General features: G+C 39.8%; 2 protein-coding genes across 3 annotated transcripts in view; both read left to right on the forward strand.

Annotated features, from left to right (window-relative positions):
* Positions 1-22,109: 22,109 nt before the first annotated feature.
* On the forward strand, positions 22,110-39,596 carry SAMD7 (sterile alpha motif domain containing 7). The gene is made up of 7 exons (XM_007446435.1): positions 22,110-22,195; positions 23,428-23,552; positions 27,298-27,376; positions 28,486-29,114; positions 30,129-30,250; positions 36,242-36,352; positions 39,402-39,596. The coding sequence occupies exons 1-7, from the start codon at positions 22,110-22,112 to the stop codon at positions 39,594-39,596; spliced, it is 1,347 nt and encodes a 448-aa protein (XP_007446497.1).
* Positions 39,597-61,211: 21,615 nt separating this feature from the next.
* Positions 61,212-72,089, forward strand: part of SEC62 (SEC62 preprotein translocation factor) — a 30,513-nt gene continuing 19,635 nt past the window's right edge. The window contains exons 1-3 of one of the 2 annotated variants that reach the window (XM_007446436.1): positions 61,212-61,520; positions 70,567-70,675; positions 71,705-71,810. In XM_007446436.1, coding sequence (XP_007446498.1) covers positions 61,485-61,520; positions 70,567-70,675; positions 71,705-71,810 — 251 coding nt within the window. In that variant the 5' untranslated portion in view covers positions 61,212-61,484. The remainder of the gene's footprint in view (positions 61,521-70,566; positions 70,676-71,704; positions 71,811-72,089) is intronic. The other variant, XM_007446437.1, reaches the window with a different exon arrangement.

Genomic DNA, 72,089 nt, shown 5'->3' on the forward strand with positions numbered 1-72,089 from the left:
AATCAACTTTTCAAAAAGTGATGAGAGGAACTTCCCTGGTGGCACAGTGATTAAGAATCCACCTGCCAATGCAGGAGACACAGGTTTGATCCCAGGTCCGGGAAGATCCCACATGCCTCAGAGCAACTAAGCCCCTGTGCCACAACTACTGAGCCCGAGCACCACAACTACTGTAGCCCGCGTGCCTAGAGGCCATGCTCCACAACAAGAGAAGCCCGCGCACCGCAACGAAGAGCAGCTCCCGCTCACCGCAACTAGAGAAAGCCCACGTGCAGCAACGAAGACCCAATGCAGCCAAAATAAATTAATTAAATAAAAACAAAAACACTTAAAAAAAAAAGTGATGAGACCGTCAGGGAAACTTAACACTGACTGGGCAATAGATGCCACTTAGACTTACTATTTTAGGTGTGGTAATGGGGTCATTGTAATTTTTGGAAGGTCTTTCTCTTTTAGAGAAATATTTGTGGATGGAATCATATCATAGCTGGCATTTACTTCAGTATAAAACAGTGTGGGGAAGGAGAAGTGGACGGCATCACTGAAACAAGAGTAGGCACGAGTTTGTAATTGTTGTAGCGACATAACTGGTATACTCAGGATCATCCTTCTAGTCTGTCTCCTTTAGTATATGTTTGAAATTATCCACAATAAAAAGATTTGTTTAGGGCTTATGTCCAACCACCATCTGCCTTTGTATTTCTAAACCGCATACCAAAGAAAATATTCTTCAGAAACAAGAATTTCAAAGGCTCTAGTGGAATCCAACAAAATTACATGAAATGGACCAATCTCACCTCTAAGGAAAAGCCAAGAAAAAGAGGCCTTGATTATCTTGATTATTATTCTATATAGGATTTCCACTCTAGAAAGGGAAATCCTGTAGCACTCAGTGCTCTCAGTTAAGTATTCCATACAGGAACCATAAAGTGTTGTTGAAATAAATGAAACCTTGCTGTTCATCCAGATGTGCTGAGTCAGTGCCCCTCTCCATCCATATCTGACCTCTGGAGGCCTGGCCAGAGCAGCAGTGCTGGAGAAGGCTTCAATGGATCCATTCATCAGAATATTTTTAAAAGGAGACAACTGAGTGTTTAACCCAATTTTATTAGTCATGTTTTTAAAATGTTAATGGTTGCTGGGCATATAATAGTGCCTGTAAGTGCTCATTGAATGAATATTTGTGTATATAGTATTTTACAGGATTTACACTTATACTGCAGGGGAGAAGACGTTCTAGTCATTCACCAAAACACGGCCTGGACTGAGAACACAATTTATGGGGCATAGCCTCATCATGATAGTGAGAACTGCTGTCCCTTTCATTCCTTGATATTAATGTTCCAGTACCTGGTGCTCTGAGGGCTTAACTGGATGCATTAGTTTCCTACAGCTGCTGTAAAAGATTCACAAACTGGGTGGCTTAAACAATAGAAATTTATTGTCTCAGTTCTGGAGGCTAAAAGTCCAAGATCAAGGTTTGGGCAGGCTTGGTTCCTTCTGAGGGCTGTGAGGAAGGATTGGTTCCATGTCTCTCCCCTCGCCTGCAGTGGTGTGCAGACAATCTTTACTGTACCTTGGCCGGTAGGAGCATCACTCCGATTTCTGCCTTCATGTTCACATGCTGTTTTCCCTGTGTACATGTCAGTGTCCCAAATTCCCTTTTTATGAGGACACCAGTCATTGGATTAGGGCCCATCCTAATGACCACCTTTTAACTTGATTACTAGGCCCTATCTCCAGGAGAGCCACGTTCCCAGGTACTGGGGGTTAAGACTTCAACATATAAATTTCGGAGGGATGTAATTCAACCCATGACATGGGGTGACTCTTATTTTCCCAGGCTCCCTGTCCTTGGGGATGAAAGTTTTCCAAGGAGGCCACTGGACTCCAAGGCCCCAGGCTTTCCTTCCTTTTGCTATTGGCTGTAAGGCAGGCTTCCCGGTCTGGCTCCTGAAGCTTTCTCAGCAGATGAAGCTGTGGTTCATGTTGCCGGTTCCAGCTCTTGGTGGCCTGGGTTTGTGGCTACTACTTCCGTGTCGCTGGAATATAATCCTCATCTCTCTCCTTTCACTGCAGTGATCCTTCAAGCTACAGAAGAGTTTCTCCCCTGCCAGCAAACACAGTGTTTTTGGCCTAACTTCCAGTGGCCTGGTCTTATACTGGCTATTACATTCTTTAAGCCCTCCTTCGAAAGGTAGCCTACTCGTTTGAGGGACTTGGGATATATCTCCCAGATCTAGAGAAATGTGGGCAAGTAATAACGCACCTCTCCTCTATTGCCCTTGAACTCTTCTGCAGGGATCAATTTTCCTTCCTTCATTCAAGACATGATACATCCTCTGCATTTCAGGGTACCTCAGTCCCCCTAATCAAAGGCAGCCTTCATCACATCTTTGTTTAAGACTCATCTTGATGTTCTAGGAGTTTGTAACTTCCCAAAATTCACTATCCCACTTCCCAAGACCCCAAGGGGGCCTCATGCAAATGGGAGTCTTAGTAACCGGCCAGGATACTCAAGATTTCCCGCGGCCAGTGTGCAAACCAAGTGTCCATTCTGCTTTCAGTGTGTGAACAACATCTTCACATAACCATCAATCCTGCTGTTTGGAATCTGTGCTCAGAGCAAACAGGCAAAGGAAAGCCTCACCCTTTCAGATATGTAGAGTTCCAGCTAGATTGGCTGCATTCTTAAATCACAGTGCTTCCAAAACTAGAGCTAGAAAGATGACAGCTATGGACTCATGTTCCTTTAGCCGAAGAGTGCCAAGCATCATTAGCAGAGAACTTCAAGGAACTTATGCTCACCTTGTGTTTTCAAAGAGTAGACAGTTATGCTCCAGGTCACCACACAATAGTAATAATTGCACACTGAGACCTCAATTGCAAGAAAAAAATGAGTAACCTGGGGAGATGGGACCAGGGTCTGGATAACCAGGAAAAGGCCCAGAAATTCCAATGGCTCAGACCTGGGGGTGGAGATGGGGAGTGGAAGAGGGAGTTCTGCTCCAATCCACTCAACTCCCACCTAAGGCTGTGTGTGAAGGTGAGAAGCTTGTGAAGCCAGGCAGACTTGGGTTCAAATCCCCGTTCTCTTACTAGCAGTGGGAACCTAACTGTATCCTTGCCTCAGCATCCTCATCTATAAAATGAAAGTAATAGTAGTACCTGCCTCACAGGTCTGTTGTGATGAATACACGAGATAATGTGTAAGAAACACAAAGCATAGGGCTTAAGACAGAGTAAGCACTCAATAAATGTTAGCTGTCACCATCATTCTTGTATTAAGTCCGAGGCATCCTTGTGTCCTAAGGCTCTGTTCTGCTGAAGGAACATTGATAACCCTTTTGGCCCTAGCTGCCTGCATTTATGGACAAAGAATTTCCTCTCTCTAAACTCAGATTGGCACCTTGAGGTCAGTGTTATCCTATGAAAAACATGCTGGCATGTTTCTCCTAAAGGCCAGGGCAGAACTGCCAGATTTCTTTGGCATTTTGTAAGATGGAGGTGCTTTCTCCAATCTTACATTTCATAGTCACCCTCTCTTCACACCTCCCACAGTTTGACGAGTATGGCTAGCTCATCCGTCTCACCAAATAAGACAAAATGTCCACAAAATTGGAGTTGTGTCCCAAAATGCATGGCTGGAAAGACTTGGATCCGAAGGAGCTTTCTCTAATTGAGAACAAGGACACAGGCAGCCTTTTACTCATGAGTGATAGGGTGAAACTCTAGCTGCAGATGCCCAGCTAGAAAGGCTGTTGCCATGGTTGCTGAGGCAGGCATAGAGAAGAAATACCATTTTGCACTAATAGATGGAAACGATAATATCTCACCCTTGTTTCTCACAGTGTGTCTTTAGAAGGGCAACAGCAGTTGAATAGAAAGTAGGAAAAACTAGTAACAAGGAAAACTGGTGCATTAACCCTAGGGACAAAAAGGCAAAATTACTTATTTTTGTATTATATATAAGTCATCCCAGAAAAAATCACTTGACACGCCAACAGTTGCTTGTATTCGCAGTTCACTTCTCTTCTTGACTGACTGGTCTTGGCTCTCTGGCTGGTCCCTGATTGCCCCAGAGTCTCCTCTGGGCCCTCCCCATTTGGGGAAACTGGACGAAATCACGGTCCCTGGTTAATCCACATGGAGACCAGCTGCAGCTTGTTTTCCCTCTGAAGCATATTTCTTTTTCCATTTGAGAGCACCTGGGTTTATGACCCCAGGATATAGCGCGAAGCACCTATCTTTGGTTAGGGGTTGTCCCTGTTGTGTCAAGGGTGATTTTGTTTAGATAAAAATTGGGTACATTTGATTATTAATTTTTTGGTGAACCTCTGCTGCATTTTTGACTGGAAACCTGAGAGGGGGACACTGCAAGGAAATGAAAACAGAGCAGCGCTTGTGCAAAATGGGGACTAAGGTGTTTAAGTTTGTGTGTGTTGGTGATGGGGGCAGGGGGTGGTGCCTGCGGAAGCTGCAGTGGTGTGTGTCAGCTGAATAATATTAAGGGCCAGGCTGTTTTTCCCTCAACACTTCCTACACATGTTTTCAAGCATTTCGTTCCTAATCATTTTCCAAACTAACTCAAAGCTACAAGGTATTTAGAACCTTCCTTTAGGTGATGAATTTTAAAACCTCCCTTCTGTTGTAGGAAACACAGTTCAGACATGAGCAAGCAAGGACAGGAGGCACTAAAATTTAGCTTGATTTCCCTGGGGTCTGAACTCCAGTTCTTAGAACTACACCCAACACCAATGACATTATTTCCTTTAGTCATTATTATCCTTCCAAGATACTGTCCTTATGACTATCTTTAAAATTACATTGTAAGTGACATGTCAGGCAAGCTCTCGCTTTATTTGCCAAAATTTCTATTGTGCTTTACAGTCACCATGATTTCGACATCCATTTCATCATGCACGTTGCTACGTGACCTCAGTGTGCCTAATGCTCTCAGATTCAAGAGAACACAGACCCTATCCCAGGGGTGCAGGTGCTCTCAAGGAGGGCAGGAGGGCAAACAAAACCCCACAGCAATGAAACAAGGGCCACAGCAGAGATAAAAACACTTGGAGCGATTGGAGCGATCTCATGTCTGTGTGGTCCTGCAGCTGCTGTGCTCACCCTCATCAGACCCGAAGCCCCCTTCTCGTAACAAACATTTTGGAACACCCCTTAACATCCTGACGTGGAATTCCTAGATTATATAACCTGCTTACACACTTTCAGAAAACCAAGGTAATGTCCTAAGTGTAATAGGAAGGAGAAAAGCAAGGAAAATAACATTTAAAAAGTCATATGTATTTTAACATATGCAAATACTCCAGCACAGCTACACTGTAAGATACATGAAAAGTCAGCTGCTTATACCCACTTACATTGAAAATGTTTTATTTACTTTTTATGTGTGCTTACATTATTTAATACTTTATTATATCAACATATTTAAATTATATCTAATATTATGTTATTTATAGTCAATGTAATATTTTTGAGTTTTTAAAGTACTCGACTTTTTGAAATCAGGACTAAATTAGTATATTGTACAGATTAGCATGTTGTAAGATTTTATATAGAGAGATGTAGACATATAATGACTAAGAATGCAGAATGATACGATGTGTTGATTTAGTGACTCAAATAGCATGAAGGGCATTGCTGTTTATGATGTGATTATTTTTGGAATGATGAACAGCTCAAAAAAATTTGGAACGGAAGAAAGCAATTTTCCCTCAACTTACATCCTAGTTGAATATCTGGAAAATTCAGTGTATGCCAAAAACCATATAAGAGAAGGTTCTTCATGTAAAGTGGGGTTCAGTTCTAAGTTCTGCTAATTATAATTCATCTTCATAAATTCCCAGCACAACACTTTAAAATTGTGTACAAAACAATGTGATTCTTTGTTGAGCATGACTGTCCACACATTGCAGGATGTTGCCTATCCCTGGAACCACCCAGAAATGCCATAGCATTCTCTAAACAATGTAACAACCCAAAACCCTCCATTGGGTTCCTGAGGAGGTACCACTGTCTCTGTTGAGAATCCCTGGTCTAAGATCCCTGCTAGCTCTGAAATTCAGTGGTTCTATTTATATACTTTACCCCCAAACTTAATCTAATTAATCATTTAATTCCTAGTGTGTGCCTTGTTAATGAGGTAGGCAAAGATAAACTTGTGTCTTGATCCTTTACAAAGACTTTTACAAATTTATCCCTAATGCCTAGCATAGCCCCTGATATATGGTAGATGCTCAATGAATATTTTTGAGTATATGCATACATATAGGAAGGATACTCAGGAGGTACAAAACATGAGTCTTTTCCTTACATTCTAATTGAAGGTGTTATACATTTCCAATACATTCTAATTGGGAAATTAAGAACAACATGTGACAACAATAAAAGATCAGTACAAAATAATACTTCATTAAGAGGCGCATCTTATGGTAGAAGCTTTAAGTATAATAAAGTGGTAAGAGAAGTTACTGAGGTAGCCAGAGAATTCATAGAGTCAGTGGAATTGGAGCTGGGCCCTAATGGAGGGATTGAACTTGTATGAGGATAGGGGAAGGCTTTCCAGAGAAACTGAGAGGATGGAGGGCCCAGAGTCAAGAATGTGCAAGGGGGCTTCCCTGGTGGCGCAGTGGTTGAGAGTCCACCTGCCGATGCAGGGGACACGGGTTCGTGCCCTGGTCCGGGAAGATCCCACATGCCGCGGAGCGGCTGGGCCCGTGCGCCATGGCCACCGAGCCTGCGCGCCCGGAGCCTGTGCTCCGCAACGGGAGAGGCCACGACGGTGAGAGGCCCGCGTACCGCAAAAAAAAAAAAAAAAAAAAAAAAAAAAAAGAATGTGCAAGGGCTGTGTGAAGACACGGCTGGGAGGCACCCGGCTCCACTGGAAGTGCAGCAAGGTTCACATTAACGAGGTGTGGGAACACTGTGGTTAGGTGTACAGGGCCCAGATTTAGAAGGACTTAGAATACCAATTAGTTGAGACTTACTTGAAAGATTTTAAGGAAAGGCTAAAGTTATACACTGTCTTAGAAACCCAAACAAAATGCTTACATTGTTGGAGGAGGGAAGGACTCTGTTCATGGCTGAGAGCAGAAGTGGTCTAAACAGAGATGTGCTGGGGCCAGCTTGTACCAACTCACAATAGTGATTATTAAATTTTTAGGAATTTTGCAAGTTTGCTGTTAAACATAGCTATTATTAAAAATCAAGTTAGGTACACACAGTATTGAATCAATTATATTAAAAATAAGGTAATACATACTCAAAACTTATCACTTGCTAATTATTTTACAACATTTTACTATTTTGTATGCTTTCGAGGTTGTTTACATCTTATCAGAATGGTGGAAGCAATGTATAATGCTGCTGTGTGTCCCTTCAGAGATGGTGGTGGCTTGAAATCAGTGGTGGTGAGAGTATGAACGCCATGGAAATCAGAAAATGCTTTGTATCAGTGCTCGATATGTTTTGTTGATTGTAGACTTAATAGGATGATGGAGAAAATGTTAATAATCCAGATGAAAACTTTAAAAGTGCACATCATGTCTCTAAGCCATTGCTTAGAGAATAGCATAAAAAATTGAGGAAATATTCTTTCAGTATTTATAAATGTTTTTTCAGCTTTATTGAGGTATAAAATTTCCTCAAAAAAAGTAAAAATAGAATTACCTTACGATCCAGATATCCCACTCCTGGGTATATACCCAAAGGAACTGAAAGCAGAGTCTTAAAGAGATATTTGCACACCCATTTTCACAGTTGCATTATTCGAAATAGCCAAAAGATAGAAGTAACCCAAGTGTCCCTCAGTGGATGAATGAATAAACAAAAGATCATATATACATACAATGGAATTTTATTCAGCCTTAAAAAGGAAGGAAATTCTGATACATGCCACAGCATAGATGAACCTAGAGGACATTATGCTAAGTGAAATAAGCCAATCACAAAAGAACAAATTCAGTATGATTCTACTTATATGAGGTACCCAGAATAGTCAAAATCCTAGAAACAGGAAGTAGAATGGTGATTGCCAGGAGTTGGGGGAAGGCGAATGGAGAGTTGTTGTTTAATGTGTATAGCGTTTCAGTTTTGCAAGATGAAAGGAGTTCTGGAGACTTGGTTGCACAACAATGTGAAAAAAGTTGCTACTGAACTGTATACTTAAAGATGGTTAAGATGGTAGATTTTATGTTATGTGTATTAAACCACAGTTCAAAAAAAGATATTTCATGCCATGTGGCACTCATAAAACTGATTCATTATTGATATCTGAGATTGCTTTGAAACAGGATAAAATATTGACATCTGAGATTGCTTTGAAACAGGGTACTGCTCAAGCCAGGAGTCAGAGCACTAAACTGGAGGGGAGTCAGGGAACCCAAGACCACTTCTGGTTTCATCAGCGATACGCCATGTGTGAAGTACAGTTACTGCACCTTTGGAGGATTTGATCAAATGCTCTTACTGCCTCTTCTAAAGAAAACTAGATGTTTTAAGTATGAATGGGGTAATATTTGTAAAACTACGGAGGCTCTTTACCAAAAAGAAGACTTTAAGGAAAAAAAAGTATCACTAGTGTTATTATGCTAATTCTATAAACATCGTTACATTGTTAAAAGGAATCTGTCCATTTAATGGTCTGTGCTAGATATCTATTAATGATAGGCCCTTTGTCACAGCAAGTAATATTTAGTTTCCAGAAACCAATCTTTAAAAGCCTGCTTTGTACAGCTGTTGAAGTCTATCATTACGAGGATTTATTTTTGGCAGTGGATCCTGGAGCTTTGGCTAATAGCAGTCAACTGAGGTAATTCTACCTTAATTTTGCAAGTGTTCTAATGGCAGGAAAAATATATTACCCGTGAATCATGGTGACACTCAGCACAAGAGCTCAACATTTTATAAAGCTATAAGAGCACAGTAACTGTAGTTCTCATTTTTCATGGTCATTTTTTGTTGGAAATACTTTTATTATTTAGAGAAATGCAAATAATTTGGGGGGATCGAATTCCATTACAATTAATATCCACATAACAAAAATGTGTTCAATTCCAGAAGTGTTTGTGGTATGGTCAAGTAATCTAGATTCAAATTCCCTGGAGGAGTTTTTATCCTGTGTTCTTGGTACCAAAGAAAGTATCAACATCAACAAACAAGTGCAGTTGTTTTAATGATCCTTTTAAATTAATTTTCCTGTTTGAAGATGAAATGCCATTTCTTTCTGTTTCCTAGACTGCCTTCTTTCCTATACCTTGGCAGTTATTTTTCATGCTTGTTCTTATGCTATATCAGTAGTGAAGAGGGAGGAACAGGGGGCTCATGTAGCAAAAAACAAGGGTCTTTTGATTAAAAAAAAGTCGTAGTTTATAAGCCAGAAACAAGAACCATGTTTCCAGCATACAATTCTCATCGTGTTTGGCATTTTATGGCCATTAAAAATCACTATTTAAGATCAAATGATATTTTTAAGGTACTTTGCAATGCAGGAAATAATATTTTAGTATTATTTTTATTTTCAGGGTTCATGGCTTTCTAAATCTTAGTAAGATTTTATGTAATAAGATAATAAGTAATCTTATTTTTGAATGGGAATATTAAGGAAAGTGAGACTTTCTAAAATTAGGGTAATTGGGACTTCCCTGGCGGTCCAGTGGTTAAGACTTCGCCTTCCAATGCAGGGGGTACAGGTTTGATCCCTGGTTGGGGAGCTAAGATCCCACATGCCTTGCGGCCAAAAAACCAAAACATAAAACAGAAGCAATATTGTAACAAATTCCATAAAGACTTTAAAAATTGTCCACATCAAAAAAATCTTTAAAAACATAAAATGAAATTAGGGAAATTAAGGAAAATAACAGTTAAAACTAGTTTTGAAAGAAACAAAAACCTCTGCTGATTGTCTTTCTTATCTTACCATTTCCAAACTGTTGTCCACCTGTATGATATACACGAGCAAGAGGTGAACCAAAGCTCACTGATTGAATGAAATTGCCATTATAAAAATAATATACTTTATTGATATGAATATATGCAAATTGATGGAAAATATGTTTGTTATTTCCAACTCAGTTATTTCCAGAAGCAAATACTTTCATGTGTTCAAAGCTTATACCAAATACAGTATTCTATTAATTGTTAGAAGCATTATAAAGTAGCACATAACAATTTCAGAAGAACGTTTATCTAATGCTATCTTTTTCTTTTTTTAAATTTGGCTGTGCCAGGTCTTCGTTTTGGCACGTGGGATCTTTAGTTGTGGCATGTGGGATCTTAGTTGCGGCATGCGTGTGGTATCTAGTTTCCCGACCAGGAATCGATCGAACCCAGGCCCCCTGCATTGGGAGCATGGAGTCTTACCCACTGGACCACCAGGGAAGTCCCAAGTCTCCATATTTTTAACAAAGAATCACAATCTTATTAAGCTAGAGGTTCCAATTTTTTACAAACTCAGTAGATTTGAAGTTTTCACAGTTTCCTTAGATCATGAAATAATCACCATAGAAGTTCTGGGCAAAGAAAGGGAAGAACAGATGAAGAAGGAATATTTCCTATTCTTTCTTTATAAGTCTTTTGTTTACATGGAAAAAGTATCCTTGAAATTAATCATATTACATTCTGTTTCTATACTTACATGCTTATCTTACAGAAAAAGATCTCTTAGCACTACAGGAGGAAATAATTTCAAGTGCATGGTGGATCAGAAGTGTGTCAGCATCAAAACAAGTGAGGATATAAAATAGTTCTAAAGCAATCTTTATTTTTCATTGTATCCTCACCACAATTAGATAAGTCACTGACAGTAAGTCAGTAAGAACTTTAGTAATAAATGAAACCTGAAAGCTAACTTTATATTTTTTTAAATAGATGGAGATGATACAAAACTGTGAAGCTATAAAGCCAGCAGCCACTTATGACCCCTCAGCAGCAGAGTCATGAGGCTCATGGCCACAGGAATGGAACGTGTGTGAGAACTCCCATCCCCAAAGAGGCTGGGGTGGTCTGGCTTTGAGTCCCACACTTCCTTTTTTCATCTACTTAGTTGAGACTTTTATCCTTAAAACTAGACTTTGTGGAGAGAGAATGGATAACTTAATTCCAGATCATCTCTGTTGCTTAGCATAACAAGAGCCAGGACTGGAGGACCTGCTCATGGTTGTGTATCAGGAAAGTCCCAGCAAGGCAGGAAGAGAGTGGCCTAGCTTTTGATTCTGGGAGCGCCCAGAGTACTTTAGGGTCCAGGAGAGGAGGACAGTGTTAGATGAGTAGAGGGGAAGCTAAGCACAGAAGCACGCTTGCCGCACGTCTCGTGTGGTTTCCTGGAAGAAGACTTCCCAGCAAGGTGCCCTGGAAGAACCTCGGAGAGCCAAGAGGCCAGGCAGAGAGAGAGCCTGAGTTAGCTTTCCTGAGGAACCCAGCGTGGTGTGGAAGGAGGTGCCTGCATCCCCTTAGGCAACATTAGAGTAGCAGAGACTCTGCATGAGAAGCTTGTTAGGGTGGGTCACCAATGCCAGGGCAAAAATAACTGTGGTCAAGGGCTATAGCGAGGGCCACCTAAGCCAGGGAAGGGACAGCCAAACCTCAGGGGCTCTGCTGTGTCAGATGTTGAGTCAGCAGGTGGGGACTCTGGGTGGGTAGACCATAGGATGGTGTCCACATGGAAAGCCAACAGAGCCTCCAGCCTGAAGCGGCATCAGGAGAACCAAAGGGCAGTAATGTGGCCCCTCAGTACTCTCCAAGATCCCTCCCCCAACTCCTCCACCACAAGGACACTGCAAGCTGTCCACCCCCGGACTCCCATGCCATCTCAAAGAAGAAAAAAAGAAAAAATCAAAAGGAGACCATTGAACTTGGAAGAGACTAAGCTACCGGAAAAAAAGAATTGTAAATGGTAACTCCATATTGAATCAAGCACTGCTGTTACGCTGTTAGGTGCTTATGCCTTGGCTGGGAACCTAATTACCCTTTAGGAAGTTGCATGAATAGAAGCAAAGCATTTATAAGTTCCCACTGAACAAAGTATAAACAAGCCTTTCAGGGACAAGCTCTTCTAATTTTTTAAAAATATTTATTTGTTTTAGGCTGCGTTGGGTCTTTGTTGCTGCATGCGGGCTTTCTCTTGTTGCGGCGAGCGGGGGCTACTCTTCGTTGTGGCATGAGGGCTTCTCATTGCGGTGGCTTCTCGTTGTGGATCACAGGCTCTAGGCTCGGGGGCTTCAGTAGTTGTGGCACACGGGCTCAGTAGTTGTGACTTGTGGGCTCTAGAGCGCAGGCTCAGTAGTTGTGGCGCACGGGCTTAGTTGCTCCATGGCATGAGGGATCTTCCTGGACCAAGGCTTGAACCCATGTCCCCTGCACTGGCAGGCAGATTCTTAACCATTGCGCCACCAGGGAAGTCCCTCTTCTAATTTTAAGACTACCAGAGTGATGAAAATCTATATGCATTTATTATTTGTTGGCAGAAACTTCAAACTATGCATATAATACAATAAGAAAACACTTTAGTAAAGAAATCAAGGCAAAAGGAAAATAATGTTAGGAAAAACAAGATGAAGCCATAGATAATTTCCAGTTTTAAAATGCATGCTTAAAGGCAGGCCACAAATTTGGCCCTGAGCTTGCTAGCAGTTAATGCAAAAAAGTAAGTCACTAGTTACATGATGCTTGAGATTTTGTTTTGGCTGGATTTCTCAGGGAAAAACTCAATTATTCCTAGTACTGTGGGCTGAGAAAATTGTCTCCCGTGGATCCTCAACAGAGGACTTCATGTCATGTAGTTATCTAATACAATGGCTAATGCTCAGCGGGAGCTATCCAAGTAATTTTTCTATTTTGTCACCTTCACATCTCAGAAAAACGCTATGAGGCCCTTCCGAGATAAGGAAACTGAAGCTCAGAGAAGTTTAATACCTTGGCCAGGTCGTGCAGTTCATACACGGTGGGCCTGGGACTTGACTGGGTCTGTTAGTCATTTTAAGTCCCTGTGGTTGATGACTGCTTCATGAACAGTCACCCTAAAATGCAATCAATACGTCCCATGTGGTATTTTTTATAATGACCTCAATATCCAATGCTAAAAATGTGTGTCAACAAAGCAGCAAGTTATCGTCACACTAGAAGCCGAAAGCATTACTTGTAACTCAACTGTAACTTTTTCATACTGTATTTTTTTTTTTTTAAAGAAGTTGTTGGGGGTAGGAGTTTTTTAATTAATTAATTTATTTTTGCTGTGTTGGGTCTTCGTTTCTGTGCGAGGGCTTTCTCTAGTTGTAGCAAGTGGGGGCCACTCTTCATCGCGGTGCGCGGGCCTCTCACTATCACGGCCTCTCTTGTTGCGGAGCACAGCCTCCAGACACGCAGGCTCAGTAGTTGTGGCTCACAGGCCTAGTTGCTCCGTGGCATGTGGGATCCTCCCAGACTAGGGCTCAAACCCGTGTCCTCTGCATTAGCAGGCAGATTCTCAACCACTGCACCACCAGGGAAGCCCTTTCATACTGTATTCTTATTTTGTACTTTCCACCAGAAAATTGTTAGAAATAGAAAAATATGGATATTCTTTTTCAAGGTTTCAACTGTTTCTTTATTAAATAGAACAGGTCTATTTCAAAATTACCTATTTTCTCTTTTATATGGATCACAGCTCTCGCACAGATTATGAAAGTTTTCTTTCACTGTCTATAGGAATTAAAGTACAGTTGTCAATTCTAGAAGCTTCTTCCTTAAATATACTGCCATCTTTTGTTTAATTTTGCAGCTCTGTGGAAAATAACTTTTTCTTTTCCTACTTGCAGAAGGAACTTATCCACTCAAAACCTGTTGGAAATATAAAATAGTTCTATTTCTATCAAAGAAAACCTTATTACTTATACGCAGAGTATTTTACTTTTGTGTTAAATTGAAGAGTGGCATTAACTGAATGCCCACAAAGCATCTTAAAGGCTAAGGAAGGATTAAAGTAAAGGCTAAACTCTGAGACAGGTTTATGTACACTGTGCTGCACTTTCCTGGGGCTTAACGTCTTTTCACCTATCTGTAGAGGATATAGAGGGCAGCGTTTCTGTCATGAAATAGGACTAATCAACTTAGTTGAGTTCGTATTTAAGGCAAGGTGAATTAATTAAGACAGTCTGACACAGTTGTCAGATGTGTTTTTCAGCCTACATTCAGAGAAGCTTCTGCAACTGAAAGACAGAAAGTCCTTGCATGGTTCTTCTTTGAGCAATGTCTAAACCAAGACGTCTTCACAGTGGATGTAAGTATGCAAATCTACACATTGATTAGTCCAAACTGAGGCTAGTTACTTTCAGAAAACATGTTTACACATAAAAATAAAGGGACAATTTTATCTTAAAAGGAATACGGTTCTGTATGGGTCTAATGAAAAATGAAGACGTAAGGAAATATTCTTGTATTATTCTTGTGTAAACACCATCAACAGCATTCCTCGCCAAACCACTGGGTATACTATAAAACATGATACTGGGCTTCCTGGTGGCGCAGTGGTTGAGAGTCCGCCTGCCGATGCAGGGGACACGGGTTTGTGCCCTGGTCCGGGAAGATCCCACATGCCGCGGAGCGGCTATGGCCATGGCCGCTGAGCCTGTGCGTCCGGAGCCTGTGCTCCGCAACGGGAGAGGCCACAACAGTGAGAGGCCCACGTACCGCAAAAAAAAAAAAACATGATACACTTGGGGAAAATAAATATGTATAAAGAAATACTTAGATTTATCTATAAATTTTATTGGCTTCATTACTAACAGTATGTTAGCTAATAAATTCGTATTTGGCTGAAGTTACTAAAGAGTAAAGATTTATTTGACAGTAAAGTAAAGATTTATTTGCCAAATAAATAAGTAAATACTGCCTTGCTTTAGTTTGTTTTTTTAAGTAAAAGTAAAAGGAAGTTTATTTGAAATAGTCATTTCAAAGTTGTTATATAAAGTTATTAAGTGCTTCATTATCTTTAAATAGATTAAGTACCTGCTTCTCTGTGTTACAGCTATACATTTACTCCCCATTCTTACTTTAATGGCCTCCCATTACTGCAGATAGCTATATGCAAAAAAATTGTCACGAGGCATGGACCATGAAATGACAGAGTAGAAAATTTGGGGGAAAAAATTGAGGAACAATCAATGATAATCATGAAAAAATCTCATTTTAATATTTCTTCACTCTTTCTTTAAAAAGATCTAAGTGAAATATCTAAAATTCAGTTCAATTGAGCACTGCTAGAACTTCACTTTAGTCTATGTACAGATTTATATATAATGGGTTTTGCTTCACAATCTTTGGAAGAAAGTGAACACAATGTATACAAACTGTGGTAGCACTTAAATTATGTTGATTTCAAGAAGAAAAGAAATTACATAATTTCTACTTGCTTAATGATGACAAAGCCTCATCCCTTTTCATTATAATACTTGCAAATAGACCTGGAACTTTTCATTTCAAGAAGACATGGGTGGATCTGACGACAACGAGCTTCCACAGTGAAAAGAAATAGGAGGTGAGGGAAGCACGCACAAGCCACCTGTCATCAACAACACTTTCTAGGGAATGTGCATTTAGATGCATTTAGAAGAGTGCTGAAGTATATGCCTTCAGTAAAAGTGAAATATATTTTAGGGCCACTACCAAGTGCTTCGGTATTAACTGTCTTTATTGTCCATACTACTTGCCACTATAGTGCTAACTCATTTATAATGTGCTTGTATAACAGAGAAAGTGATTATTGTTATTTAAAACCAAAATTAAGTCTAGCTGCCTTCTAAAGTGAGATGTTAGTGGTATAATTCAAACAAGTAGAAATCTCTAAACTCCCCTACCCTCAGCAAAGATGGAGTTGGGGAGGAAGATATGAAGAGACCAGAGTCAAAGGCCCACTGAGGAAAGGCTAAGAGCAGACTCAGGGAGAGGGGCTAGAGTGGTCTCTGCAAAATAAAGTGGGAAGAATTGCTTTAGAGTTATTGGGGTAGCAGCTGAGAGAAGGTTTAAAAAAAAAAAAAAAGAAAAGAGCAAGAAGCCAGAGCCTGCATTGTCAAAATTGCCCAAAGGACTGTTTCACAATGGAAAAGTCTGATGTTCAATTTTAAAATGTATTTGACACACACGCTCCCCAGTCAGCCAAGACGTTGGTAAAGTCAGCTACACACACGTGTTACCTTGTGTTAGTGGTTTTATATGATATCGAGGGAAGTGGACTGCATTCTGAGTCAGTGTAGAGCAGAGAGGTGGGAAAAGCTTAAGGGAGTAGACTGGGAGGCCCACAGTGGTGTAAACTCAGAACCCGAGCACCCACGAAGATGAAATCCCCAGGATTGGGCAGAGCCTTGTAGAAGATGTGGGATAGGGGCTGAAGGTGATTTCAGCTGCTCAGATTTTAAGGAGTAATGTCATTTGTCCTGTTATAAATGACCATGCTGCACATTTGGGTTGAAGATATTTTAAATGTAACGATTTCTCCCACTTGAGATAAGTGCTCGGATAATTTTAGAATTCCCGTGTAATCTTCTCAGGAAATACATGTATCTACAATTAGAAACAGTCAAATATTTTATGCCAGTTATGCATCTAGTCTTACCTTAAACTTTATTTCAATTAACAAATGTATTTTGAATATCAATATGGTTATTTTTATTTTATACAATTAACATTTATATAATTATTTTTAAAAACTTTTTTCTTATAGGATATAACTTCTAACTATAGCAATGAAAAACTGCCGTGATGTCTCTTCTCACAGCTAGTTTTTCTGCTAAAAGTATTTGATCATGAAATGCTTTGGGGCAGCTCTCTTGGCCTTCCTAATTAAAAAAAAGATTTCCCATTTATTATTTTAAAACACTGAAAATATCCTTAAAGACAAGTGAATTACACTTTAGCATTAACATGCTTTTCAGCACTCACGTTAATACAGGATACTTAGAACAGTGACTACGTGAAGCTACTAAGGATTGTTTTATAACTTGAAAACCTTTAAGAATATCTCCCTCTAGTTTTAAGAATTTATATTTATTTTTCTCAGAATTATAGAAATATTTAATTCTATTGATCTACCTTTCAAATGTAAAAACTTACCAAATGCAGCAGTTATTTAAAAATTAATTTATCTTAATGAATATAATCTCAGAATTCATGCAGCATACGTGCAATAAGTATTCTATATATAACTGCTTAAATTCAGGGTTGGCCAAACTCAAATTGTACTGACTTTAATGAATGGTCTTAGTAAAGCCATGTAAAGAAATGTATTGGAATTGGCACCTGGCTGCGATGCATAAGGCAGGCAAGCGTTCTCCATAGTAGCAGTACTCAGTAAGTATCTGCTGATTCGGCAAGGGCTTTGTTTCATCGTTCGGCAAGTTCATGGAGTTCATGTCTTACTACTATTGCCCTAATCAGTTGAGACAGAATTAGCACTAGCTAAATCTTCTATGTGCTGCCTGGAAGGGTTTGTTGAGGGTAAGAGTCTGAAGACAGAGATTAAGGAGTCTTCATCCTCCTAAAGTGCTGGGCATCCAGGATCAGAGCCCTAGGTCAAAGAAATCCAGCCTGAATGCAAACCTAAGCACCAGTGCCTTCCTGCATTGGGGATCACCAGACACGCTCTGCATTCAGAACGGATATCCCAGTCTACGCTTTGACTCAGGAGCACTTCATGTGCCACAGCAAAGTGACCTTGGTTCAAAAATTGTCTACATGTTTCTAAACATGTAGAAGAGGATACCCTGAAAATGTGAACGTTAATGTTTAAAGACTCATGGGTTGATCCATGACTGAGGAACTCCAAAACGGTGAGTTTGTAGAAACATACATTTGGAGCTTCAAGTATTTATCTACCTAGCTGGTAAAGTGAAAGGTCTGGTCAACCCCAGAGTACTTCTTTGGAAGTGTCTGATTATATTTGCTTTAAAATATAATTTGGTTTAGGGCAGTGAAACTATTCTGTATGAGACTGTAATGGTGGGCACATGTCATTATACATTTGTCAAAACCCAAAGAATGTACAACACAAAGAGTGAACCAACCCTAAGGTAACCAGTGGCCTTTCAGTAATAGTGAGGTGTCAGTGTAGGTTCATCATTGTAACAAATGTAAGACTCTGGTGCAGGATGTTGATAGTGGGGAGGCTATGCGTGTGTGTGTGGGAGAGGTATATGTGAATTCTTTGTACTGTCTACTCAATTTTGCTGTGAACATAAAATTGCTCTTAAAAATAAAGTCTATTAAAAAAAAAAGAACAGTATGGAGGTTCCTTAAAAAACTACAAATAGAACTACCATACGACCCAGCAATCCCACTACTGGGCATATACCCTGAGAAAACCATAATTCAGAAAGAGTCATGTACCACAATGTTCATTGCAGCTCTGTTTACAATAGCCAGGGCATGGAAGCAACCTAAGTGTCCATCGACAGATGACTGGATAAAGAAGATGTGGCACATATATACAGTGGAATATTACTCAGCCATAAAAAGAAATGAAATTGAGTTATTTGTAGTGAGGTGGATGGACCTAGAGTCTGTCATACAGAGTGAAGTAAGTCAGAAAGAGAAAAACAAATACCGTATGCTAACACATATATATGGAATCTAAAAAAAAAAAATGTTCTGAAGAACCTAGGGGCAGGACAGGAATAAAGACACAGATGTAGAGACTGGACTTGAGGACACGGGGAGGGGGAAGGGTAAGCTGGGACAAAGTGAGAGAGTGGCATGGACTTATATATACTACCAAATGTAAAATAGATAGCTAGTGGGAAGCAACCACATAGCACAGGGAGATCAGCTCGGTGCTTTGTGACCGACCACCTAGAGGGGTGGATTAGGGAGGGGATATGGGGACATATGTGTATGTATAGCTGATTCACTTTGTTATAAAGCAGAAACTAACACACCATTGTAAAGCAATTATACTCCAATAAAGATGTTAAATATATATATATATATATATACATATAATTATAAAATATACATATATAAAATTTGGGACATTCAAAAGATAACAGGCACAACATTAAAAATTGCCTTCATCCATTCAGCCTGCTATAACAGAATACTATAATCTGGGTGGCTTATAAACAGAAATTAATTTCTCACAATTCTGGAGGCAGGGAAGTTCAAGATCAAGGCAGTAGCAGATTCAGTGTCTGGTGAGGACTTGCTTCCTGGTTCATAGATGGGCTTCGTCTCACTGTGTCCTATGTGGAGGAAAGGCTGGTGGAGCTCTCTGCGGTCTCTATTCTAAGGGTACTAATTCCATACATGAGGGCTCCACACTCATGACCTAAATCACCTCCAAAACGCCCCACCTCCAAATACCATCGCTTTGGGGATTAGGTTTCAACATACGAATTTTGAGGGGAGACCCTCAGTCTATAGCACTGGGCTATAATTTTTTTTTAAGAAAATTTGGGCACTAATAGATGTCGTGGTAAGTAAATAAGCACTTTCTCACAGGTGTAAAGATGAAAAGAAACTAGGGAAGTCAAGTGGAACCCAGAACTGTCACATTCAGGTGTGGTAGATGCCAATGACTCATTGGCCTTCCCAGAGACCTTCACGACATAGGGACATTTTTGTAGACTTGGGAATAATTTACATTTCAGGAAAAAATTTGGTAGACTGGTTAAAAATAATAAATTACCATGTCAGAAGTGTAACAAAATTTTATAGATTACATTCAATCTCCCTGGCATTGCAAAAAGAAAGAAAGTCAGATTCAAACACCATGGAATCCAGGACAGGTATGGTACCAAGGAGGGCTTTAGTGGTAAATTAGATGAGACTTGTCTCCGATGCCTCATTTCTTCAACTCCATTGGCCCAATAGCCTTAAGTCCCCCACTCGTTTCACTGAACACATGAAAAACAGTGAAAAAAATCCAGCTGTGTTGTTGCAGACCATGGACCCTACAGAGCCTCGTAGAAATATGCCTATGCCTGGCAAACCTGGTAGTCCAGAAGAAAGGCATTTGTGTCGATTATCTAGTGGAATGACATTAGAAAGTAATCATGTGGCCTCAACAGTTCTTGCTGCCTTACCCATACCCCCTTTCTGAGTTCACCTGCAACCATAGAGGTCATTTCCCATCTCAAGCACGTGCATTTCTCTGCTTCAGACTGAAGGTTTTCTCCCGCACTGTAGGGTTGGATCTAGCTCCAGCATAACCCAGCAAGGGAGAACTTTGCCTTCCACCAGTGGCTGACAGAAATCAATGGGTAAATGGCCAGCTCTGTGTCTTTCACTGGGACAATTATGAGGTGTGTACTACAAGTTTTCTTAGAGGGTCCTCAGAAGGTTGTCCATAGTGGTAACTCACAGATTAGCTCACCCCTTATTGGCTTTTTTCCCTTCCTGGTCTCACCCACTCCCGCATGTGGGCTTCCTGGGATTACCTCCCAAATAAATTACCTTCATTCAAGTCCTTGTCTCAGGCCTACTTTGGAGGAATCCCAAAGTAAGATAGTCTCATCCACTTTTGGTGAGTAATCTCCATGGCACTTCCTTATGGTGACATGTGTGAAGTAGCCGGGTGGTCAGCCTCTAGGCAATGCTTGCTCTGGAGGGATTCTGCACTCCTTTTCTTCCTTCTCCTTCCTCCAGATTTGTTTCAGGCATCACATAAAATGCAAGATGAGCACTATATAGTCACAGCTTCAAAGTTTCTCTCTCTCTCATAGGTAAGTTCAAACTTCTACCAGAGACTATCAATTGAAGACACAAATCAAAGTTCAACAGTATTTCAAAAGGAAACACCATGTTGTGTCCCACACTGTTCTGTTGTGTAATGGACGAGGTGAAAAAAGGTGGCTGTGCACCAAATCTCAGATGCGGAGGACCTGAGGTTCTAAGCCAAGGAGCAGTGTCCTCGCCAGAGATGCAAGCCCACAGCTGACACACCTGGCCTGAGTTCTTTCTTGGCATCTCACCCTGGCTGGCAGGCATCTGGCAAATATTTTTATCCTGATTCTGACTGGTCACTACTCTGAGGCCACTATCAGGGAAGAAATTATATTGACCTCACAGAAATAGTGAAAAGAAATCCACATTAAAAACTAAAAAAAAATGTATATAAATGGTGAAAGCCAATGATAGGTGACCTGTGGACTTGAATTTCGAAGTTGATCAGTAGGTTTAGGCCTGGAAAAGAAGCTAAAGAAGTGACTGCTTATTTAAATACCATTATATTTTTAGTTTTGGAACCATATGAATGTATTAACTCTTCTAAAAATTAAATCAAATATGCACACAAGAAAGAAAAAACATCACTACTTTGAAAAGCAGAACATTTTCTTCCTGATTTCCTTTTTTTTTCCAAACATAGTTGTAGTTATCTCAGTTGTTTTTTAAAGTATCTATTGAGGATGAAGAAAGTGACCTGTTTGACTAACACTCATTTAATGTTTAAAATTATTCAAAAGATGTTAATAATTAATAAGAAAATATAAGACAAAATTTTACCACTTTTATAATGGTCCCTTTTTCTGATCACTAGGTTCTAGATAAAGTTATGAATGCTTGTGTTTATGTATGTTTGGCTATAACTTGGTCCCTTCTTCTAATTAGACACATGCACTCAGCCTGTATTCACTTTAATTAGATGTATTTTGGGTCATTAGGAAGATTTTCCTCCTCTTTTCTGTTTTAATCTTATCAACTAAATAGGAATATTTTTCCAAAAATTTAACATATGGGAGCATACATGTATTTGTACTTCTGGAAATATAAACATCAAAATAAGTTGTAATAAAAGAAGATGGTATTTCTGGAATCTTGCAAAACTGGTTTAATTTTATTAGTGTTGCTTGTAGTGTGGTATGGTATTACCTGTGGACTCTCCAACAAATTCCAAAGGCACACGGAGTTCTACAGTTGTATCTGGATACTTACAATGGAGGGGTTTTTGTGTAGCTGAGATCTTGCTGTAGTTAGTCTTCCCAAGTGTTGGGAAAATACAAAAGGTGTTCACCGTGTTCAAGAAGAATTCAAATAGTTCACAAAAAGTAGAGGTATTTGTTGACATATCTATCCGGTTTTTTTTAGAACTCCACCAGTGGCGAGAGATATTGATGATAAATCCAATGATGGCCGTGAACCCTTTATTGACAGCATCAGGGCATCAGAGGATTCCACTGGTTCCCTCACCATTTGAACCTCCAAGTGTGGATAGGTATTTCTCTTCAATACGATATTCCAGTCAAAGGAGAAAATGGATATTATTAAGGTTTCAAATGCTGTTAATCCCAGTGTTGTTTTATTGTCTAATGTTATTTCAGGGAACTGTGGTGCAATAAATCTGCCAGCCACATCTTCAACAAACTTCTCATCACTTCCCCCTTGAGGCCTGCTTGACATCCTCACTCAGCAAATAGCTAAGGAGCACTTTCTATGTGACAGGCATTGCATAGGTGCAAACATGGATATAGTCTGCTAGGGCTGTGGTAGCAAAATACCACAGACTGGGTGGCTTAATTTTATTTCTCACAGTTCTGAAGGCTGAAAGTCCTAGATCAAGGTACTGGCAGGTTTTGTTTCTCCTGAGGCTTCTCTCCTTGGCTTGCAGACTTGGCTGCCCTTTTTCTCTGTGTCTTCACGTGCTTTTTTCTCTGTGTGCAAGCACTTCTGGTGTCTCTTCCTCTTCTTATAAGAACACCAGTCCTACTGGGGCCCCACCCTTATGACTTCATTTAACTTTAATTACCCCCTTAAAGGCCCTGGCTCCAAAGACAGTCACATGGTGGGGCAGGGGTTAGGAACACAATTCAGTCCATAACAATTGGGTATCCTGGATTTCCTGTGATAGAGCAATTCTTTCTTTGCAATAAAAGTGAAGTTATCAGTATTTTGGTTGTACACTCTGGCAGTTTCCTGTCTTCCCTTCTTTTGAATATATTGATATAGTCTGACATTCCGAGGAGAAAGAAAAATTCAGTATTTATGCTTGTTCAAGGAGCATGAACAAAAGAGTTGGACTTCTAGAGACCACTGAAGTTTGGAGAAATAAATTGTCCACCCAGGTAGTCGCTGATCCCAGATGGCAAAACTCAAGCCACAGTATGTTTATCAAATGAGAAAAGAATGTTGTGGTCAAGAATGGAAAATCAGACATTGGTACTGATTTGATTGGATCTTTTTTTTTTTGCTGACATCCCTAAAACTTCCCTTTCCTGCTTTCTCTGTTGCGTTGGCAGCTGAGTTAGTCCTTCCTTAGTAGAGCCCTTCCTCCTAAGCTTTCTCATCATATTTCTACTTAAGCCAATAGAGACTGCAGGACTTTTGTACTTCATTTTGGGAAGAGATGATAGAATCCCATGTGGCAATAAAAAAAAACTCACTGCCTATGCAATGGAAATTTTGTACAATTCCATTTTCATTTTACCTAATTTGTATCTTTTTCCCTAGAGATTTATTACCTCCCACTGTAGCTCCAACTGACCCAAGACAGTTCTGTGTTCCTTCCCAATTTGGATTCTCTGCTCTACCAAATGCAAATATGCCGAACGTGCTGTCCAGTCATGTCTACTCAGGTATGAGCAACAGATGGCTCTCATCTGTGGAGCCACTGTGAACTGGATTGCTGCATTAAGCTTGCCATCAAATTTACTGCCAAATTTTAGAGGCAAAACTGTATGGTGATTATACTTGTAGTTTCTATAATTACTACCTAGGTTTAAATCATGGTTCCACCACTGTGTAACCAAGTGTAAGTCGCTTAACTCCTCCAGCCATCAATTTACTGATGAATAACATGAAAATCTGCAATTACTATCTGTCTTATCTTACAGGCAGGAACTGATGAGGTCATGAGGAGATGAGGTCTGAGAGTTAAAGGCCCTGGGGCAGTTTACATATGGCCTGATAGGTCATAGTGAGGACCTGCCTTTTATTCTGGGGAAGAGGGAAAGCTTTTGAGGAGTTTGAGCAAAGGAATGACATGGTCTGACTTACATTTTACCAGGATCACTCTGGCTGCTGTGTTGGGGACAGACTTGATAGGATTAAAGTTCTGGAGTTAAACTGATGGGAGTTAATGGGCTATTAGAATAGTCCAAAGATTATGATGGATTGGCCCTGCGTGGTGACAGTAGGAACAGTAAGAAGTGGCTGGATTCTGTAAATACTTTGAAGGTAGAAACAACAAGATTTTCTCAGAGTTTAGATATGAGATGTAAAAAGAGGAGAGGTGTTAAGGATGACATCAGAAATTTTGGCTGAGAAATGGGAAAGGTGGAGTTGCTCTTCACTGAGTTGAGGAAGACCATGAAAGCAAGGGTTCTTGGGGCGGGAGTGATATCATAGGCACTTAAGATGCCTAATAGACAATCAGTGGGGGTTGTCTGGAAGGCAGCTGAAGTCCAGGGAGGGCTTCTGGAGACAACCTGGAGATATAATTTTGGAAGTCATGGGGATATATGAGACTAGATGAGATCATCCATAGAGTGAGTTAAAAGGATGAGTTAGAAGTTAAAAGGATGATCCCTGGGACATACCAACAAGGTCCAGAAGATAAATGGAGACATAGAAAAATCAGCCACTGAGGTGGGAAGAAACCCAGGAGAGGACGGAGGCCTGGAAACCAAGGGAAGAAAGTGTTTTAAGGAAAGATATGATTAGATATAGCTTTGTGGAGGTCATTGATGATCTTGATAAGAGCAATTTCAGCAGAGTGGTGTCAGTAAAAGCATGAGTGTAGGGGCTCAAGAGGGAATAAGAGGTGATAATTTCCTCACAATATCGAAGATCAGATTGATGCATCTTATCTCCCCAAAACTATATTCAGTGAGTTTCTGTTTGTCCCTGCTCTCCAATTCCAACAACTCTTAATATTGAGTTAGCCGAAAAGTTCGTTCGAGTTTTCCAGGTTACAGGAAAACCCAAATGAACTTTTTGACCAACCCACTAGATATGAACAATGTGAGTGAAAAGCCTGAGACAGAAAGAAATATGATTGGTGCCAGGGCCAGTGAAGACACCGGCCTGCCTGGATTTAAGCATGTTGTGTGCCACAGTGCATGTGGATCCACTTCAATGAGATTGAGCAGGAGCCAGGTCTGAAACTAGACACACCCACTGGAGTGTGACAGGCCCATCAGTTGAACCTGGATGGTAGCCCCATCTGGCAGCAAGAACCCAGTTAAATCTATAGCCCGAAGTTACAGGCAGCAATTAAGCAGACCAGTGAAATAGCTGCATTGCTGACTCAGAAAGAGCTTCTTAGTGACGAAGAATCGAGAAACTGCCAACAGTTGGATACAGACAGGCAGGTTGACAACCTGTCCCAGGAACAGAGTTCAGTCTCCCACCTCAAGGCTGACGTGTAAGAGAGTAAGCAAGGGCAAGGTAGGGCCTCAGTCCTATAGAAACCGAGCTACTAAGTAAGTTAGCAAAATAGGGATTAAGACAGGGATTTGTTTCAAAATCTGGGATGTTAGGTAGGGAGTGGATTATTACAACAGGACTAGCACTAAGTTTGATGTCAACTATTTGGGAAAGAGAAAGAAACTTGAAATAGGTTTGATGAGTCCACGTTTCATAGGGTGCTAAAATCCAGGTAATGAGAATTGTGCCCTCTACAGTGATCTTCTCACATGGACCTTCTCTGCATCCTTGGGCATTACCCCATGGGTTGGCAGTCTTATGCATGCCAGCTGTCTCAAGGAGAATATCTCAAAGGCCCTGAACTATAAAAACATAGAGCTTTAGAGTCAGAAGGATTTTTAGAAGCCATGTCATCTAACCTCTGAATTTTACAACTGAGAGAGAATCTTGTAAAAATAGATACAGTACGGTGTATTTCAAGATAGGTTATTATTAATAGGAGTTTAAGGAGCTCTGCTAGCTTGGTACAAGGCAAGTATAAAAACAGTTCTAGCCTTCATGATACTTGCCCTCTTGTTGGGGAGAACAGATTTACACATGTAAAACTATCATTGAACAAAACTCTGTAATAAGCATAATTTGTGCATCTGTTATTGTTACAGTGTGGTCTATAGACCTATGCTGGTCTGAGAAGTGTTTGTACAAATAAATGCATAAACAGAGAGTAAGGCTTAGAAACTATCACAGCAACTTGACAGGGTAATTTTATGTCTATTAGTCTAATCGTTTTAAATTGTGCTTGTACTTGTTCTTGCTTTCATTTCAGTTTTCTAAAATGTCATTTTATGTATTTTTTGAAAGTATTGGTCCATGATGGGTTGGAAATTTTAAAAGAAAAAAGTAGTCCTTCACCAAGGGATGGTTTGAGAAGCACCAGCACAGACTCTAAGTGCATTAGGAGTCCAGAGAAAGAAAAAATCAATATAAGCATGAAGTTACCAGGCAAGAATAGAGCCTTGAATTCTGACGATGCTGTCATTATCATAAGACATATTGGAAGGTTGACACAAGAATGTAATTGCTGTTCAACTCCATTGAAATTGTTTTGTAAAAAGTATTTTCCTCAGCTACACCCAGAAGTCCACGTAGAGAGCTTCATATTTTATCCACTTCAAACTGTATTTGGGGCTTCCCTGGTGGCGCAGTGGTTGAGAGTCCGCCTGCCGATGCAGGGCACACGGGTTCGTGCCCCGGTCCGGGAAGATCCCACGTGCCACGGAGCGGCTGGTCTCGTGAGCCATGGCCGCTGAGCCTGCGCATCCAGAGCCTGTGCTCCACAACGGGAGAGGCCACAGCAGTGAGAGGTCCGCGTACCGCAAAAAAACAAAAACAAAAACAAAAACAAAACCACTGTATTTATTTCCAGGGATTTCAGTGCATAAAGAAGCACTTAGTTACTTTTTTTTTTTTTAAGGTCAGCTAATTCTTTTCTTTCAAAAAAAAATTATCAATATTTACTGAAAAAGCAAGCGATGAAGAGATCCACAGTTAATTTCATCTTTTTCCTTTTGAAGTATGGTAGAGAAACATTGCCAGTCATGAGACCCATACTTAAAGAAAAAAAATTATCTGGGAAATTCCCTGGCAGTCCAGTGGTTTGAACTCGGTGCTTTCACTGCCAGGGCCCTGAGGTCAATCACTGGTCAGGGAAATAAGATCCCGCAAGCCGCAAGGCGCAACCATAAAAAAGAAAAAAATTATCTGGTGTTATCATGCCATCACCAAAGTGACTCTAAGATTCTGAACAGCCATGAATTGATACCATTTCCAACACTGTGCTCAGTTGGTGGTTTTTTGCAGATACTGTTTTAAATCATTATATTTTCTTTCATTATTTTCAAGTGGATATTGTTAATTTGTTTGTGGGGTGGGATGGTGGTTTTCTTGTTTAAGGTTGGGGCATTTTGCCACCTGAATCCATAAAGGCAATGGCTAGAAGGAATGAAATGAGTCAAAGGCAGCGTACTGCCAGGTAATGTAACAATGTTGTTTTATTTTCTATTCATTCACTCGTTTGTTTATTCATTTGTTATATATATACTTTTCTATATATTCATTCATTTATTGTATTTGTGTATTGTTTTTGTATATATTGTTATATTTGTGTATATGTATTCACTGATTTTATATATATATATATATATATATACATACATATATATACACACACTGATTACTTTCAAAAAGTATTCCAGGAATATTACAAAGAGAAACATATACAAACATGTACACGGGTTGTTTAAGGATAAAAACAAGATTAGAAATTACACAGTGAAGCTAAGTCTACAGTAGCTTGTCAATGTCTCATAATTAAAATGCCTAGCTGTGATTCCTTTGAAATTCATACTGGCATTTCTGTCTTAAATGACTTCAGTTCTGCCCAAAGATAGGGGCCAAGCTTGCCAATCCCACTTCAAACTATGCCATTAGAGCCCAGACAGCCCCCTGTCAACCTACAAGTGGCCTTCAACAGCCAGGAGAAAGAAACACACAGCAGCGATGACTAGGGTATTGCTGTGGGCAAGAGAAAGCATCAGTCAACTTTTTCATCGCTGAACATTAAGGGGCCCAGGTGATGACCAATAAGCAAAGTAAAGTAAGCAAAAATACCAGCAAGTCTTCCCCCCTTCTCCCTTGCCCAACCCTGACCACTGACATTAATTTTAACAGTTGAGACTTCTGTGTTTCTTGAGTCTCACTAAAATTGTACTGTAAGGTTTAAAAACTTCTTCCCCAAACTTTAATTCCTTTGAGGATTAATCTCTGGCAAGAAACTAATGCTGTGCTGCATTCTCCCCATCCCTGCAAAGATTGCCATATCCATGAGAGACAAGGCTCTAAAGACTGGCCTTAGACTTCCATTGTGAGATTCAGCGAAGCCCTTCACCTCTGATCTTACTCCAAACTCTCCTTCCCAGCGGCTCTCTGGGGGATTCGTGTTTACACCTAACAGACTTCAGATAAGTAGCGTAAGGACTCACAAGAAAAGCAGAGGTGCTACAATAAGGAAGGCAGAGGGCCATTAAAATGATATTTCTAATGGTTTTCTTGGGTTTATAAAATACATTGTTTTGTTTTTAGGATGGAAATGGAAATGCATGCCATTTACCAACAAAGGAGAATAGAAAAAGTTAATTCCAAGGGACTAGCAGGCCTAGGGATACCATTCCTCTATGGCTTCAGTATCCCAGCTGGCCCAGCCACCGACCATGGCAGGAGCATGCTCCCTGCCAGTGACCTGCATGCTCACAGAAGCACCGTGAGAAGCCTTCAGGGAAACTCCATGCTAGTGGCAACTGGTCCGCGCTTTCTAGAGAGCTGGGGGCAGAAATGTCGTCGTCTCAGGAGAGGTACAGGGAATCAGAAAGTTCTAGACAGTGACACCGAGAGTTCTAAAAGTCGAGTAGAAGAAAAGCCCCTAGGCCAAACCCATGCAATTCCCTGTGAAGAGAATGAGTATGCAAAAGACCCAGAAACAGACACTGTCAACAATCACAAGTTGGGTGAAACCAAAGAAAAGCCATCTACAGCTCTTGCTCACACCTTTGGAGAGCTGGAGCGCAGCCATGGAAAACCCTGGGGAGCTCATGGCACTCCCCTGGAAGAAAAGGCCTGGGACAATGGGAAAGAGAAGGCTTCAGAGCAGCTTTTGGCAGCCTGTGGTGAAAAGAATGGGGTTTACCCTCCAGTTCCTCGACCATCTCTGCCAGGTAGGTGTCCAGGGGCTAATCCTCATGAACCGCAGGTCACCAAGTCCCTGAAGTTATTACATGGTGAGCTGTAACCACTGTGTTTCTTTTTATCCTCCTTTTTCTTGATCCTACTTAGAATTACCTCCTCTTGAAAAGTTTATTACATTAGTTCCAATCAGCCATAACAGTGCAATGTATCTCTGTTTATATATTGGTATATAGAGAATTTTCAGCAAAGGCTAGGAAGGTAAATATGAGGAAGGATGGGATAGCCTACCAGAATTTTTAATTAACATTTTAATTTAATTTTTAATTTAATCTCTTCAACACAAAACAGAGGGGCTTCTTGCTTAAAAGTATGAATTCCATCTCCCCTGTATTTAAGTGTAGAAAAAGTAAACAATTAACCAGAAGCTCTTTCAGTGCTCACTACTGCTATGATACTCTCTAACCTAAAAGTATTAACACACTACCCCCTGCCCCAAAAAGACACACTGAATAGTTTTCAAGAACTTCTTTAGATAAAAAATAGTTTAAAACTGGAACTTCTTTAGACAAAACTATTTTAAACCCCAGGGATTTGGATATGTGTAATCTAGCCACCATACCAACTGCTTCCCTGACAAAATATTAATTTGCCATTTTGATGAAGATGTAGCTAAATTCTCACATGGCTTAGAGAGCATATGATGAATCATGTAACATCATAGAACATGGTCGTATTAATCTGGAGAATGAAATCCACAGGGTATTTCTATTGGAATCTGAGAGAAGCTGGAACTTTGTTTTTATTTATGATAAGGTTGTCATTAAAGATCCTTTAGAGGAAGAAAAGAAAGGAGGTAGTTAAGCTTTTTTAGAAATCATTTCTCAGTAACTCTGTCTTTTAAGGGGGTTACGTGTAGATCTATGTAAAGGGACTGCTCTGTGGTAATAGAACATGAGGAAATGAATGTAACTGTACATGAAACTGTACTCTTAGCTTCCCCCTTTTCCCTTTTCCCACAAAATAATTTTCTTTCTGTTTTAAAGGAACACACATGCTTCTTACAATCAAGGAAAATCTATCTTTGGATGAAGATATTCATAAATGGACCGTGAATGACGTGTACAACTTCATTAGTGGCCTTCCAGGTTGTTCAGACTATGCTCAGGTGATGCAACATTTAAGTATTTTCTTAAAAGTTAGACACTTTGAAATATACTTCCTTCATAATGAGTTCTGTTGAACTTGATTTTGACCCCAGAGAGCTTCCTAATAATCTCTCCCTTTGTATGTCATTGGCTTCCCTGGAACAGAAGCCTCTGATTGGTGGAGCTTGGGTCATGTGCCCACCCCAGCCTCAGGGGAGGCTGGGAAAGCCAGTGTCTGGCTTTAGTTTCTGTCCCATCAAGGCTCCTGAGATGTGGAATTCTCCCAGAATTAGGAGGTTCAGAGGCCAAACATCCAAGAAGAATGAGAGGTATCTACTATATTCCCTACTCATCCATTTAGCAAACATTTGGAGGCATGTACTTCTGTATCAGAAGTTTTAGGCTACTCATCATACATAACAGAAATATATACTTTATTCTAAAAAGGACAAGAAGGAAATACATCTGAAAAGTAGGAAATTATTTTAAAATTCCATTTTTATGCTGGGGCAATATATAAAAATGCCTACACACATAATTTAATCTGGTAGATAAATACTATTTTTTAAATTATAATGAACTATCAGGACAGTTGAAAAGTAAAACTAGCCTCACTTATATGGGAAAATTGGAGATAAAAATGGTGGGTTGCCAAGTTTTTGAAGTTTATGTCAGTGCTACATTTTCATGCATATAGTTTACTTTTTCAAGTGATTTAATAACACAATTCCAAACAACAATGTGCCTACTAAATCTGGTATCGCTACCTTTGGTTCATATTTTAAAGTAAAAGAAAGCAAGAAAAGGACATTATGATTTAACTACATCATAAGTAACTGATGTTAGAGATAATTTTTTTCAGATCTCAGTTTGTGATATTTTCTTCGGTGTAATGCTGTTAATTCTTTTAAATTTTTCATTTCTTTCTTCCTTCCTTCCTTCTTTTTCTTTCTTTCTTTCTTTCTTTCTTTCTTTCTTTCCTTCTTTCTTTCTTTCTTTTCCTTTCTCTTTTTCTTCCTTTGTTCTTTTTATTGGACCAATGGAAAAGTCATATAGAGTAGTGATTAAGGGTATGGCTTATGAAACCAGAAAGTATAAGTTCAAATCCTGGCTTTTCCACTTTCTGGACATGTGACCTAAGACAAATTGCCTCCCTCCTCGGTGTCTCGGTTTTTTCATCTGTAAAATGAGGATAATAGTATAATACATTTTCAAAGGATTGTTGTAAGCATAAATGAGTGCCTGGCACTCAGTAGATTCTAATTTCATCATTACGTCAGAGGCTTCTAGAGAAAGCAGAATCTCAAGTTACTTATGAGGCAAGTTGTATTCTTCAAGTCACCTACTTTGTCTTTTTGCATACCTGCTAAAAAAATTTGTTCTGTTTTTTCCTATTCAATGAGTATAACCTTATTATTTTATTACTAGTCATTAACCGTGAGTAAGTCACTTTTTAAATGTATCTATGCCACTTTTCAAGTGGTACAATGAAGTTACCAAATTCTGATAACCAGAAAGAAGCAACCCCATGTATAACGAACATTTGATTACTGACTTCTGATGGATTGAATCTGTTTGAACTCACTATTTTTAATCAGTCAGTGATTCACAGTCATAAAAATGCAGTTTATAATAACCACTCTTGTAATAAATAATGTTACATGCATTTCATACTTTATAATCCCAGATGTCCCCTTATGGGTATAAAGAAGTCACATAAACACGAAGACCCCAAACTTTGCTGACTCATTATCTCTTACCAACAGGATGTTGGTGCTTCCTTCCCCACCCCAAGAAGTGGTACAGTTATTTCTAGGTGTTTCTCAAATGTGTTTAGGATCAAGTCCTGCTCTTGTTTCCTCACTAAAGTCAGTTCCCCTCCTAGCAATTGCTGGTGACCTCAAAAGCAAGGATGCCGGGGCTTCCCTGGTGGCGCAGTGGTTGAGAATCTGCCTGCTAATGCAGGGGACATGGGTTCGAGCCCTGGTCTGGGAGGATCCCACATGCCGTGGAGCAACTAAGCCCGTGAGCCACAACTACTGAGCCTGCGCCTCTGGAGCCTGTGCTCCACAACAAGAGAGGCCGCGACCGTGAGAGGCCCGCACACCGCGATGAAGAGTGGCCCCCACTTGCCACAACTAGAGAAAGCCCTCGCACAGAAACGAAGACCCAGCACAGCCAAAATAAATAAAAAAATAATTTAAAAAATTAAAAAAAAAAAAAAAAGGCAAGGATGCCACTACTCTGCTGGGCATGACCAGGCTGTGTTCAGTGACGGTGTTCTGTACAGAAATGGGGAGAACCCCCCTGGATGCAGCTGGGTGCCGTCTGAGCACAGCAAGCTCTGAAGCAGCACTGCTTATGCACAACTCTCACAGGAACCCTTGTCTGCAATGTGCCATCTGCTTTTACTCACAGCCCCTGGGGCTACTCAGGGCCATACCCCCTGTCCCCTTCTCTGTCCTCTTCTTCCTCACCTCTGCCTAAGGTGCAGCAACCTCCAACCACCCACCTTCTGCAGGTAGAAGAAGGAAATTCAGGAAAAAATAACCGCAGTGAAAATCCAAAGCCCATTGCAAGTGAAATCTTTTAAATAGATGTGAAAAGAGAGGATGGGTGGTTCAGCCATTTAGGGACATCCAGGATACCCTGTAACACATTTTTTTGGCTCAAAGTCAATGTCTAGTTCAAATAAGTCAGCAGTTAAAGTATTTTCTCTAAAAATAAATGAAATTATTAAAAATACATGCATATTTATATCATGCACTTGGCCCAAACTGCTCTCATGAGAATGAAGTGAGGATATCTTCTGAGTGACAGAGGCGTGTTCTGCATCCTTGCCTCAGGCCCAGGATCCATCCACCATGACTGAAGGTTAGGCCCTCATGCATTTCAGGCCCTGGGTGCCAACCTACCTCTGTGTGAAAATTTGTCTCTGTGATTTCTCCTTCTTTGGATGATCTCTCATGGTCCCTTCACTGCTCAATGGAATCCCTACAAAGGAAAGAGAAATTAGGTAAATTTTCTACCATAAATATAGGTAACTATTTTTATCAGCACTCCTTTTTCTGATTGGCAGTGGGGTTAATCAGGGAAAATTCTGGATCAGAATCATGAACTACACATTATTTTACAAGTTCTCTAACAGGCAAGCTATGCTTTTTGGGCAACTCACTTAACCTTTTCTGTGCTGGTTTTCTCATTTACAAAAAATCATAATAATAGGGCCTACTCTTTATTGGCAACAGACTATGTGCCAGGCATAGTACTAAGTAAATTATTTAGATTGTCTTTTAAATTTAATCTACACAATACTTCTGCAAAGGAGATATTAACTCTATTTTGCAGCTGAGTAAAGCTGAACTTCAGGGTGGTTAGAGGACTGCTTAAAAAAATGTGTGTGTGACTACAAATCTAGCTCTTTCCATTATAATTACTCTACATTGAGGATATTGGGCCATATGATTTTCGGCCAAGGGTACCTGGGGCCCTAGGAATTCTCAAAGGTGGTAGAAGTTATGCTTAAGTTATTGAAGATATTTCAAAACAACAAACAACCTAAGAAATATCATACATTTCCCCAAAATAAGGCTACATAGACTAACCCAAACTGTCCACTTTTTTGCTTTGGCCCAAATTAAGTTACTTATATTAGCCATTCTACAATTTGATCAGTTAAAATAGGAAAAGAAATAATTACTTAATAAATATAGTTTGTAAATAACTAAAATCTGTTAGAACACAAAGTTCCTGGTACAGAAGTTTCCCAAGAAGAATCTAATTTTCTGCTGGTCCTGAGGCATGCCCTCCGAGGTACGGAACACACAGTGGAAATGGGACAAGTATGGTTCCTCTTCTCACGGAGCTTGTAGTCCAGAAGAGGGGCACCGTAAGGGATTCCACATCAGCGTGACCATGCTGGAGAGGGCAGCTACGGGGCATGGTAGGAACACACAGGAGGGCCTTACGGTTTCCTAGAGGAAGAGGCATCGAAAGTGAGACCTGACAGTGAGGAGTTTACCACCTGAGAGGGGGACCAAGGTGAGAGGGAGGCCAAGGAGGAATTGCCAGGTGAGGACCAGAAGCCAGAGAGAACTTAACATGGTTGGGATTTGAGAATAATTTAGTGGCCAGAGGCCAGGGCCAAGGTGGGAAAGGTGAGGACGGCAGGATAGGGGACTGAAGAGGGAGAAGGGATCAGGCCACAGAGACTTGAAGGACTGTGACTCCATCCCGGGAACAGTCTAGGTTTTAAGGAGGAGTGGCGTGCTTAGCTTTATGTATCAGAAAGGTCGCTCCAGTTGCTTTTATGAAAATAGGTTAAAAGAGGCAAAACTAATGGGGAAGCCTTCTCGGATGAGCAATAATGGAGTTTGATCCAGGGTAGAAACAGTGGGGTGGACAGATAAGAATTCTACCCAAGAGGCAGAATTGGCACGATCCAGCTTCTAAGTTAAAGATATACATTAGGGAGGCTTCGGTATACAGAGACACTCACTGAAGCCAAGAGACTGAGATGAATCCAGAAGACCAAAGAGGACCTGGGTCAGAAGCCTAAGGGACTCTAACACATAAGGATGGACAAAGAAACAGTAGTCACAGAGGTGACAGCAAAAGAGAGGGCAGAGGGTACCCAGGAGGGAGAAGCCTCAGGAAGTGTATTTTCTTGAAGGAGTAGTCAACAATGTCAAATGCAGCCAGGAGTGTAAGAAATATGAGGACTGAAAAATATCTACACGTTTGGTAGAGTCACCAAGGACCCAGAGGAGAGCGGGTTTAATGGACTTGTGAGGGTGGAAGTCAGGCTCCTTGAGACTGAGGAATGACTGGGAAGTAAGAACATGGAAACAGGGAGCATCAAAACTCTTGAGAAATTGGGCTGTGAAGGGGATGAGAGACCTGGGGCAGGATAGAGGGATGGAGTGAGGAAGCGTTTCTGTATCTTCATCATTATTGCTTGTATAATGATGGTGGAGACTTGCTTAAAGCCCACTGGGAAAGAGCCAGCCAAAGAGAAGAGACTGATGATGAGACAGGGGATTATGTATTGTGCGGGGCCTGGAGGTGGGAAGGGTGCAGACACTTAGCCTATGTGGAGAGAGTGCCTTTAAAGAGTGAGGGACCACTCTCCCCCTGTATCGGTACAGAGGAAGAAAATGTAAGCTTTTAGGTTGGTTTGGGCAGAATTAGAGGAAGTTCTTATCTACTGGTTTGTTTGTTGGTTTTAAGTAGGAAGTTACATGATCTGCTGAAAATGAGGGGGGATTCTGTGGAGTCTAAAGTTTGAGTGTGAAGAAAGCTTGAAACAGAAAGAAAAGAAAGCTCATCAATGTATGTAAGATTGCCAGGCAGTTTGAAGGTGGAGACCATAACGTTACAGTACTACCAGTCAGCCTAGTTTTTTCTGTCCATCTCCTTATCTGCCTGGAAACGTTGTCCACCAGCAGCCTTCCTAGTTTCTGGAAGGATGGAAGGCATGGTGACATCCACTACACAATCTGAGCAAATATGTCCAGCGTGACAGCTCTCACCTGGGTTTTCCTCTTCTCCCGTTACCACTCATCTAAGGCAGTGGACAGAGGCACTGAGTCTGTAAATGTGAGAGTCTGAAATTTGCCTGAAATGGTTTTTCCCCACATCCCTTCACTCATACTGTTTGTCCATTCATTGATTTGTCAAGCAAGGATTATTGCATATCTTCTGTCATGAGCCAGGCACTGCATTACAGGTACGTTGGTGAGTAAAACATGGGCTTGCCCTCAAATAATAACTATTCCAGGTTGGAATTGCATTCTATATACAGAGAATTACAGTGGACTCCAAGGGTTGGTAAAGACTACAAACAACATGCTATTGGAGCACAGAAAAGAGGGTAACTGAAAATAAGAAATGTTATGATTTTTTATGTCATCCTCAAGCAGTCTTAATGTTTCCTCCAAAGCTAAAAATCTATATATAAAACAAGGTCTTAAAAAAAAGACATTTAAACAAAGCCTTTTGTGTTTAATAAGGTGTTTAAAGATCATGCAATTGATGGAGAAACTTTGCCGTTACTCACAGAGGGGCATCTTCGAAGCATTATGGGCTTAAAGCTGGGGCCGGCACTAAAGATCCAATCGCAGGTAGGGTGATTTTTCGTAACTAAACATGTGTTAATGGTATGAAGCTTAAGAGAAATATGTTCCCTTTATCTTGTTGTAACATTAACAATACCTATTTAACCTCTTTATCAAGCTTTTTCCCTCTGTGGTTGGGGACATGATAAAAGTGAGGGAACCTGAAAACTTTGGACGGGGCGCTGGTACACGTTCCTAGTTTTGGTTGGAAAGGCACAAAGCAGTGGTGTGCTGGCCAGTGTTTAACAACCTGCTGTCTTTAAAAATGAACCCCGATTCATTGCATTTGTCAATTTCTGTGGTGTCAGTCCTCCCACCACGGCTGACAAACTCCACATGCAGCGTCACTGAATACAGAATTGGGAAGAGATGCACAGCAGCTCCCCATTTCAGACTATCTTCACCATGTGGATAGCACAAGTGTAAACAGCCTCAAGAGCAGAGAGAATAATAAACAATTACAGTAAAATAAGTAGGTAAAAATAATTCAGTGATAGGTTTGGGGTATTTAATACTTTAGTTTGCAATATAATATATCTAATTGTAACTTTATATAATTTAACTTTTAATAATGGCATTTTTAGCAATTAGCTTGCAGATTTCCTAAAAATATAACAACTGGTCTCAAGAGCTGGAACAAGCCAGCTCCAGAGCACCACTTCTCATCACTCCCTCCACTGCTTCATTCTGGTCTAAGGCACTGTCTTCTCTCGTTGGATTACTGCGTTAGCCTTCTAACTCTTCTCCTGCTCTGCCCTTGCCCACCCAGAGCGTATTCACACAGCAGTAAAGAATGACTCTTCTGACACATGAGACAGATCATGTCACTCTTCTGCTCAAATGTCTGCAATAGCTCCCCATTTCTTTCGAAGTCCAAGTCAAAGTCCTGTATTATTTGCACTCCTCTCCACCCATCACCACCCTTGCCTTCCTGACCTCATCTTCTAAGTCTCTCCCTGCCAGTTACTGCTTTTGTCAACTCACCTCTGGATGCTGTTTGAACATCTAGACAGGTTCCACCTTCACACTGTTCCCTCTGCCTGCAATGATCTTCCCCCGACATCCTCATGCTTTGTTCCCTCATCTCCTTCATCTTTGCTCCACCATGCCATCTCAGTGAGGTTTCCTTGGTTCACCTTACTTAAAATTGCATGCAGCCCAGCCCCCACACATACTACTGCTATCCCTTTTTCTGGTCTTCTCTTTTTCCCCATAGCACCCATCACGTTCAATCACACAATATAATTTATTTATTTGTTACATTTATATTTATTTTTGATTTCCCTCTGCCCCCACTAGAATGTAAGCTCCATTAGAGCAGAGATCTTGATCTGTTTTGTTGACAGATATAACCTTAGAACATGCAAAACCCATAATAGGTCAATAGTTATTTGTTGAAAGAGTGAGTTTCCTAAAAGTCAAACCAAGAAGCCTCAACTAATTCTTTCAGAATTTATACAGTACTTTACTTATTCACAATACATGCTTAGACCAGGAGCTGAGTTTCCAGATGTCCTTCAAAAACCTTTTTTTTTTCCCTAAACTTTTCAGGGTAAAGGAGTTCTTTATTTCTAATGCAAATACTTCAGTGTTTCCATTGATGTTCTTTTTTTCAACTTCTTATTTTGGAATAACTTTAGATACAGAAAAGTTGCCAAGATAGTACAGAGAATTCACCTAGCTTTTCCTAATGTTAACATAATACATGATAGGGCACATTTGTCAAAACTAAGAAATTAACACTGGTACAATATAATATTCACTTTTAAATGATTTATTTTTCTTTAGTGAGGAAACTACACCTCTTGGGATACTTACAATAACACTGCAGTTTTTTCTCAAATCCGATTTTCTTTGGCTTTGGTTTATCACTTCCGTTGCACTTTTTGTTCTGCTTTGTCCTTACAATGTGGCCAGCCCCAAGTCATTCTTAATCTTCTCCTCACTTGCTGCTAGCATTCTTATGCTCCTATCTGATATATGTAAGTGCTTCCATGCAGCCCAGCTGAGCTATTATATCCCAGGCCCCATCTACCAGCATAACAGGACAGGACTCCCACAGAAGCTGGGGGGGGGGGGGGGGGGGGGGGGGGGGGGAAGGTCCGGGGGGGGGGGGGGGGGGGGGGGGGGGGGGGGGGGGGGGGGGGGGGGGGGGGGGAGGGAGGTCCAGCTGATGCCAGATGTTCAACCAAGCAGAGCAGTTGTAGAGTCCTTGGGATTGGGAATTTCCAGGGGTCCAATTGAAGCAAGAAAATTGGAAGGTTCTGAGTAACATCTGAAAGTCCTAGAAGGTGAGCAGGCAGGAGTTCATCAGTGGATAACAAAATCTCAATCTCCAAAATGGGAATCAAGGGCAAAATTCCATTACAGCAAGAACTGCTAAGAAGAAGGAAACCTACCCTCCAGAACAGAAACGTAGAAGGTAGACCGGGACTGAGCACACAAGGAAAGGGGTAGGAGAAGAAAAAGTTACTGGAATTTGAGAAAGATATCATTAGAATGGAGGGAGCTGGGGGTTTGAGCTGTAACAATGTGAACAATATAGAAATCTCCTGGGTCCCACTCGGCATAGGGTTTGTGTAGGAGCCCGCTGGTTATTACTAGGGCGCCAAGTCCCAGCGCAGCCTTATTTATGTCTCAACACTAAGCCCACTGAAGGCCAGTTGTGTGCTAAGGTTCTAAAGAATTCCAGCCTCACCTGGAGAAGGACGGGCCGGGTGTTGGTGAAGGTGGAGTAGGGTGTCTGTGGGAACCCTTGCGGGACCATTGGGAAAGGAAGAGCTAGAGTGAACTCAGAGTGGAATAATTGTGTGTGCAGATGAACCACAGCAGAACCAAGAACAGGAACTGGTAAGCTCCTACCACCTTGATACCCAGTTTTACAGTGTAAACACTATGATTCTAAAAGAAAAAGCCCACCACATCCTAGAATTGTGTCCTTCTAGATGTCCCATGCCTGAAATTACCTCAGCCTCCCTGCCACCCGTGGCTTAGCAGAGTATGCTGTGTTATTGAAAGAATTCATAGATGTAATTACTATATTTTGTCTTCTAAGGTATCTCAGCATATGGAAAGTATATTCTACAAGAAAAGTCTTTCACTTCCTACCCACACGAAACAAGCATTCAATCAACCAACAGATACAAACCCTCTTTTGGATTTTAATTCCTGGAGTGATACACTGGACATTCCTTGTTCCCAGGATATGATCATTCCTAAAAGAACTGAGCGAGATACTATGAGAAATTAAAACCCTCACAGAGCAAGAACAGTCTTAATCGGTTTTCTGAAAAGTCTGGCATATTCTGAAGGGTGTGGGGGGTTTCCCAGGACCAGATGGAGGCTCAGAGGGAGAGAAAGCCCACCCTCCTGAGCTTTCTGGGAGGACGCCTTGCCCAGGCTTCCTGAAGTGACCACATCACAAAGTGGCTGGAGGCGTATCCTTGGAAGCAAATACTAAATGAAGGATGGAATTTGCAAACATCAAATTTGTATATATAAAGAGGTCTATTTCTTTTTTTCCTTCCAGTTTTATTGAGATACTATTGACATAACAGCACTGCATAAGTTTCAGGTGTACCACATAATGATATGACTTAAATACATCATGAAACAGCTATCACAATAAGTTTAGTGAATATCCGTCATCTCTTAAAGATACAAAATGAAAGAAACAAAGTTTTTTCTTGTGATGAGAACTCTTAGGATTTACTCACTTAACAGCTTTCGTATATAACGTACAGCAGTGTTCATTCTATTTATCATGTGGTACATTGCATCCCTAGTACTTATTTATCTTACAGTTGGAAGTTTGTACCCTTTGACGACCTTCATTAAAGAGGTCTATTTCTGATTAAAAGAAAAAAAAAAAAGAAAGCTATAGTTGGATGTTTCCACGACGATATCTGTGCAGAAGCCAGAAGAGCTGACACTGAAAAACAGAGCTCCTAACCTGTCTTCACTGGCTTCCCATCCCCCAGCCCAGAGAGAAACAGAGGCAACCCAGTGGAGCCAGAAGGAGGAAGAAGAGAATGTGAAGTACAAAATAGAGAAATAGAGGAGCTGAGCACAAGGCCCCAGCTTTTCTCATTGCAGGCTTTCAGCCTGAAGGAAGCTGGAGAAAGGAACGGGCAGAAGCTCTAACATTAAAGTTCAGAGTTCGACTGTTACTCAGCATTTTCCTTCTGATATGAAACCATGTTATGACTAAAAACAACTGGAGGACTCCTTATGACCTGAGAGGGAGAGGAAAGGGCGTAGCGACCACCTCCTATTTCACCCAAGAGGTGGGGAAGGGTTACCTCCTCAAAGCAGTACTGAACTGGCAAGATCGAGGGGAGACGATGACGGCAGCTTCTGCGCGTGCCCCATGGAATCCCACTCTTTCGACTTCACATTTAACAGAAAGACTGTGAAAGGATCCGCAGGGAGCTGATAAGGGTTTGCTCAAGGAGGATATTGGGTGGCAGCGGTGTGAGGGAGACTTCTTACTATATACCCTCTGGTACATTTTAAATTTTTAACTATGAGAACGTATTTTCTGTTTTTAAAATTTATATTTAAAATAAACAAACTGGGACTTCCCTGGTGGTCCAGTGGTTAAGACTCTGAGCTTCCACTGCAGGGGGCACGGGTTCAATCCCTGGTCAGGGAACTAAGATCCCCCATGCCATGGGGCATGGCCAAAATACAGAAAAAATAAAATAAAAATATAAACTGTGGTAGGCAGCTTCTAAGATGGATGCCAGTTACCCCTGCTTCCTGATGTTCATACCTTGTATGATTCCCCTCCCCTTTGGGGTGGGCTGCAGTTATGACTCTTTCTAAGGGATAGAAGATGGAAGACATGACGGGGTGTCACTTCTGCAGCTTCTGTCTCAGGTCCTCTCTCTCATTCTCTTGGATTGCTCGCTCTGGAGGAAGCCAGCTTTTCTGTCTCCAGGCGGACCTGTGGAGAGGACGGTGTGACTGAACTCGGCAATAGATCTTCTGAGGCCTGCCAATAGCCACGTGACTCTTCCCCAAGTCAAGCCTTGAGATGACTATCCAGCTCCTGCCCACAGCTTGATGGCAGCCTTGTGGCTGACCCTGAGCCAGAGGCCCCCAGCTAAGCCGCTCCTGGATTCCTGACCCACAGAAACTGTGGGATAATAAGTATGTGTTGTTTCCAGCCACTAATGGAATAATTTGTTTTGTAGCAACAGATTCCTAAAACAAACAAACAAAGTGCATTGATAAACATAGATAGCGTGCTTCCCATGTTCACTTTTTGATTTGGAAGATGGGCTTTTGAAGTCATTTCCCCACAGGCCATGTTAATTTAGTTGATCTTTGCTTTCTTTCATTTTTAATGTGAAAACAACAGGGTTTTTTCCTGACATAAAATTATATTATACTATCAAACATGCTTGTGGACCAAAGAGGGAGTATTGGTAACTTTGAGGGGAGAGAGAGAGAAAGAGAGAGAAAGAGAGAGAGAGAAAGGCTCAGAGAGAGAAATAATACTTTCAAATTTCAAAATTTTAAGAACTATTTTGTCACATAACCTTTCACCTGCTGTAATCCCCAGCATATAAAATTTTCACAAGGTGCCAAATGTGAGTTAACAGGTGTTATGGTGCGGGATAAAAAGAAAGCTTAATTAATACTTTTAGTGGCAAAGGGATCATGGGATTCCATCCATATGATGGCTTTTGAATTTCTTTTCCCTGCTAAATGACTCAGTTGAGTTGGTAACTGATTCACTTGAACAGATGTGTCTCATTGTTACTCTAAGGAAAACGTCCTTATGTCATCCTGGCATGTACTATCACCAAAAAAAGCAACTGTGCTTAATTTTAGAACCATGCATAAAAAGAGAACCACGTAAAGGAGGCTCTCCCCAGCTCTCAGCACTCTTCTTTGGAAGAAAAGGAGACTGAAGTTGCTTGTCCACACCAAGATTATTCTTTCCAGATTCATGACTCTAGGGTACCTTTTAACAAAAGACCCACTTTAGTAATCAAAATTATTTTGAAGGGTGAAAATTTTACTCATATTACATATAGAAATAGTTTTTAACTCTTCTGCAAATTCAACTTTAGTCTTGATTGTACTGTGTACCCTTTGGAAGAATAAAATAAAGAACAGCAAAAACAACAACAAAATTCTCTCTCATGTTTGAAAAACAATCACAATAAAAATGTGTTTGCTAAATAGGCTCTTCTGACTTATGAAACATTCTGTTTAGACAAGGGGAATAAACATCCATGTAATGGAGTACTATGTAACTGTTCCTCTATGGAAGTATTAAACAGCTATTAAAAAGCAATAATAGAATTCACATATCACCACTTTGCACCCCTAAAAACTAATGGACCTAAACAGTGATCATAAATGACTATTAACACCACAAAAAGAGAAACAACCAGACATTATATGCCTCCTCATGGAAGCTTATGAAACTGTTATGAATATAGCAAAATCCAAACTGGGAGAAACTGTATAGTAGAAATGACCTGATTTTCTTCAACAAATAAATTGCAAGGAAAAACAGAGAAAGGGAAAAGGGAAACCAGTAGATTAAAAGATACTAAAGATTTAAATCACCCAGATGTAAAAGTTTTAGGAACAGGTGGTGATGATGGTGATGCTACGTTGTGAATGTTATTATTGCCACTGAACCGTACACTTAAAATTGGTTAAAATCACAACTTTTATGTATATTTTACCACAATAAATTTTTTAAAGATTCATATCACCAATACAATTATTTGGATGCCTATTGAATATATTGTTAAAAAAAAAAGAATTGGGGAAATTTGAACATGATTGATGATATTCACTTCTATTAAAGAATTATTGTCTGTTTTTTAGATGCAATAATAGTGACATTTTTATTGTGGTAAGAACATTTAACACGAAATCTTTCCTCTTAACAAATATTTATGTGCACAATACAATGTTGTTAAGGCACAATGTCGTGTAGCAGATCTCTAGAACTTAGTCATCTTACCTAAGTTGGTTTTTTTTTTTTTGAGTTCTTATCTCTTAGAGATGTATACTGAAATATGTACAGATAAAATGATATATATTGGATCTGGGATTCGATTTTACCTGACCTACAATCTAATAAATTATCCACTTATTATTTTATGGAGCCTGGCAGAATACTCAAGACCCTTGGGTCAGAGACAGAGAACTTTATTACTCATGACACAATAAGCAGCACAAACATCAGCGTATTTGTTTTGGGTCCCCTTGTTCTCGGTGCCACCGGGGTAACACAGATGGATGGCTGCACGTGCAGTGGGTTGCTTCACAGCTGTGGAACACTGAGTTTGGGGAACTCAGTAGTCTTACAGCAAACAGTAAGAGCAAGAAAGACCTACTGTTTGTCCAGGGGTGGGAGTGGAGGGTGGAGGGGTGGGGAGGAGATGTTACCTCATTTCTTAAAGTTACTGAGTACACAATCAACCTTGAGAAATGGGCCTGGTGAAAGCAGTCAGGGCCTTGGCATCTTGGTCCATCCAGCAAGATCTGTAGGAACATAAGAGGCCCAAAGAAGAGTATCTCTCCCAACAATATCATGACATGAATTTGCTTCAAAAAATCCATTGAGAAATGAGGGTTTCGTAAGTCAGTGGGAGTATAGTGAAACAAGTTTGGCCATGAGTCGATACTTGTTGAAGCTGGGTTGTGAGTATATATGAGTATATAAGGTCCACTGTACTATTCACCATTTTTTTGTATATGTTTGAACTTTTCCACAATAAAAGTTTTTTAAAAATCTGTTTACTAAAGAGTTATCTTATACAATATGTATGGATTCCAATATTTTTAAATAAAATAGAATATGCAAAAATACGTATTTGTTATTTTTAATTTATGGAATATTTTGTTCTGCCCAATAATACTAAGAATATACTTCAAGCAAATGCTATTCCTCATTATGGTAAATATATACATTGTCATCTCATTACAAATATATGAAAGGTCTGTTTTATAGAGAGTTGTAGTCAATTTACTGTACTTTTCCAGCCTGTCCTCTGCCAAATGAATGTGTCTTCACATAAGCCAACAACATGAGGTCCAAGGTCTTCGATGTACCTGCTAAGAATCCTGAGATGTCATTGTACAGCTGTGAAAAGTTAATCTCCCCAGGAAAGGTAAGAGTTCACTTGAACATCATTGGGTGCCATTTTGAAAAAAATATGAATGCTTTTAGGTTGTGCATATATATTTTTTAAACTAAACTTCTAATGTATTTCACCACTGCCACCCTCATTCCCTAAGGAATGGCTCATTCCCTAAGGGGTGGATTTTATTTTGCTAGTTAGAGTGACAAAAAGTTTACTGATTGTTTAATTGAATTAGATTATTATCTCTTTCATTTTGCTAAGAAGTTATTCCCATCAAATAAAACAAAAGCAGGGGCTTCCCCAGTGGCACAGTGGTTAAGAATCTGCCTGCCAATGTAGGGGACACGGGTTCGAGCCCTGGTCCGGGAAGATCCCACATGTTGCAGAACAACTAAGCCTGTGCACCACAACTACTGAGCCTGTGCTCTAGAGCCCGTGAGCCACAACTACTGAGCCTGTGTGCCACAACTACTGAAGCCCGCACACCTAGAGCCCATGCTCTGCAACAAGAGAAGCCACTGCATGGACCTAAAGTCTGTCATATAGAGTAAAGTCAGAAAGAGAAAAATACCGTATGCTAACACATATATATGGAATCTAAAAAAAAAAAGAGAAAAAAAATGATTCTCATGAACCTAGGGGTTAGGACAGGAATAAAGACGCAGACGTAGAGAATGGACTTGAGAACATGGGGAAGGGTAAGCTGGGACAAATTGAGAGAGTAGCACTGACATACATACACTACCAAATGTAAAATAGATAGCTAGTGGGAAGCAGCTGCATAGCACAGGGAGATCAGCTCGGTGCTTTGTGACCACCTAGACGGCTGGGATAAGGAGGGTGGGAGGGAGACGCAAGAGAGAGGGGATATGGGGATATATGTATACATAAAGCTGATTCAGTTTGTTATACAGAAGAAACACAACATTGTAAAGCAATTATGCTCCAATAAAGATGTTAAAAAAAGCCACCGCAATGAGAAACCCATGCACCACAACCAAGAGTAGCCTCCGCTTGCTGCAACTAGAGAAAGCCCGCACGCAGCAACGAAGACCCAATGCAGCCAAAAATAAATACATACATAAATTTATAAAAAACAAACAAAAAACAAAACCAAAAGCAAGGATCTGAAATATGTTGTTACTGTAAACAAATTTATCACCTTTTTTCATAGTTCAGGCTGCTATAATAAAATACTATAGACTGGGTGGCTTATAAGCAACAGAAGTGTATTTCTCACAGTTCTGGAAGCTGGAAATCCAAGATCAGGGTGCCAGCACGGTCAGGTTCTGGTGAGAGTCCTCTTCCAGGTTGCAGACTGCTGACTTCTCGTTGTATCCTCACATGGTAGAACTCAGAAAGCTGGAGCAAACTCTTAAGACCCTTCTTAGAAGGGCATTAATCCCATTCTTGAGGGCTCTACCTTCATGACCTCATCACCTCCCAAAGCCCCTACCTCCTTATATCATCACATTGGGGGTTAGGATTTCAACATGAATTTTGGAGGAACACAGTCTATAACACCTTCATAGGTCCATTTTCTGTTAGTCTTCCCTCAACATTCTTGGGTTCTTTGATGTCTAAAACATTATTCAGCAATCTCAGATGCCCTTCTGTGTCTTTTTGGGGTAGGGGAAATAGCCAAATTTCTGAACTTGTTTTTCACAGTTCCACTCCTGTATAGAGAAGAGCTAATTTCACTTCTAAAAGGATGTTTCTCTCCTAATAGGCTGGGCCACGAACTGCCTTGAATCACAGACCAGAAATGCCTTTCAACTGCTCTTTGAACACTGCAAAATGTCCTGTGGAAGCTAGAAATTTCAGTGCTTTCTATACGGGACAGGTAGATAATTTGTTGAACGCTCAACTTGTTTCTTGACATTTGTGAGACTAACCCAACCAGTTTTGTGAAGGAAGCACAATATTTGTTGGAGTTATGTCAAATGCAGTGCTGTGTTTTGCCTTGATAACAGAACTCGTCTGCAGTTTTTTTTTTACTTTCAAAACAGGTATGATAAGTGTTTATGAAAAGCATTTGTATAATTTAATAAATAGTGGGAAACAGTTCCCTGATATTTTCAAAACTTCAGTTGCAGACCTCTACTAGGGCAACATCTTTTTCATACATTTAGGTCCCCAGACACTGAATAAATAGAAACAGCTTCATTCCCAGCTGCAGAAAGAAATTTTGTCCATGTTAGGTTTTTTTTTATGAATTAGATGATGATCAGGTGGTTCATTGTGTTAATGAGATTGGAGTTATTATTGTAGTCTAATAGTTGGTTTAGAATCCTTTAACACTCAGCTTTTCCTAAATTATCATCTTGGCCCTTTGTGCTTTAACACCAGTGGCTACCATTTAATTGAGTAAGCAAATAAATATTCACAGCACAGGAATCAGAATGAACCATCCCAAATCTGGTTGTATAGGCTATATATAAGAAAGATATCAACAATTCCAAAGAATAAATCTATAAGAGGCAACATTTTTAGTCCTGGGAGAATATGAAAAAAAAGTCTTTATTCCAGGCCTGATGACTACTCCCATGCTAGAGGCATAAAAAAATCATTATTCACCAGCCTTTGTCTACACTCACCAACTCTTTAGGTAAATCATGTACGGAATAGATTCTAAGCATTGCTTCCCTCATAGAGAACTTTCCAAAGTGAATGGTCTGATTATGTTACTTCTTATAATTACTATCCCTAAAACACTTGTTAATTCATAAATCAGGGCTTTCTTTTAAAAGTTAGGATGAAGAATAACAATAAAATGCAAGCATTCTTGTGAAGACTCACTTTTCATGTTTGAAATCTTTAATTTGAAATAATAGTTTTTTCAATTATCTTATTTTAGGGTGGTGTATCAATTAGGATATTCTATGATGCAAATGACAGAAAACCCAATTCAAACTGGCTTAAACTATAAAAAGGAGCTTGTTGGATCTTGTAACTAAAAAGTCTAAATGTTCAGCTTCAGGCGAGGCTTATCCAGTGGTTCAAATGATGTCACCGAGGATCCAGTTTCTCTTTGTGCTGCCTTCCTTTGACTCCAATGTTAAGTTCTATAGAAGTGGCTTCTGAGCAGTTCCAGGGCCTATTCTCCTGACAGTGAAATGCCTCTAGCAGTCAAGACCTAATATTCTCAAATCACAGGATAGAAAGGAAGAGCATGTCTCTTCTAATAGATTCAAACTCCTGGGAATCACTCAGTTTCATTGATTCCTTTGGCTCCTGTGCCCAATACCTATGAGCTGGATACAGATTGGTTCATCCCTAAAGCCTGAATTTGTACATATATTTTAGCTCCTTAATTTTGTTTTTCATTTGTAATATCTCATCTCACTCTTTTGGGTATTAGCCCCTTGAAAGCAACTATGGAATCTAAATTTCTTGCACTATTTCAAAGTACCCACAACAATGAATGCTCAACAAATGGAACTGAATTATATGTAGCAATGATCATAATGATCATTCTTTTATTTATGCACTGTCTCTAGCATCCCAAAGTACTTTGTAAAAAATGTGTTAGAGTCACAGGATGACGAATGTTCTCCATTGGGAGTGGGAGGAAAGATAAGTTAGAGTGTTTATTTATTCCTTGGGTTACTTTCCTGCAAGTCTGCTTTCCTCATAAAGCCCACAGCTCCTGTCAGGCAGCCCTCTCTAGAAACAACAGCTATGGCCCTTCCTAAGTTCTGGATTGTGGGAAACCAACCCCTCCTCTTGTCATTTCAGGCTGGGGGATGAAAAGGTTTCCTGCTATTGCTAGTTCTTGTTGGTTTCCCTTAACCCCACTCACACCTGTGTAATTGGTCCGTCATTAAACTCTCCTCAATTATCTGGTTTAAGTGTGCCATTTGTGTCCTGCCAGCATCCTGACTTACACACACATACACTATTAGAAAATCAAACTCAAACTGCCTTAAATCATCAGTGGAATTTATTGAATCATGCAGCTAAAAAAAAAAGATGTCTTGCTTGAAGTCAGTGCAGTGGCTCAAAGGACAGCATCAAGGCAATTAGAACTGGAAGAAACTTTATTAATCAGATTGTTATCTTGATTATAATATAATTAAATTTGTGTGCAGGAGGGATGAAAGGGTTTTTTTTGTTTGTTTTGTTTTTTGGGTTTTTTGCTCTGTTTTGCACTAAAGAATAAGGAAAATAGTTTACTGGCCCAGTTGTTTCTGAATCCTATGTTAGCCCTCTGTAAACATTTGAGATAAATAAATGAGAACTTTCAGAGACCAAAAGCAAAACTAACTCCACAGAACTATATGGAACCTAAAGGAAAAATAATTGCTTCATCATTTTTATTTTTGCACATCATTAACTCTTTTGTTCACAGTACCTGACACAGTCCTTACAGGGTAGGTTCAGTAAACTGATGGATGATGGAAAGTAGTGACTAGCTCTTTTCTCTCACGTGATGCTGGAGATGGTATAGCAACTGATGTACCTCTCTGTTCCCAAACGCTGGCCATTCCTGCCGATTTCGTACAGTGGAGAGACTGCGGAAGACCAAGGGCACTACTAGTAAATTATTTATAGTAACCAAGGACAGCGAAACATACACTAGTTTTAATTTTTTCAAATAAAAAGACTTTCACTCTGTATACAGTATTTCCAATAACACTATAATGTCAAAGTTAAAGAACAAGATAACATAAAGTATGCTTAAAAGTTTCCCGTTGTTTCAAGCACTTTGTTTTTCCCTGTGAACAATGGACAATTGTGCCTTTAAACTGAAATACTTGTATGAGATTTAACACAGCTGACTTTCTCTCAAAAAAAAAAAATTCATCTTTTACACTTTCTAAGTTAGGAAAAGCTTATTTAAATGTTTTTGATCCTTTCATTTATTTCTTTTTTAGGTAACCAGTGAGTGTGTCTCTGTTGTTCTATGCTATGCCAATGACAGCAGTTTGTCCCTTATTTAGCATGGACAAGTATAACAATCAAGAGAGTAATGTGACCATGAGAATTAATGCAAAGTACTTGCTGCCCAAGAGGCAGTAGCTGGGGTAAGACAGGGCCATGGGAATACAAGAACAGTGCCCTCCTCATCCATGCTCCTACCCAGCCAGGGCTTCCCAGAAGCCAGACCTTTGGGGGAGGTGAGAGACCACCAAGGACACTTCAACTATAGCCCACTTGGCTCTCTGGAGAACCCACACAGCATGTCTTAGTCAATTTTTTAAATTAAAAATAACATTTTTCCCTATTCCAAAAGCAATGCATGTTTATTATGCAGAATGTAAACATTTAAGATTAACAAAAAAAGAAAGAAAGAAGAAGGTAGGAGAGAGTAGCCTTTAATTACACCTCTTAGGAATGACCATGGTTAACATTTTGGTGTATATGCAAAGCTCACTCACTCCTTGTCTCCCTCTCTCTCTGGGATTTTACTATAAATATCCTTTTGAATATCTTTATACACCATTAATTTTATTCATCTTTTATTTCTCACAGAACCTAACACAGTCCTGCATGAGGAGGTATTCAATAAAAGGATGAATGGCTGAATGTCCGAATCAGCTCCTTTTATTCATATGCTGCTGGAGGTTAATATAGCAACTGCTGCACCATTCTGTTCCCATGTGCCTGCCAAAGGAGTACCAGGTATTGGGACTTATCTGAAACCATCAAGAAATCAAAGTATTTGCTAACTCCACTAGAAAACCCCTCCTTAAAAGGAATGCTTCACAAGTGACAGAGCCCTTAACTTGGAGCTAGAAGATATAAGTTTGAGTTGCAGTTGGTCATTTTACTTCTCATTTTACTTCTTTAAGCCTCCATCTTTTAATCTGTGAAATGAAGGCATTGACCTATGATGTATAGGATCCCTAGCAGTTAATATTCTATGTTATCTATATATGTCTGTCTATCTATCCATCCATCCAACCAAACATACATACATGTATGTGTGTATATATTTTTTAAATTTTTTAAGTGAAGAAAGGACCCAGGTGCTAGGCCTTGAGATGCTAGTATGACAAAATCTGGTTTTGTTTGCCTGTTTTGTAAAAGCTGAAAGTCTTATAGGAAACCCAGCCAACATGCTTTTCCATGCCCACAAACACTCTCTGTGGCTAAACTGGGAAAATCAAAAGCATGAAAACCAAAAAGAAAAATAGAAAATAATGAAAGTATCTCTCTACATGTGGCTTTTATTGATTCTCAGATTCTCAGATGATTGTTGTATTCTGTCTGAGGCTCCCTTTCTTGTTTCATAGCTTTACACTCTGTTGTGTCATTTTCAAAATACTCCCTCCCCCCATTTCCAAGGTTACAAGCAGAGAATAGCTCTTCACTGATCTGTGAACAATGAGCTCTGTTTAGTAAGAGAACTTGACAACTGAAGCAGAAGAAATCCTAATATCAAAACAGGTTGAGACAGAAAAATGATTAGTAACTCAAGTGTCTGGGTGGAAAGGGAGTATGAACTATCACCACCTACCCATTCCTTCCCGTCAAGCTTGGAGCCATTTTAAAACCCCATACCAATTCCTGAGAGCATTGAAGAAATGATGTGTTTCCAACATATTCTGGCTGATGCTGAGGGCTCCTTCCCACATGTGCCTCTTCACCCTGCCTAAGCAGAGGGGATGTTAAGCATGGTGGAGGGGACCAGCGGGAACCATACTTAGAAAACCTTCCTGCTAGAAGTTTGTCCATGCAAGCACACCGAGGCTTTTGGAACTCACCACCTCCAGAGTGTTTGCTTTTTCCAAATGATCAATCGGAATAGGTTTGTTCATTCCTAATACAGGTGAAATGCACCCAATTCTTACTCACTGCCTCTAACTTGTGACATTCTGCCCCTATGCTTGTAGCACCACTGTGCTAAGCCTGGCTGGAAGTGTTGTCTTTGATTCCTAGGGTCTAGGCCAGGCCTTCCTGACCCAGCTATCACTGCTGTGGCCCCCAAATGGGAGGTGTGCTTAACACCTGGGCCCTCCTATCCCTGCAGTGGTGGGGAGCCACTGCTGCTTCCACCTTGGCTAATAAATGCTGCTCATCTTCCCCCTTCTTTTGTTTTTTTTTGTTTGTTTGTTTTTGTTTTTGTTTTTTGCGGTATGCGGGCCTCTCACTGTTGTGGCCTCTCCCGTTGCGGGGCACAGGCTCCAGACACGCAGGCTCAGTGGCCATGGCTCACGGGCCCAGCCGCTCCGTGGCATGTGGGATCCTCCCAGACCGGGGCACGATCCCGTGTCCCTTGCATCAGCAGGCGGACTCGCAACCACTGTGCCACCAGGGAAGCCCTTCTTTTGCTTTTTAAACTTAAATTTTTTAGTTTAAGAGAAGTAGTGCATAGGGTCACATGGCTCAAGAGGGTAAACCATGAAAAACCTGTTCCATCCCTGTCCTCCAGCCCCTAATTGCCCTCCTGTAACAAGCAAAAATGTACATCTATTTTTTCACCCTCTTTTTACACAAATATTAACATACTACATTTGAGAGGGTTTTTTTTCACGTAACAAAATATTACACTGTTGCCAGCAATGAGTGAGTGCCTGTTATTCCAGCTCTCAACAACTTTTTTTTTTAAGTTGAAATACAACTAATTTACAATGTTGTGTTAGTTTCAGGTGTACAGCAAAGTGATTCGGTTTCATATACATATTCTTTTTTAGATATATATTCTTTCTTAGATTCTTTTCCATTATAGGTTATTACAAGATAATGAGTGTAGTTCCCTGTGCTATATAGTAAGTCCTTGTTGGTAATCCATTTTATATATAATAGCATGTATATTTTAATCCCAGAGTCCTAATTTATCCCTCCCACACACACAGTTCTTGTCATTAATACACTAAGCAACTTTTACCAAGGGTCGCACTAAAGCCAGAGGTCTGTGTTCTACATCAGAGGTAAGTGCTACCTCAGCGATCTAAAATCTATACCTCCTCTGAAGCTAGCACTCTGTTTGGGTCTGACTTACCAGATCAGGCTCCTCTTTCTCTTATCAGGAGCTCCCATTGCTCTCATGCCCCACATTGTTCCTTCCGAAACTCTGCTCCTCATGAGGACCACATCCATCACACATGTTGTATATGCCTTCACAGAGTTCAAGGTCTTTTTCTTGGAAAGATGTTCAGCCACAGTGCAGATCCATGGATGCAAACAGATTCATAGTGAGAGATGAATCTTCTCTATGATCCTCTCTACAAAACCAAACAAGTTCTTTTCCAGATCAGCCCCAATTAAAAAAAAAAAAAAATCAGCTCCTCAGATATCACAAAAGGAAGCAGTTCTTGGGGGAGTGGGGAGGGGGAATGGAGATTACAGTACCCAAAGGTCGTCATATTAATTCTCATTCACAAACCATTCCTAACTGATGGTCTCTAGAGAGTCAAGCCAAATTGATCATTTTAAAAGTAAATAAATAGTGGCTGTATCAATTTACATTCCCACCAATGGTGCAAGAGGGTTCCCTTTTCTCCACACCCTCTCTAGCATTTATTGTTTGTAGATTTTTTTTGATACAGCCACTATGCAGAACAATATGGAGGTTCCTTAAAAAACTAAAACCAGAACTACCAGATGATCCAGCAGTTCCACTCCTGGGCATATACCCCGAGAAAACCATAATTCAAAGAGAGACATGTACCACAATGTTCATTGCAGCACTATTTACAATAGCCAGGATATGGAAGCAACCTAAGTGTCCATCAACAGATGAATGGATAAAGAAGATGTGGCACATATATACAATGGAATATTACTCAGCCGTAAAAAGAAACAAAACTGAGTTATTTGTAGTGAGGTGGATGGACCTAGAATCTGTCATATGGAGTGAAGCAAGTCAGAAGGAGACAAACAAATACCGTTTGCTAACACATATATATGGAATCTAAAAAGAAAGGTTCTGGAGAACCTAGGGGTAGGACAGGAATAAAGACGCAAACATAGAGAATGGACTTGAGGATACAGGGAGGGGGAAGGGTAAGCTGGGATTAAGTGAGAGAGTAGCACTGACATACATACACTATCAAATGTAAAATAGCTAGCTAGTGGGAAGCAGCTGCATAGCACAGGAAGATCAGCTCAGTGCTTTGTGACCACCTAGAGGGTTGGGATAGGGAGGGTGGGAGGGAGATGCAAAAGGGAGGGGATATGGGGATATATGTATACATATAGCTGATTCACTTTGTTATACAGCAGAAACTAACACAACATTGTAAAGCAATTATACTCCAATAAAGATGTTAAAATAAATAAATAGTAAATAAATAATGGAATGAATAAACTATTTCTTACAATATTACCCCAATTAATATATGTAGAAGGAATGTTGACAATAGAAAATCAGCATTTAGCAACAGAAATAATTATTTCAGGCAAAGATAATTAATGAGTGCTAAAATGAGTGGGCAAAAGTATGATGAAAAGCAGAATATTTACATAAAGTATCCTCTCTTAGATGCTAATTAATTTCAAAGGGAAGAACTGTAACTTGACAGCAGTGAAACCTGGCAGATGCCATTTTAACTAAGTGATCAAGGTTAGCATCACCAGTGACGGAACACGTCAACTATATTCCTCCTGATAGAATGTACTGAGCAGGGCACAATGTCACTTCTGTGACATTCTTGCCAAAAATTCATAGCCTGAATATAATCATGAGGAAACATCAGACAAACCTAAATGAGCAACATTTTACAAAATAACTGGCCAATACTCTTCAAAGAGTCAAAGAAAGGCAAAGAAAAACTACTGTTTCATTGTCATGAAAGACAAAGAAAAACTGAGGACCGGCCCAGATTAAAGACTTAACAAAGCATGAAAACTAAATGCAGTCTAAGATCTGGGATTGAATCCTGAGCAAAAAAAGTAGTAGGACATGACAAAATTTGAATAAGGTCTGCAGATTACTTAGTAGTATTCTGTCAAGTTAATTTCCTGTTTTGAATACGGTACTGTGAGGCTTCCCCAGTGGCACAGTGGTTGAGAGTCCGCTTGCTGAGTAGGGGACGCGGGTTCGTGCCCCGGTCCGCGAGGATCCCACATGCCGCGGAGCGGCTGGGCCTGTGAGCCATGGCCGCTGAGCCTGCGCGTCTGAAGCCTGTGCTCCGCAGCGGCAGAGGCCACAACAGTGAGAGGCCCACGTACCGCAAAAAAAGAAAAAAAGAAAATGGTACTGTGGTTACACAAGATGTTAACATTTGTAGAAGCTGGGTGAAGAGTATATGTAAATTCTTCTATTTTTTTCAACTTTCTCATAAGTATGAAAGTATTTCAAAATGAATAGTTGAAAAAATTAAAAATAAATTCTAAAAAACATGGTTGAGAAAAATTCACTTATTATAATATTGGTTTGTGGACAGAGTAAAAAATACATATTAATTAAAAGAAATATCTTCACTCTTGAATTTAAGACTAGACAAGAAAGCTTTTTCTTTGATTAGTCATGTGTAGAATTATTCAGGCATTTCTTAAAATCACACTCTAAACTCTCAGCATATACTTTATTACCAAAAGTTGAAGTTCAGTATAGCAACTGTATGTAAAAGTACTTAGATAATCTTGGTCTGTCCTTGTCACAGTATCAATAGACCTCTGCTGGGAACTGTTTTATTATGACAACCGAGCACTAAATTCACTAATCTTCAGGTCAGCAATTCCTGGGTGTATAGAAGAAGAAAGTTTTCCATTTGGCAGATGAAAAATCAAGACCCCCAAATCCCTCTCAAATCCCTCTTAGGAAGTAGAGCTTAGGAAAAGAGCCTAGTTCATTTCCAGTGGGGTTAGGGGTGACCCTGCATAACTCAGAAGCAACCTGTAGGGGAAAATAAAAAAAGGCAAGTGCAGTCATGGGAAGCAGAAGATTTTACATGTCATGTAGGAATATAAAATGTTATATTTAGTAGTTTCTTATATAGATATACAAAAAAATTGAATAACTATGGGAGGGGAGGTAGACCCATAATTACCACAGCCTCCACCAGATTATTTAGATAATTACCTAAAAGTTAACATATCTACTCCGTAAGATTTACTGGCCTTTTGTTCTTTTCATTTCGGAGAAATCAGCATTACTGGACCAGTTCTTGAGCACAAGTGCTGTCTGAAAATTTTCTGAGGCCAATATAATGTGAACAAAAAATTAATCAATAGTTGATCTAAAAAAGAAATGGAAAATTTTATTCGAGCCAAACTGAGGATTGTAACCAAGGAGACAGTCTTTCAGAAAGCTCTGAAGACTGTTCTGCCCATTAGAGATCAAAACACAGTTATGTAAGTTTTTGAGACAAAGGGTTATATGTCAAATGACTATTGACAATTTACGTAATCCAGATCTACACACACAAAGCAAGTAGTGGGTCATGCTAACTCTTTTTTTGTTTTTTGGTTTTTTTAAATTTATTTTTGGCTGCATTGGGTCTTCGCTGCTGCACACGGGCTTTCTCTAGTTGTGGTGAGCGGGAAGCTACTCTTCGTTGTGGTGCGTGGGCTTCTAATTGTGGTGGCTTCTGTTGTTGCGGGGCACAGGCTCTAGGCGCACAGGCTTCAGTAGTTGTGGCTCATGGGCTGTAGTGCGCAGGCTCAGTAGTTGTGGCGCATGGGCTTAGTTGCTCCGCGGCATGTGGATCTTCCCAGACCAGGGCTCGAACCTGTGTCCCCTGCATTGGCAGGCAGATTCTTAACCACTGTACCACCAGGGAAGTCCCATGCTTGTTACAAGATTAAGAAGGAATATTATTTCCTAAGGAGGGCTGGTTAATGCAGATCCACAATACACACTAAAGGGAAGGTAGGAGGCCCAAACGGGCAAAGAAAAATTTTTATGTTTAAATTTTTCTTGTCTTGACATAAAACATGAATTTTATTTAATCAACAAGAAGAAAAAAAATGTTAGGATTTTTCTCCCAATCTGCATGTGAGGTCCAGGTCTAGATGCCCTGGTTTTCTTGGCCCTCCTGACTTCAGGTTCCATGAATTCTGTGCCAATTGAACTTCTGTTCTCACCCTTGCCATCCCTCTCCTCTCTTCCCATCTTCATAGATGTTGGGTTTGGACAGAAAACAAGCTCTAGATATATTAATAACCTATGAGGTTTAGCTTTCTTTCCTTGTCCAAAAGGTTTAAAGATGGACGATTTTTTGCTTTGTCAAACCCTGTATTTTCTCTCAAATTGCTGGGTTGGAGGTAGGTTGAGAAGGTGGATCCTTACATGTCTCTGTTCTCACGTAAGACTACTATTATACAGGAAACCAAGCACAATGACTGAAAGCTAGAGTCTCTCATCTTGCACAAGGAAGTGCTTCCTCCATCAAATCTAGGGAAGCTTATTAAACCGGTTTCTTCTAATTTCATAGAGGACTATAGAGATAATAGAGGCCATGGATATAATGAAGACTTAACATAATTTTGTCTGTCTTGTAAGTATATTTCTCTCCATTTACGAAAACTGCGGAGGATAAGGACTATGTCATTGTCTTCATTCGTTATTTACTCCATTGACTCCATTAACTCCATTGACTCCATCACACTAAGCCAGGCACTGGACTAGATATTGAGAACAGCAGAATAAGACATAGTACCTGCCCTTAAAAGGTTCACAGTCTGGTAGAAATGAAAACAACAAATTATACTATTTGTTGTTTAAATTGTATTTTATATATATATATATATATATATATATATATATATATATATAATTTTACATATAAATATATTAAAACTATATTAAATTATATATACTATAGCACTGATTGTATGAAATGTTGCAGAAACCCAGAAAAAGGAACAGCTAATTCTACTGAAGAAAGAATTCAGGGAAGGTTTCACTGTGGAAGTGTTAGGTTTCTTGACCCTTGAAGGATCTGCCAAGTGAGAAGGGGAAGAAAAAAATAGGAAACATGTGGGTATGAAAAGGCATTAGGGAGGATGGAGGAGTAGGAGAAGTGTGGTCTCACAGTACGAAAGATGAAGCAGGAAAGGAGTGACCCAGGTGATTCTAAGGAAGAAGATGATGGTTGGATATGGTCAGCTGGCACATGGCAAAGGATAGAAAGCTAAAGTCTTCATTTCTCAGACTCCCTTGCAGCTAGAGTCTGGTTCTAATTCAATGCACTGGTTGTATATCAGAAGGACAGAAGTGATGAGGAAGCCATCTTTCTGCTGCTGGCTGGCTTTCACTCTGCTGGCAAAAGCAAGGTCATGGAGACACAGGGTTCTTCTACAGCTCCAGTGTTCAGCCTTGATTGTGGGAGTTAAGAGGCAGCTGCAGCAGTGCTGGCAATAACTTCTGATGCTGGCTTCCCGACAGGTTGATCACAGCTATCTGGTAATTTCTTGAACTCAGCGTGGCTATTGTGGACTCCTCACTCCTCCAAAGTAGAGATTCCCCTGAGTGGTTAGTTCTGCAGGGTCTGACAGGCCCAGGCTTGATCCTTCTTTTGCAAACTTTCCATGATTTTGGAAGCATCTAATTCCCCTAATTAAGTCTTTACAAACAGCAACATTAGTAGTACGATCTTGATTCACATACAGGGTACTCATGATTTCCTTATCTTTGCTCTATTAGTTAGGGTTCAGTGCAAAAAAAGAGAAACTAATCTCTGTATTTTCACAAGGACTTAATTAGGGGAAGGACAAAACAATTACCATTTCAGTTAAAAAGTCAAAGTGACTTTTAAAAATGTTCTTAGTCTAATATTAGCATATTAAAAATCATGTATTGTGCTTTTTTCAAAACAAAATATTTATGCTCATTTTTCAATAATACATATTCGTTGTCTTATTTATGCTGTTTCCTGAGTGGAAGTCTAAGGAATCACTCAATTTAAAACATTAACTGAAATTTTGAATAAAATTAGGTTTACTGTATTTTATTTTATATTAAACATATCTATATTAAATTTTTTTTTCTTTGTGATAACAGCATTAAGTCACTGACATTGTCAATTAACATATTTTAAAGTGCTTTTATAAAAATAATGCCCCCAAAGGCCTGGGCATTATTTGCTATACTTCCCTACAATTTTTTCTTTTCAATTTAGTCACACATATATACTTAACATACAAGATGGACCCAGAGAAAGTGTTATTTAAAACAAAAACCTAAATGTATCAGTTTCCAGTTTGGATAAGTCTGATCAATGGGAATACATTTCTATATACTATTCCATTCCACTTACTGGGATGGTAGATCCCAGGAAACTGACTTTTTCAAGTCCGCACCTAATCATCAGTCCTCAAGAGAGGGGAACCTGATCAGAGAACACTCTGTTTAGCAGAGCATGGTAATGAGTTTTTATATATTTATGCATCTCAAGGAATCCAGTACAGAGTAAAGACCTCAAATTCTCTATATAGCAAGAAAAATTCTGAGTTTCAGCCCCAGGGAGAAGGGACAGAGTCCAGGGATAAACAGAAGTTTTGCGTTGGCAAAAGAAAGGGAGAGGGGTAATGTGCCTCATTTGGGTGAGAAATAAGAGTCAAGTGACAGGAATGAGATTGCTAATTCATAAGGAAATCAGAGCAAGAAGTGGCCAGGAGAAACTCCCCACTACCACCATCAAAGATATAAATGGGGTGATGAGAAGAGTGCTTGAGCTATTTTTATATAAATATTAAATGGAGGGAGGACCCAGAAACGTGACATTTGGGTTATATGTGCAAACATTAGCCATCCTTAATGTTGCTGTACACTCTGGGGAGCAATGGTGCCTGGCAGGTGGTTAACAAGGGAGTGGAGGATGGTCGAGTGTAGAGAGGGTAGAGTTGGGGCGGAACGATTAGCAGGCTTTTGCAACATTTCAGGTAGGAAATGATAAAAACCTAATCAAAGCAATGGCAATAGGAATGATGAGGAAGGGAAGAATTCCAAACAAACATCTCAGTTGCAGAGTCAACAGGATTGCTTACTGATTGGCATGGTTGAGATACCTCCAAGGTTTCTAGCATGAGTGATTAAGTGAACAGTGATGCAGTTACCAGAGTTTAAAAATACAGTAAAAGAGACAGGTTTTGTGGGGGGGGAATGGTGATTTCTAGTTGGTCATTCAGTGGAGATATCCAGAAGACAACTCGAAATAAACATTAATGCAGTATTTTGGAATTAAGCTGTAAACATGAATAAGAATCCCCAGAATGCATGGAAAAAAGGGAAGAAGATGAGAATGGAAACATGGTGGCCAGGAACATTGAAGAGCTAGGTAAAGAGAGAGGAGCCAAAGAGAAATCAGAAGGAACAACCTGATATCATGAATGCCAAAGAAGGAGAACAAATTAAGTGCATGGTCAATATTGTCAAATCCTTAATAAGATGCTACAATTTGACATGAATTATTAATGGATGGTGGAGGTAGAAACCAAATTGTTGTAGTCTAAGGAGTGAATGTCAGTGAGACGTGGGGAGAGTAAATTAAACCTCTTCTGAAGAAAAAGGTGGTAGGGCAGTAGCTAGAGAGGTAGTTATTTTCCACGAAGGGCTTTCATTCCCCATCATAGTCCTAACCTAGCATTTTGCATCTAGTAGGCACTCAACATCTATTAAATACAATAATATTTTCATTTATAAACTAGCTTTCCTATGAGGAGAATCCAGTGTTCTCCAAATAAAACAGTACAAAACAGATCTACCCTCATTTTGGATGGGGAGGACTGAAGGAAATAAACACATTTCATATTCTGTGTTATGTTTTGGGTTAATTGGTAAGAATCATCCACTTTTCTCACCCCTCTCTGACTACACACACCCTGATTGTAGATTATAGAAGGAAAAGGAACCAAATGACTTGCTGATCCAGTCCCCAGACTGCAGAATTGCAGTCCAAAAATGAACTTTAGCTATGTTACTTTATAAAAGACTAGGCATCAAGATGCCACTATTTGCCTTAATTACATATTTAATTGCTATTAGGTTACATATATATGGGGAATGAAGAATTTTTTAAAGATATAATATATGCTCAGCATAACATTAAGTGAAAAAGGCATATTATGCAATATGATCTCAATTAGGGGGAAAGGGGGAAATATAATATATACAAAGTATGAATAAATACTAGAAGAAAATAAACTGTTAACAGATCTTTGGACGGTAGCGTTAGGGCTTTTTATTTCCTTCATCTTACTTTTCTGTAAATTCCCAATTTTCTATTATTTAAAATCTCCATCTAAAAACACTTACTAGTAATTTAAGCCCATTCTCTTTGATCTAAGTAGCTCTAAAATAACAATAGTTATAATAGTAATTCACCAGACTCCAAGTACCCTGCAGTCTTCTTAATTCCAACTTCTTAGAATCTCTCTCCTTACTCATCGTATTAGTTGCTTGTACTTCCCTGAGTTCTCTGACTCGGATTCTAAAGGTGCGTTTCGAGAAGCAACGTGGAAAATGGAATGGGGAATCCAAAGTTTGTTTCACATGAGCCCGACTACCCCCTACATTGTACGGGGAGATAATTTGGCTTAGGTCTCGTCTGTGCCATCTACCAACTGTGGAGCCTTAGATAAATCTGTGCATATCGCTGCACCTCAGCTGTCTCGGCTTTCCCATCTCTAGAATGGGATTAGGAGAATTTACACGTGGGGAATAGATAATGCAGGGCTCACTGGCAAGAAAAGAAGTGCCACACTTAGAGACGTCTAGAATTCAATAGGTCTCAGGAAATCTCTGTAAAAGTCGCCACCCCAAACCTACTGACTCCGAGGGGCATGGGGCCCTAGGAATCTGTATTTTAATAGCTTCCCAGGTGATTCAGATGCCCAGTCAGGTTTGAGAATCAAGGACTCTTTCCAGTCCTCCTGTTCTTTGATCCACTTCTCAACTTCCTTCTGGTCCCAGCGATTTCCAGTTCCTGCAACAAAAGGAGCCAAGGAAAGAGGGGAGAGAAAGCGCAGCCAAGACCCGCCGAGCCCGCCTAGTACCGGCCTTTCGCCAGCCTCCCCGCTCCGGCGCCAGCCGGTAGATTACATAACAGCCCCGCGGCGCGCTATCGCGATATTTCCGCCGCCCCCGCCTACCTCCACGTCAGAGGGAACCGGGCGGAGCGGCCAACATGGCGGAACGCAGGCGACACAAGAAGCGGATTCAGGTAGCAAAGGCGAGCCCTGGGATAGGGGACTCTCGGAAGTGGAAGACGCAAGGAAAGCTCCCGGGAAGGGCGGGCGAAATCGAGGTCGAGGTGGGGTGGGGTTCCCCCGCGAGGTCGGCGGTTGCGGGCTGAGTCGTTGTGAGGGGCCTGAGGAAGGGCGGTGTTGGCGACGGCGGAGACCGAGGCGGAGGTGCTGGGGCAGCGGCGGAAGGCGGGAGGCGCGGCCGCCAGCCCAGGGTGGCGGTGGCGGCGTTGGCGTTGCCGGCCTGGGCCTGTGCTGGGAGGTCCGCGTCCTCCGAGCGCAGACACCGACCCTCCCCGGGCTCCTCCCCTCCCTTCTCCACGCCATCCTTTCGCCTTAGCTGTCCCGAAATTAAGGCCGCGATAATTAGGGTAGAAGGAGGCGGAGGACTGACCTAAAGCTGCCTGTTCTTTGTGCGCAGATAGAAGGACCGTAGGAGGGGGCAGTGATCGGGGTTGGGTCAGCTGCCCCAGGGGCCCAGGCAGCGATCTGCGTATCCAGATGTTCGTTTGCGTGCAGCCTCCTTTCTCCTCACAGTTATTAACTTAAGCGTCCAACTGAAGCTTTCCGGCTTTCTTTCAGCGACACAGTGTAAATAAACAAAACTCCCTTGGTACTGCAAAGAGCGGGTCCCGCCCAGAAACCTTTCACATGCCAGTGTGTCATCCTCATAACCTACATAGCATCCCTCCCTCATTCCACATGCATGTCATCTGTGTATTTCTTCCTTGCAGTTTTCCCCCTGTTGTTCTTGCTCTTTGCCGAGAGGATTAAATATGGGGAACATCTTAGAATCAGGATGTCTTGTTGTCTCCTTATTAGCTCCTGTGCCTAGAAACCTTCATATGTCGTCATAAATTGATGGCGTGTTGTAAACTGTTGATATACTAATCACAAATTGTTACACTCGTCATTGTCTTTTTGTTCCTTACTATTTCATTGCTTAGATGAATGTTTCTAATGTTTTTTCCCCCATTTTTATCACTTAACTGACTTACACCACAGGTGATTTGAGCTATGCAAGTTAAAATTCTCCTGAAAACTTTGAAGTACTAGGGAAAAAAAGATGCCAGTGATCAGTAAATTTAGAATTTTAGAATTAGGCAGAAATAAGAAAGTAGTTTCAAAAAGAGTACAGAAGGGGACCAGAGACAGTTGCCCCCCAAGTTCAGACAGGTCATAAAACCAAGGCTTAAGGTTATTATGGAAGAAGTTTCTAATTATACTGTTTCTGGTCTTTCAAAATTTAGTGTTATTGATCAGGTATGGATACAAAATATACTTTTATTAGAATTTGTATTGAAGTTATCAAATTAGGACTTACTGGACTTATATTTACACACATGGTATATTTTATGGCCTTAAATAAACATTGTTTTTACAGTTTCAACTGTTCTTTAATATTGTTGTAAAGGTGATCCAAATTCACTTTGAATAGCTGCTCTATTTCAATTGTGATCTCATATTAAGCAGAAAGATAGATTTAAAAACCTGTATAGTGGGCTTCCCTGGTGGCGCAGTGCTTGAGAGTCCGCCTGCCGATGCAGGAGACGCGGGTTCGTGCCCTGTTTCGGGAAGATCCCACATGCCGCGGAGCGGCTGGGCCCGTGAGCCATGGCCACTGAGCCTGCGCGTCCGGAGCCTGTGCTCCGCAAATGGGAGAGGCCACAACAGTGAGAGGCCCGCATAACGCAAGAAAAAAAAAAAAAAAAAACCTGTATAGTAGTGGTAGTTACTGGGAGCTAAAACTTGTGCCTGTTTGTACCCCAGTGTCAATAATTATTGGCCATGTAACTTTGGTCAAGTTACTTTTTTCCTCTATGCCCAAATCCATAAGAAGGAATATTTACCTTAAAAAAATATCCTCATTGGGTTGTTGTGGAAAAAATAGGTGTGTGGGTGACTTGTTACTAAAGGTTATAAAAGCTATTAAAAGAGTGCTTAGCACATAACTCCTTTTTCCCCTTCCCCAAGGATGAAGCCTTTAGGATAATTTGTTTTGGTTTTTGTTAAGCACTCTGATATGCTGAAGAAAGATTAACAGTTATCTATTCAGTAAATAAACCTTTGAGTTGTGAATTCCATAAAGAATGGCTATTTACTTACTGTTGTTTAGTTGGGGATTAGATAAGTGTGTGAGGATCTGATTGTTAAAAATCAAGTTGGTATACTGCTAAGTGAAAATAAATAACATTTTTCACCTCTTCCAAGTTTTCTACATAGCTGTGCTATGTAAAATTTTGTGGAGATCTTGGGAGTGCTACCTGGAGTACTACTGTGTCGTGTCAACAAATTAATAAAAGTGTACAGTATCTTATAAAACTCCTTGTTTTTTTTCCCTCGAGAGGATCAGAAACTCTATAATATTGGCATTACTTTAGACAAAAAGATCAAACGTAATGACCAAATTCAGAGTTGAAGTTACAGAAAAAATTCTATTGTGAGACTCTGGGCAAAAAGATCTGTAATATTAACTCAGTTTCCTGTTGCTACTTGATGTTTCATGTTTAGAAAAGATTTTTATGTTTAGTAGATTTACTGACCTTGAATTGTAATTTGTATATTGGGGGAAATGATTGATACAAACAAGTTCAGGGTTTTAAAATGTAGTTAATTTGTATGCTTTTTCTTTTTTTTTGAATTTATTTATTTTTGGCTGCATTGGGTCTTCGTTGCTGCACACAGGCTTTCTGTAGCAGTGAGCGGGGGCTACTCTTCATTGTGGTGCGCGGGCTTCTCATTGTGGTGGCTTCTTGTTGCAGAGCATAGACTCTAGGTGTGCAGGCTTCAGTAGTTGTGGCTCACAGGCTCAGTAGTTGTGGCATGCAGGCTTAGTTGCTCCGCGGCATGTGGGATCTTCCCGGCCCAGGGCTCGAACCCATGTCCCCTGCATCGGCAGGCGGATTCTTAACCACTGCGCCACCAGGGAAGCCCTGTATGCTTTTTCTAATGTAGCCTAATTTTAGATTCTGGTATTCCATCAAAGTTGGAAGCAAGAAGACTATTTTGTCACATTTCCTTCTTGGACTCACTTTACTGGTCACTGAAAACCAAAAGTGAGCTGCGTGTTCACTGACGTTATATTGCAAAGTTTTCATGATTGAGATTCTCAAGTGAGAGTGATCTCAATTCAAATTAATAAAACATTTGAAAGTAAATAATTGTAAGTTTTCTAAGAAATGCAATTATATAAGTTTTTAAGAACATTAAAATCAGTGCTTATAGGTTAACAAAGTGCTGCTTACTAGAAGGGTTAATTGAGAATCCTAGTACCATGAAATCTTAGAGTTGAAAACGATTTTCAAGTAGTAGGGGTTTTTGGAATCTTTTTGCACAAATGTAGCTCTTAGTAAAAGCAGAGGTGTGGGCCCAAAGCCCTACCACCTCAGTACCCCACTACTTCACTACCGTTATCCCTCATCCTTAAGCTACTTTTAGGACCTAGATCTAAAAGTATTACTAGGTATAAAACATATTGATCTAAACCGTTAACATCATTTTACAGATACACTGAGGTTCAGTGAGGATATGTGGCTTGACCCAGGGTCACTCATCAAGATAGTAAAACCAGATTTAGACCAAGTCTTCTAATTCTAGTTGAATGCTCATTCCACCACACCATTGATAAAATAAAAAATAAAAATGAATTGTTTTGACATACTTTAATCTTGCAATCTTTATATTAAATTGTACAACAAAGACTTAACGAGACTTGTCCCTGCTAAAGAGACTTATCCCATTTAGTATTCTGCTTATGTGTATAGTATCTAGTTGAGTTTTGGGACATTGAAATGGCTTATTCATTCCTAGAAATTTTATAATACCTGCATCTCAGTTAACTTTGTTGCACCCATCTGTCTCTCTGTCAGTAAAACCCTGACATATCACGAACCAATAGGCTTAATTTCAGAAAAGGGAAAGTTTAGGATTATGCGCTCTGACTCTGGGACTTTCTGAAGAAAAGAGATGGAACCCAAGAAGCCAATCCTAAGTGAAAACTCCCCCCAGAGGCTTAATGAAGGGCTTACAGTGGCAGGGGGTGGGGGATTTTAGAAGGGCACTGCCAAAGTCAAGATACAGAGACTCTTGTAAAGCTCTATTAGTAACATACTGTGTGACTTTAAGCAAATGATTTATCTAAGATCTCCTCCAGCTTTCAGATTTTAACCTGTTAACCTATTTGCATTTTCCCTAATATTTTATACTGTTTGTATAAAGATACAAATTGACAGTTGGTGAACTAATCTTTTTCTTTTGCTCAATTCATTCAACAAGCTTATTTATTACCTAAGCTTATTTCTATTGAATATAGCAATTTAAAAAAATTCTAGTCGTTTTGGGGGTGGGAGGATGGGGAAAACAAATTCTAAGTCAAAAATTCTGTGAGATTGAAGTCCATGGCTTACTGACTCTTGATCTAATATTTTTTTTCTCAAAAAGATTATCTTAAGTACCAAAAATAATATATAGTTAAAAATGGTAACCCCAGTTTCATTGTAGTATTTGAGTGTTGAAGTATTCTAGAATAAAAATATTTGTTAAATAATTTAAAAAGAATGTTCTACCCAGACTTTCAATTTTTGTAATTTTGGATTAAGGGTTGCAACACCTGGCATCTTGGTGTTTGGGTTGGCAGTCCAGCCTCAAAACGTACTGGTTCTTTGCTTCCTCATTCTAAGACATTTGAGCTCATTCACTGAGCTACAAAGTTCTCTTCATTCAAGGCTTGATGAGCTGATTTCTCTTGATTAGTGGGTGATGCTATTTGCAAAAGGCCTTCACTTTTTGTCAGAGGGTTTCTAGAAAAGTTAGGGAAATATCCTGAAGATTTCTTCACATCAAAAGGGAACAAAGAGGGGAAGTACTTTAGTCTAATGCATAAACAGGAAGAGGATAAGACTGTTTTAGCCTGCAGCAGGGGAGCAGTGAGAATGAAGATTCCATGGCAGGCTCTCTATATTATTAGCTTCCCAAGGTCATATTCTCTTGGTGCTCTTCTGTAGCAGTCTTTCCGGCTTTAAAGCCCCAGCAGATGGCACAAATCCTATACGGTTAGAGACAGTCTACAGTATGTATAACTTATATGTGGCATAATGAATATTTCATAATATTTCACAGAGGATAATAGAAACTTTTTAAGGATTTGAACTTGAAGGAGGAGCAAGGAAGGAATCAGTTCTGTTGTACCAATATGTTGATAGAATTCACTACTTTTCTAGTCAGATGTTTAAGGGAAGTTAACTGATACTTTAAGAAAGTATCAATGAATAAGTAACTCTGTGTCTGGTTGGGAGAGATTATCCAAGTCCATGTTTTTTGGGTCTGTTCTCTTCATTCTTGCTTTGTAGTGCCTTTACCAAGGAGGGGAAGGGAATGCAAATAGAATACTTGAGTTTGTTTTTGCAGTTGTGGAAAGGAGTTTGGTGAACTTGAAGTTAATTGTTAAAATGAGGTTTTAAAATGTGGATTCATGTATTGTCAGATTCCCTATTATATGATAATAGAACGGACTTCTCAGTTTCTTGGGTATTCTAATAGATTTTACGTCTGATGCCTCTTATCAACAATCAGTAGATTAGTACCTGTATGCCTGTGTTCAGTAAATGGTTTGAGTGTTAGTATGAGTGTAGACTTGTCATGCCTAAAGTTGATGTGATTGTTTTTCCCCCAGAATCACCTTCCTCCCAAATTTCTGTTAATTGAAAAACTGTCCTTTCAGTTGATCAAATTAGAAATCTGACATCTTTTACTAAGCCATTTCATTCATCTTTTATCATTGAGTCCTATCTGTTCTACATTTGAAATGTTTCAAATGTCAGAATCCTTCCCATTCCTAGTCTAGTATCACATCACATCTTACTTGAATACTAAGTAGTTTTCCTGCCTTGTGCTTTTTTCCCCCAGTTCATTCTACATACAGGCTCCAAAATAGTGTCTAAGTCATTTTTTTTTTCTCATTTTGTCCTCCTTCTATTCAAAACCTAGTTTCTGTGACTTAAGGAGTAAATTTGAAATTTCTTAGACTGCCTTGAATACTGTTTAGCCCTATTATACATACTTAACCTCACAATTCTTCCTAACTTGTCTCTACTAGAGCCAGATTTTATGCTCATTTTTAGCCACAGTATGTTTATGCTATTCTTTCAGCTTATCCCAAATTTGTTCATCTTTGAAAATCCAGGTCCCTCTTCCAAGAGGTCTTTCATAGCTATTCTCATCCACATTGTTAATCTCACTCCTTTTGTACTCCTAAAATATTTTTTCTACCACTCATTTTGGAAAATAACAGTTGTTGTTTTGGAAGGTTGTAACAAAGTGTAGGTATCATGCCTTAACAAATTTTTGGTATTAACAGTAGCACCCAGAGTTATTATAGGGTAAACACTCAGTAAGTATGCATTTGAACAATTTATGTTTATTGAGACTTCTCCCCCACATACCATTTTTAATCAAGCATATCCCAGTAACAAGTTATCAGTTAATTGGATAAATCTTTAAATTGGCAACAGTTGTATCAACTGAGGGGAAAATTGAACATATATGGGTGTGACTGTAAAATAGAATTGGTTTCTATAAAGCCAATTATAGTATCTCATTATTTCCAACTATTTATATAGTATTACTTTTTTGGCTGTATGTGAATATATAGGATATTATTTACTAATATATGAGGTTCCTAGAAATGCAGTGCGTTACACAGACATAATTAAATGCTGTCGTTTAACATATACTAACATATATGTTAATAATTTTAGTGTGATTTCAAAAACCGAAATATAGAATTTTTACTTTTTAGTTTGTCAGAAACTATATTTTGTGACTAGGACCCAGATTAAATAATTATGAACATTGTAGATGTTACTGAACTTGGAGTGTTAAATTTTGAATTTACAGTTTTTTAAGATTTTATTTTTTTGTGATATGTGTTTTTATATATAAAACTAAAGGTCTTTTATTCACATAAATATTTGGTTTTTACTATAGTTTTCATTTGGATTGAATGGTTTGGGCTTTTTTTTTTCTTTTTTAAAATTTTTATTGTATATTGGAGTATAGTTGATATACAGTGTTGTGCAGGCTTTTAATTTTTATTGTCACAAATAGTAACCCACAAATGGGGTAGTACGAGAGTATAAGAATCATGCATTGTTAATTGGCTGTTGGAAGTAGAGAAGTTGGGAAGTGCAAAGAAGGAAATACAAGAAGTAGCTGCCAGGTGACCCAGCAACCGTGGCACAGATTTTCGCTTCATCTCACAAATTACTGCTCTTCAGGATAAAATTAAAGCTGAAACTTTGATTTGTTAGTTGTTCCTTATTTTCGACAAACATAACTGAATGCAACTTGAAATTTGTGGGAAAACTGACGTAAAGATAGATGATTTAGAGAGTTTATTTTTCCTGTTTTGTGTTATTAGAATGTCTTGCCTAAAACATAACTGTCTTCAGCATTAATTTTTCTCAGCAGACTAGATTCTTGGCAGATAATTCTTTACTATTATTTGGTACTTTATTCATCTTAAGAAATAGACTTTCCTGAAATCATTCACATTTAAATTGTATATTGCTAGAAATATTGCTTGAGTGCTCTATGTACTGTGCTTAAACATGTAATTAAAGACAGTACTTTTATTATGATAGCTTACAGCAATAAGACAACTAAAAGTACATATATAAAAGATATATGCAAACATAGACTGACCTAATTTTCTTCAGTATATGAGTGGGGAGAATAAGTATACAGGAACATAAGTTCAGAATGTAAGGAAATAAAAGCAAGATGGGGAATGATAAACAATGAAGCTGGTAGAAAGTTTGGAGGAGGGAATGGAAAAAAGAAAACAGGGAAGGGTTAAAGCAGCCTTTCCAAAACTCTTTGTGCCCTTCCATTAATCAGTTCTTAAATGAGATTGTAATTTATTTGTCTATTGCATTTTTTTTTTTTTTGCTGTACGCGGGCCTCTCACTGTTGTGGCCTCTCCCGTTGCGGAGCACAGGCTCCGGACGCACAGGCTCAGTGGCCATGGCTCACGAGCCTAGCCGCTCCACGGCATGTGGGATCTTCCCGGACCGGGGCACGAACCTGTGTACCCTGCATCGGCAGGCGGACTCTCAACCACTGCGCCACCAGGGAAGCCCTGCATTTTTATTTTTGCTTTACCCCGTTCAGAAAGAAAAGAAGACAAGCAAGGTGAGGAAAGATTCCCTGACAGTATCTAGAATCTGTAACCACAGGGGAAAGGGAAGAGAATACAAATCTTCAGCATCTCTGATAGTAGTTTGTATCTGGGACCACACTGGGACAGCTGTCTTTGGTTAATTTGAGAACTCCTCCTGCAATCTGTTGTCCATTGTTCAAGGTACATGGCTTTGGCTGTTATTTAACATTTACTTATGGCACCTGTTTCTACTTACTTTGACATTTGGGCACTCACTATTGATAACCTCTTAATGTTTTGAATTACTGCCTTACGGCTTTTAAAAAGAAACCAGGCAAGAGTGAAGGTGAACTGGTACAAAATGATTACCATACTGGAAAAACAACTCAAAATAAATGCCTTGTAGCTGAGGCCAAGAGGCAGAGAGGTTTGGGCCCTATCAGCTTGTATTTGAAAAACGTGATTTTAAAAATCTCCATTCCAGGGGCTTCCCTGGTGGCACAGTGGTTGAGAGTTCGCCTGCCAATGCAGGGGACACGAGTTCGTGCCCTGGTCCAGGAGGATCCCACATGCCGCGGAGCGGCTGGGCCCGTGAGCCATGGCCGCTGAGCCTGCGTGTCCGGAGCCTGTGCTCCATAACGGGAGAGCCACCACAGTGAGAGGCCCACGTACCGCAAAAAAAAAAAAAAAAAAAAAAATCTCCATTCTGTCTTCTGTATACATTACCAGGTCTGCTCCAGAAAAAGCTTGAAAGAAAGGCCTGTACTAAACTTAAAAAGATTTTCAGAAGAGATCTGTAAATTATTCTTCAGTATATCAATGTCATAAGTAAATGATTTCATTAAATTAATATTCTTACTTTGCAGGAAGTTGGTGAACCATCTAAAGAAGAGAAGGCTGTAGCCAAGTTTCTTCGATTTAACTGTCCAACAAAGTCCACCAATATGATGGGTCACCGGGTTGATTATTTTATTGGTAGGATTACATCAATAAAATTATGTTTGTGTACATATCTTATGAAGATACCTAATTTGGGGATAGGTAGATATTTTAAAAATGCTCTCCAAGCATGATTGGTGAAGCTAGGTGATGAGCATATGACAATTGATTATCCTGTTCTTTCCTTTCATGATTGAAAATGTCAATAAAAATAAAAGAAAGTGCTTTTTAATAACGTTTCTTGGAAATTTTTAAAATAGGATTTATTTTCAGTACTAACACTAACTTATTCAGATAGTACATGTACTTAACGATACTCTTTTTGTAAAACTCTGGCATAGAATTCAGTGTGAAACAAGTGTGTCAGAACCAACTTAGGAGTGTTTGTTTTTTTCATTATCTAAACAACTTCATAATGAGCTAATATTATCTGTAATATTGCCCCATAGCTTATAAATCAGTAGTTGTTGAGTTTGCCTGTCTGATCAATTAAGGTTGAATTACCTGTTATTGGGAAGAAATTTATTTATCGTCTTTTCAGTGTTATGATTAATGATTTTGATAGTCCTTAAAAGTTTATAAAAATAGACATGCTGTTTTTTTCACATCTCATATATTTAGCTTCTTCCAGTGACAGTAGATTGTTTCACAGAGCTTATTCCTCGGTGGGTTACAATAAAGCTTGGTGACAGAATTTCTGTTACTGTGGTAGAGGAAGATTTTTGGTTTGTTTATCCCATATTATGATTATTTGATAAGAGTGTTATTTACATTTATTTTGTATTTTTTAAAGAACATTTTCTCATTAATTTATCTTGCTTTAGTTAATATTTTTGAATGTCATTTATTTCACAGCATTACTTGAAGAAAGATGCTTAATCAGTATGTTTCACAAATTGAGGTTTTGAGGAACTATTTGTCATCATTATGTCAGACTTAAATTTTCTGTTGAACTTGGTTTTATTTTCGGATGCCAGAATGTTGAAATTTGCCTTATAGAATATTGTTTAGATAGACACAAATCCTGCTGTATACTAAATTTAAAATAATAAATTTCTTCTTTAGCTTCAAAAGCAGTGGATTGCCTTTTGGATTCAAAGTGGGCGAAGGCCAAGAAAGGAGAGGAAGCTTTATTTACAACAAGGGAGTCTGTGGTTGACTACTGCAACAGGTAGTTTTTATTTCTTAGTGAAGGATAATATAAATAGTAATTTAAAAATATTCTCCATGGTCCTGAAGCTCCTTCCCTATTTCATCATTAAGTATAGTGCTGTTACAGCATAGCTCAAGTATAGCTTTTACATGTAACCTGGATTTCTTCAGTACTTCTGGAAATGAATTTTTTGGTGTTAGGCTATCATATTTTTATAACTTTTATTTGTGTTCTGTTACATTTGTACATTTGCCAGGCTGACTGAACTGAAGGATCAGCAATAAAAATCATATACCA

Source organism: Lipotes vexillifer, unplaced genomic scaffold, assembly GCF_000442215.2.
Source record: "Lipotes vexillifer unplaced genomic scaffold, Lipotes_vexillifer_v1.1 scaffold763, whole genome shotgun sequence".
Classification (NCBI taxonomy): domain Eukaryota; kingdom Metazoa; phylum Chordata; class Mammalia; order Artiodactyla; family Lipotidae; genus Lipotes; species Lipotes vexillifer.

What these genes read in the sequence shown, in the direction of transcription:
- SAMD7 (XM_007446435.1), top strand. Translation starts at nt 22,110, where the DNA reads ATGGCCGTGAACCCTTTATTGACAGCATCAGGGCATCAGAGGATTCCA. An exon ending in GAACCTCCAAGTGTGGATAG is followed by an intron (nt 22,196 to 23,427) that starts GTATTTCTCTTC and finishes CTTTTTCCCTAG; the next exon opens with AGATTTATTACCTCCCACTG. An exon ending in GTTGTTCAGACTATGCTCAG is followed by an intron (nt 30,251 to 36,241) that starts GTGATGCAACAT and finishes GTGTTTAATAAG; the next exon opens with GTGTTTAAAGATCATGCAAT.